The sequence below is a fragment of the Phaenicophaeus curvirostris genome, chromosome 10 (assembly GCF_032191515.1).
Source record: "Phaenicophaeus curvirostris isolate KB17595 chromosome 10, BPBGC_Pcur_1.0, whole genome shotgun sequence".
Lineage (NCBI taxonomy): Eukaryota > Metazoa > Chordata > Aves > Cuculiformes > Cuculidae > Phaenicophaeus > Phaenicophaeus curvirostris.
This window is the reverse complement of record NC_091401.1, coordinates 21,389,937-21,462,025: the sequence shown is the minus strand read 5'-3', so window position 1 is coordinate 21,462,025 and position 72,089 is coordinate 21,389,937. Positions and strand designations below refer to the sequence as shown.

Here is a 72,089-nt window from a genome sequence, read left to right as displayed (position 1 = left end):
TCTAGTTCAGGCTACTCCAATGTTAGCAACATTTGGACACAAACTGCCTACAGACCACACCTGCTACCATCTGCATTTAATGCAGTGTGTGCCATTCTCGTCTCAAAGATGACCTAATAAGACAGTATTGAAAATATGGGTAAGATCATTGTCCTGTGCTTGCAAGTGGAAAAACTCAGTCTCACAAAGGCAAAGACCAGGAACTAGTGCTTTTGAAATGCACCTCTCTATTAAAACTCATGTGGCTGTCAAAACCCTGTTGGGTACGATGGCTAACTTATTCGGTCTCTTCTCTCTCATATATTCAGCCTTTGATGGAATATTTTCAGACACTGTACTTCTAGGCTATTACATCCATTTTGTGGCAGAAGCTCAATAGAGAGCACTGCCAAACGTTAAGCCTTGATAGTATATGCCTTACTCACTTCTTCAGACTGATAGGCATCAATTATTTGGTCATTTTTATAGTCTCAGATCTGTATGACTTGAAGGAAACAAGGAGAAGGGAGGGAATGTTTCCACTTAAGCATCATCCTCCTTCTGCTGTATCATGTCCCTCCCTAGAGGCATGGGAAAATGTGACTAGGAACAAAGACACATCCAGTTTCTGTGTGTTGTATAGCTAATAAAGATCTAATATTTAGCCTTAAAGTGCCATGTCCTCCTGCTGTGCAAAAACCTGCAAGTAGCCAACAGACTAAGTAATTTGCAATTCATTGATTAGCAATACCAATTCTGAATAAAGAGAAGGGACAGGAAGACCTTCATACGAAGCACCAGAAGTCTAGCCCTCCCTGTGCTTCAAAACAAGTGTGATCAAATTAAAAATCAAAACTTAAAAAGCATCTAACTCCCTGTCCTTTAAGGCTTAATGTAGGAAACTCCTATGAGAAGCTGAATCCTAATCTGATACCATATTCTAAGACAGAAAGAGAGAATACATACATTTAGAAGAGTGGATGCTGCCATTCTGAAGGTTGTCAGTTCATAAATACGACAAAAGTAGGCTAAGATATACCCACATCTATTCTCACTCACACATTGCAAAGCAACAAAGACAGGATGATCACCTGGTCTGTGAGGAAACAGAACATCCAGGCAAGGATCAAAATCACTGTATGGGCACTTCCCAAACACTTTGTACGCACCCCAAATCAATTCATAGGCTTCAAAGGCCAGCGGATAGTTACAATCATCTAATTGACCACTTGAATTACACAGGGTGAACAATTTCACATGAGAATTTTTGCAGTCTCCTAACAGCCATTCAACCCAGAAGTCATATTTAAAAGTTGTCCAACCTGGATAAATCACAGCCAGCAATCACATGAGAAAGTTCTGAAAAAAGGCACAGAAAAGGCAAACATTTCCCTCTGCTTCTGTTAGCTATAATCGAGTGTTTTCTTAATGCTACATACAAACCTAGACATCTGTGCACCAATTTGAAACAAATGGCTTCAGGTCACTGTTGCACTGACAGAGCAGAGGAGGACACTGAGCTGCTTTGATTGCTGGATCTTCACAGTGAGGTTTGCTCAGAATCACCAGACGAGGCTGGGGATGGGAGGGGCATCAGACTGGATTAAAGCCTGCATCTAACTGAGGTAGGATTGCAGCAGCTGCAATTCCATATAAATTGCCACTTCCACTGTTGCCCCCCTAAATGACTGCTCTATTACACAGCTCTTAATAAACTCCTCTTACCCATACTCAGGAGAGATTGACTCTCAAACTGTTACATAGTTAAAATAAACAACCTGGGTTTGTTGGTTTTTTTGCAGCTGCATTAAGCAGGTTTTTGACCTGGACTCTATTAAAGAAATTTGATCTTTGTTAGTTTTTTCATTTGTGCTTTGCTTAAGACTAGCCATAAATCAATGTTTATTAATTGATAAGAAAAAGATCTTTTTTTATTTTGTCACTGCTATGTGGTTGTTGTGGTTGATTTCAGCCAATTCCTTTTTCGCATAGCTATCATGCATCAACTTTGTTGTTTTTTCTCAATTCTGTAACGGAAATATTTCATTCATCAGTGGCATCCTGCATTACTTGGACTGCAGCTTTCAGACAGTTATTACTGTACTGGAACCAGCGATCGCTAACACAAGACACAGTTCCTTCTGCTGTATCTTTAGAGAGTTAAATATCAGCAGTTACTTGCACTTTTTACCTGTAAACCTTAGTAATGCACTCATGCCACCTATTGGCAAATTACACGAGTCACAGCTGAGTTCAGATTTCTGAGGAGCTCAGATTAAATAGTTTAACTACTGAAGTTGTGTGTTCACAATGGATAGTAAATATGAACAAAAATCAGAAGAAAAGCTAATGGTCTGCTTTTATCTACAGCAGTTGATTTCCATAAGCAATGTGTCTAATCTTTGCCTAAATATATGATAGGCTATCAAAAAAGCTAGTGCAGAACTGAGTGTTTAGTGGTATTACAGAAAGCTCTAACATCTGCTTCAGTTACACTCATTACAATATTGTTAACCGACACTTTACATTTACATTTACTTTACTTTACATTTCTTTTCTTTTCTTATGGTAAGATATGAGACAGGCAGTGATAACTTATGTGGCTGTAAGTCTCACAGAAAAAGCCATACAATGGCTATTTTCACTTAATTTTTTTCCAAAATTAAGCAATACATCTTGGAATGACTTAGCTAACTTCAATTGCTCCAGTTCACCACAGTGTAAAAAAAAAAAAAAGGAAAAAAAGAAAACAGAAAAAAAGAAAAAAAAATCCCACACTCACAAATTCAGAGCTCCAGACGAGCCTGCAAAATTTCTCATTCTCTGCAAAAGCCTGGGAAGTCCACAGTGAGTCCTCCAGGATTTTGAAAACATTCTCCCAAGTCAAATTTCTCATTTTTTAAATTTCTGCTTAGCAAAAACTTAGGGGCATCATCTATGGGTAGAAGCATAGTTTAAATGACACTCAAGTTTGCTTATTTATTTCCAGATATTTATATTTTCAAAACAGTTTAAGAAAATGTGAATTCACAGACATACCACGATAAGTTTCTCAGTGTTCTCCAATCAATAGCGTAGCTCTCAAAACAGTTTTTTGTAAAACAAAATGCAGTGTCTGGTCAGCTTTGGGAGTACTGCCATTAGAATGGCAATAAAGAACACTACAGGAAATATTTACTGCTGTCAGCAAAGCAACAGATATGCTCTCATTACCCAATGTTAGAAACAGAAAACGTTTAGAGAAAGAACATTTTTCCAGTCCAAAACGTTGATACAAGAATGTAACACATTTATGAGTACATGTTTTGTGAAAATATTGTGTGCGGTATCTCAGAGACCAGGAATATCTAATATAGGCTGGTTTCGTTTTTTTTTTTTTTTCATTTCTTCTGAACACTGAGGTAACGCTGGCTTAAAACTTACTGCTGTGTGTGGCTGGATTCACTCTCAGTTCTTTTTATCTTTAATAGAAGCATTTCCTTCTGCATAGGATGGTCACCCATTTAATTGCATGGTAGAGAGAAAAAAGCAAAAGAAAACTCAGCTGTGGAGATAAATCTCAATAGAAATGTAATGAGCATTCCTGTCAAAAATCATTTACAAAACTTCCTATTCAATGCTAACCATCAGCAGTGGGAAATCCACAATCCAATCTGTGAATCTGGAGATAAGAAGCCGCTATTCAACACCCAAAGCAGTTTGCTACTGGCCAGTAGAAAATCTACTACTCCAAATTACCAGAACCATGATATATGATAGCATTTTGAACTGCAACAATTACAGTTCCCTAAGCTAGTGGAACTCACTGCCCTTGTGCCCTTAGATCTGCCCTCCTTCGTGAACAACATCATTCATTAGGTTTGGAGTGGAGAAAGGTAGAAATTGGGGCACCAACTCAGCCATGCTGATGCTATTATTCAAAAAACTCCAACAGCATCAGCCCGACAGAGTTATAAAAATACTCAGTGAGATGAGCATGGTGAAGCTTTTCTTCATAGCTGGGTTTTTTACATTTTTAACTGGTGAGCTAAATATCTTACAAATCAGATGGACAAAAAGAGGGAGAGAATTCAGATTAACAACCTAACATAAAACTTTTATAAGATGAGACCACAGAAAAGAATTCTAATTATGAACTTTAAGCAAAATTACAGAAGTGCTAGGCTTTTTAAATTTCTTTTCTCCCAGCTAATAAATGATTTTCTCTCTGTCTCCAACTACACTTTAGAATATAAGGTACTCTAGGTATTCTGTGGTCTTCCAAACTTCCCTTAGGGCTTGGAGGAAGAAGGAAAGGGAGAAGTCATGTTCTTTCCAGTTGAAGATATTTGGAGAAGACTCTCCAACATCTGCTAAAGCTGATGCCAGCTGTCTGGTGGGAGGATAAGTAGGTCTGAAACATCTCACTCTTAGCAAAACTTCAAGCCAAACAAAAAGCCACACTTGTGAATTCAACAGAGTCAGTACTGAGATAATGCTCATCCATGGATAATTCCCCTTCACCTTGTGTGGTAAAGCAAATCATTACTAATAATTATTCTTTATTCTATCATTATTATTAGAACATTCATACTTTCTTTTCCCTGTCCAGTCAAAAAAAAAAAAGTTAAAAAACTAAATTTATTAAGATTAAAGTAGAGTTGCTTAAGTCAACCCTTTCACTCAAGAAAAATGCTGGATCAATAAAGAAAACGTGCAAAGCCTAAAATTCTATGTTTATGTATAAGCTTTAATGTGAGAATCTGAGAGAGCTGCACATTCTTTCATTACAACAGAGACAAACATTTTTATAATGCTACAAATATTCAGGTCTCTCAAATTCAGCGTCAACTGCCCTGGATTTGGTACTATCTACCCATTCCAGCAGCAATTCCTGTAATTCCTCAAAGACAAGCTCCCAATGTTTTTCCCTAGTTTCTTCCTGCTCTCTTGTCTCCACAATCAGTCTCTGATGACTCTAACCTTCACTTTGCAGATGTATTTTGTATATCGGAACAGAACATTTGCCAAATCCAAGCTTTTGTTTTCTGCTGCTCTGAACTGACAGAGCCATATTTTACTCTCATCCAGCCAATGTCTTGATAACCAGGTAACTAGCAGTTGTAAGAAACACTCCGGTGTTTTCTGAACGTGCTTTCCTTCACTAGCCAAAGTTCTCAGCATTACTTAGATGGTGTACCTTGGAACAACACGGACTCAAGAGCAATGGTCCAAGACCATTCCACAAGAAGGCTGAAGACAGAGACAGGAACTGGCACTATGAAGAGCTGCAGAACTGTGCTTTCTCTTGCAACAGAGACACACACACCTACATAAAAATATAGATTAATAGGAGAAGGATTTGAGGAAGGAAAAGCTAGCATGAAACATGAGAATGGTATGGCTTAAGATCCATTTAACATGTTATCCTGTCTGCAGCCGGGGGCCAAGAGGAGATGATTAATATAAGCATACAGCAACATTTCTCCTCAAAATCTTTACCTTATATCAGTTATCTGCACATCGTTCTACACCAAACATAGCATTCTCATATTTAAACAACCCTTGTCAGTGGGACACAAAATTGACTCTCTCTGATTCTGCTCTGATGAGTTCTGTCAACTCCAGGCAGACATTTTTCTCTTCCATTCACTCAATGACTTTTCATCTGCTGCTATTTATACAATGAGAAAGCAAATGGAAGTGTAAACATTCAAATAATAAAAACACTCATCTGGTGTACACACAAAAATGAACAGCTTGAGAGAGATCGAGCCATTCCTCTCTTTTTGACCCTCAACACAAAAACACAGTAACAGCCTTCAAACTTCTGCCTGCTGCCGCATTTAAACTGTAGTTGAAGACAGGGAACAACCCCTAACACTTCTCAAGAAAACAGGTACTTCTATCAAGCTGAACGTTCAGTCTGTATTACGATCTGTTATATGCAACACCACTGAACATTGCAGACACTAAAGCTTGGTACAGTAATGTTCAGAATCGGCACACAAGCATCTCATTTCGCCACTCGCAGATCCCTCAAATGCTCTTCTGCTCTGTAATCTAGAATATATCTCAGTTCTGTCTCATCTCACGTTATCCCACATCTAAAATAAATCTTTCCAAAACCTAAGGAGAAATCAAGAGGGATCATATATCGCCCCCAAACGTGAAGGAAAGCTTCTGTGCTGAGTGATGTGATAGGCATCGGCTACATGAAAGCTGCAGAGAAAACGAGATTGCGCTGTCTGATAAACAGGACTGATGGTTACTCTGGCAAGATATTCTATAGAATTTATGATCATGTACTGCAGGGCCGAGCAACCACAAAAAGGCTTTCTCCCAGTACCAGGGTTTGTGTGCAACTTAATAAAAATAGCTCTCTAATGGCAAATAGATGCACCCTGGTGCATCAACCTTCCCAGCAACAGTGAATTTCACCTTTCACAGGTATGAGAGATGAGAATTATCATAAAACTAATCCAAGCAGGCTCTCAGGAGAACAAGTAGCATTCAAATGCAATCAAGGCAATTTGAAATTGACTCTGAAAACCATTGGCACATATTCATAATGTATTGCTCCAATATGATAACAGATACACTGATTTTTGTTTCTGAGGCAGGTTAAGATGGTTGGTCTAAAAATACAACAGTGCCTTCAGACTAAAATAACTAGTGCTTTGACATTAATTTCTCCAGTACTGTGTGAAAAAGTTGCATGTGAGAATGCAAAACTATTCAGATTGCCATCCTCCAGAGTGGCATTAGGAGGTAATATTGCTAAGCAAATATATGCCCACTCAAACACTGCCAGCCAGCATACTCCATAAATTAAAATTAATTAACCTGAAGCATCATCTTTGATAGGAACAGAATTTTCACCTGTAAATTTCATAACGAATAGCCATGTAAGATTTTTTCTGTAATACCTCTAGAATTCTATTAATCTTTAATTGACTTGTGACACCTTATTTTCACATTTCTCAGACTTTTGCAAGGGTAAAACTCAAAATGTAGGAAAAAAGTAATTTTAAAAGTAATAGCATTTGGAGTTGAATATTTTTTATGAGATGTAAATCAATACCATAGAGGTAACCAGTGGATTTCCTATCAGTTTTCTAGGAATTCAATATCTTTAAATTTAGACAAGTGAAAATAACACTAAATATCACCGATATTCAATAGCTCTGGTATTTCACTAGAAAATTCTACTGACTTCAAGGTACTTAATGGTAAAGTATAATGATAATACTGACTAGAAAATAAACAGCATCCTTCAAGCTAGATAATTTTATAGACAGATAAAATTTCACACCATTAAATGATCTGGAAAGTGTCAGGAAAAGTTAAAGGAAATAAAGCAATGATTTGTTTTCTTGCCAAGAGAAGTACTGCTTTCAAGAAAGCGAGGGAGGAAGGGAAAGCCTGAAGGAAAGCACTGGAAGGGTGAGTCTGTGGCTGGAAATTTAGCAGCAATACCACCTGCATCACCTGAAGAGGTTGGCACCCTCTGCACTTTCCAACTACTTCTCATCAGCCTGCGCTATGCAGGTGAAAGCATTTATGTAGCTGCATAGTCAGGTAGATCAGGGGCCTAATCAGCTGTAAAACAAATAGCAAAAGAGGATATTTTAGAAAGGATGGGAATAGATCATTTGGATAAAAGAGGAAAAAGGAGGAAAAGAAAGGTAAAATGACGAAAGGGGGAGGAAAGATTAAAGTCTTCTATTTATAACATTAGCATTAATACAGAATAGACTAAAATATAGAACTGCAAATAATTACAGACATTAAATACAGCTTTACATTAATTTATGTGGAATTCAACTGTTACTTCCATATTTACAAGGGTAAGAAAATCTGAGGATGAGTGAACCTCTGGTGCTGCGATTTCACCTGCATTCCAACACTTAAGATAACACAGAGAGATCAGACTACAGTGAGTTAACTTTTTACTGGCATTTCTTTAAATGGAGGCAGGTGCTTTTCTTCCCTTCTGCCTTTTACATGACTACTTTACTGCAATTAAAAGTTACATTTTTTTACCCTAGTGTAAACTAATTCCATCACATCCACTCCTCTTTAGTTTAAACATCATCTCCTTCACCTTATCAGAAAGAACAAATGGAGGACACCATTCCTTCCTAGTGGTGTGCACAGAACATCCTCGTACTGAACTGCTCTGCTAGCAGCAATTTTCTTGATGGTTGCTGCACGGAATCTACTCTGTTCATCATTTCTTTTCAAATGCCGCTTCTTGGCTCCAGCGCCGTTTTTAGTATTTCTTTTATGCTAAAAGCTTGGTATTTGTGAATAATCCCTCGAATAATGTCTCTGAGTAGCCAAAAGTTTTCCATTAATTATCTCAGTAAGAACTGAAGAAAGAAGAGCAAATACATTACCTGAACAGAACCTCGCTACCAACAAGGCCTCCTCAAAAAAGCAGTTTCAAGAAGGTTGTACAAAAAGCCTAAACAATATTAATTTTAGACCAAACTTATAAAAGAGATAGAATAGATGGAAAATTAAAGAATACGTTCTGTTACTTAGATATTCATATAAACCTATTTTCTTAAGTGTATTGAGACAGCTACTGCTTTTCAATTATTTTCATTATATTCCACTATTTAGAGTGTAAAATTTGGAATTAAAAATAGTCTTCTAAAGTTAATAAGCAATGGGAGTTTTCACAATATTGAATTACTATTATTTTAATAACTGGGTATATATATTACTTGAACTCTCCAGCACTTTTTAATCAAGTACTTTCTACCATCATTTCACATTCTTTTGAAAGGAGAAGAGAATGCATTTAGTCTGAGAGGATAACACCTGATACCATACAAAGATGATAATAATATTTCCTTTATCTTTCCAGCACTTCACAGTTTTTTCCACTAATGTGATATAAAAACATAACAGATCCAAAAGAAAAACAATACACATCTTAAAGATTACTTTGATAATGCTAATATGCCCTTTAAAACTGAGTCCAGCTGGGAAATTGAAAGGGTGACAAGTGGAACCAACTTGTATTAGGTTGGCATGAGACCAGTCACTGGCATGGCCTAAATGACAGTTACAGCATCTGGGAAGTAGTTGATAAGGAAATCCTGTTACAGTGCAGTGCTAGATTTTTTTCTTCTCCTTCTTAAAGTGCATCTTATATGATTTTACATTTGTCATTTCTTCATTTTCTGACAAAAAAATTAATTTAATTTAAACGCTGTTCTGATTAAACAAATGCCTAAATTATAGCTTCCAGTGCTATTTTTTTTTTCTGGTATAAAGATATTCTAATATAAACTACTCTGATCACTCAAAGATTTTCGCTGGGCATCCTTCCAGTCAGAAGTTTCAAATTTATGACAGTAGTTTACAAAGTACCTTCCAAATGAGGTAATGGGAGAGTATAAACCCTTTAGATGACCTTGATCTCTTCAGTGTTACTGGAGGTAATCCCAGGGGAAGGATTCTACTATAGCAACACTGTTTGCAGATATTTTAAACAGAAATCAAACAGTAGAGATCTCTTCTGTGCAGATATGCTCTAGAAGTACAAGATGGTGAAGGGATCAACCAAAGACTGCAAGGGTTAAGAAAAAGATAAGGGACTAAATTCAGAGTATCTCACCAAAGCATTAAATTCAGCTTATCCACACCTCTGATTTTCAGTTGAATTTGTCACTACTTTTTCTTCCTCTCAAATACAAATCTTCTTGGTCGTTAATTAAGCTGTCCTGCGAGTTTACAGGTTTCATGAGTCTGGCGTGGCTGTCACAACTTTGTCAAGAGAGGTGGAGTGTTTAAAATAGTCCCCCTGCTGCTGACATCTGTGTTTCTGATGAATAAACATGATCCCTGTCACCTATAACTTTCACAGGGTTTTTCTGATTCTGTATCATATTACGCTGCCAATAAAGTACTCAGGATAGATTACCTGAAAATTGATTCACAGAATTTATTATTTCTTACCATTCAACATGCTGGTTAATGGCAATATTAGAAATACAAGCCTTAAAGACAGCCAACAGAAAAGAAGTGGGTAAACCACAGCAACACATCTCAAAGAGCAAATATTGGGGTTTATTTTATCGTTAGGAGTGGATGAATTAACAAGAAGCAGCAAATATGCATAAAATAATCTGAGCTAATAATATGGCTGACTTTTCTCAGAAAAGGTCTGTGGGTTGCAAGCAAGCTCCTAAGGAATTTTTGGAGCTGTCAGCCAATTTCAGTCAGATCTGTCAGTTTAAATGTATAGGAACATAATTATCTTCTCATTAAAAAAACTTATTTAAAAGCATATAAGAACATTGCAGAATGTTAATGTAAAGACACTGTGTTTTGCATAAAAAGATGCAGAGTAAGATTGCTAAAGAGGCAGAAGCATCTCAGAGTCAGAACAATCTTCAGCCAAAGCTTTCACAGCTCCTCAGTATCCAGGCTTCAAAAAGTTACTCATCTGTCTAATGACATTTTCCTAACTCTGTTCTGGAAAAACAGTGTTCCTGCTCCCTAAAAGCCTCCTTCAAGCGTTCCTTGCAATAGTGAGGTATTAACAGATACTGCTGGACTTCTGAGGATCTTAAGCTGCTTCAAAAACACAAGGTAAAAGTCAAAGCAAAATTCTGAAGTGGCTCTAAAAAAAAAAAAACAAACCATAACTATTGAACTTCTGTTCTGCAAAAGGCCTCAGAGTTTCAATACTGCTAGGTATTTTAATCTCACTTTCTATTCTATTATTTTCTATATCATATTGAATTCATGCTTCAGGAAGCTGGTGTTAAAAATAGGGTTATGTTATTAGCCAGATGCCATTCATCACAGGACATTACTGCTTCTAAACAAGCAATCAGAAACCTGACAAAGTCAGTGAGTAGAATCTGAGGAATTTAAAACAGATTATATGGTTCAGTGTTTTGATTTGCTGGTATTTTCCTGAGCACCTGCTTCGATAAGATGCATCTTCCATTTAAACTGGGTGATATTTTACCCAACTTCCAATTCATTTGTGCCTATAACTCTTGCCAGGTGCAAATTAAGGTAAAAATATTACCCAGAGTCTAAAAGAGGCTTCATGGCTGGCTTTAATTTTCTAGTATGGTTTTATGCAAATGTGCATCCTAAAGCGTTGATTTAGCTAAACATTTGTACAGCCAACATTATTCCTGGCATCCCACAATCAATTTAATATTCATTTCATACTCCTGTGAAGTAGAGAAGTTATTTTACTTAACTACAGAAATTAAATGACTGACTTAAAGAAATTCAGTAATTTTGTGGAAATACCAAGAACAGAACCCAGGCCTCCTGACTAACTCCCCAAAACCATTCTTCCAGGCAGAGTGCACTGTATGTTTTAAACACAGGTGTTAATTACTGTCATTTTTCGCCAAATAAAGTCTATTTAATTTTTCTTCAGAATTAAAACTACTATTCTGTCCTAATACAAGATAACATCCTTATTGTTAAATTCAGTATTTAATTTCAAGTGGTTTGTTCTGGCTTTTTTTAATAGAATTCTTATTCAGAACACCATGATATACCATATATTGGTTGAATTTATGGCATATGCATGTTGATTATAATTAATAAAGTTAAGTATTACTAGCTGTAGGAGCTTCCCAGATATTTCTTATCCCTATTCTTACCATCACTTGCTGTCATGAAATGACCTGACTACAAGGGACTCTGATGTGTGCAGTTTGACCGTGATTTTAGACTCAGAAGTGTATTTAAGAACCCCAGGTAGAAAAGTCCTCAAATACCAAGTTATCCCTCTCAGCCTAAACCATGTGGAGTATGGGGCTGCAAAACTCAGGTGCTGTATGTTCAAGGAGACTGATGTTCAGAGGACTACACTGACCAGCACACAGCTGGATAAAATGTCAGCATTTTCTTGTAAATGAATTGAAAACAGTGTGGATCATAGATTTCTACTGCATCTTTTCCATTTCTGCTCATGCAACTCCTCAGATTTCATACATTTCCTACTAAAACAAACAAAAAAAAACCCCACCTAGTAAAATACAGAGCTATAAACAAAATTTAAATAATAACTAATGATTTTTGCCTTGTCCAAGAGAAATAATGTAATTATTCAGAAAGCTCTGAGTCATTATCTTGCACAAGTAAGGCCTTAAAACAAGGCATCTCATACCTGGACAACAATTAAAATTTCTTGGTACATGAAACGATTTGTTAGTTTTCAAACCTTAGCATAGTTTTTGCCTTTAATGTATTCTTTCAGCAGCTTAATATTTCAATAAATATGATGGTGGAATATAGGATAACCAGTTATCAGCCCAAGAATCAATGCTACTCTAAACTCATCCTGCAGCTTCAGGAATAATCTGAGAAATGTTTCTCTGCCTGGCAAATACCTTGAAAACATATTTTTTTCAGAAAATTGACAATTCCTAACTTCCTTACCTTCAGTAAGTAGGTTGGTAAATAAGCCATGCTTCATTTTGTCAAAAACCATGCAAAAGATTGAAGAAGGTAGAGAAAGAAAATTTCAGGCATCACAAATTAAAAAACAATACCAAAACCTGAGGGGGAAAATCATAGAATGGGTAGATAACAGAAGATGTAAACTCAACAGGTTGAAAATGTAAGGTGATCAGATCAGGGGGATATTACACAAAACAAGCCTTTATCATTTTGAAATCCTTGATACTCAAATTAGAAAAAAAGCAGTAACAACTGTTTCAGGAACAGGCATAGTCAGACAGACCGAATACTCAATTATATCTTTTTTTTTAATATTATACATATTTAAATCTCTTCAATGTATCCTTCTTGTATATGAACATTACATAGCTACAGAAGTCACATTTGCCTTAGTTTTCAAACTGAATGAAGACAAGCCAACTGATTGTGATCTTTTCCTCCCTGTTCATTTATCAAATCACTTTAAAAGAGAAAAAGCTAATATACAGAGCTGGTAATGACTATGAAGCTTTTCCCCCCCTAAGCCCGATAAAAGGGAGTTGTTCTGAAGTTAATGTCAATGGAAATATCATGGAAACATGACTGCTTGTGATATTTCCAATGGAAATACCAAAGAAAGAACAATCCAAATAGTACTTCTCTTGTAAATATCATAAGGATATTTGCTGCTCAGCTCAAAGGTAGGAGGATAAAATGGAAAAGAGGAAGAACAGAGCACAAAAAGGAAAGCAAAGTAGGAAAACCTGAGGAGCAGGCTGTGGCAGAGACCTCTTTGAGGATACAAATCTACAGAAGCAGAAAAAGTTCCCAGGAGCTCAAACTGAACTTTAAATGACGGATAAGGTTTAGAACTACACAGGAAATGAGTATAAAGGAGGCAAGTAGAAAAGACTGAACTGAACAATTACAGTAACGGCTCAAAAATCATGCTTCTCAAAGAGAAAATACATTGCTGGATCTGAGATGGAAAGAACAGAAGCAGTGGGTGAAAGTAAAAGATTAGAGTTTATAATCAATTTTGAAAACGTTAACTGTCACCTCTAAATTCATTCAGGTAAGAGGACTATTAAAACATATTTTCAATTAACAGACATATTTCTAACATGCACTAATGAGGATAAATGGTAATGTAAGAATGTTCTTTAAAACATTTCAACACTGTCTTCTACTGCTTAAAATAACAACTTCAAGAACATGGCTGTTTTCCTGCTTTTGATGAATAACTTCCTTCATCAGATGACTTGAGATGTAATCTTTACCTTACAGACCCTTAGCATAGCAATTTTAATCCAGCTTTAGTACCAGTCACAACTATCACTCATAAGTAGTGTCTACCTGAACCAGGTGAACAGTCAATTTCCACAAGGATAAGCAGCAAGGCCACTGAACACAGTAGTGAAATACTGTGGAAATTAGTTATCCAGCTTATTTCTGATGTATTTCACTCTCTCCTCCAAAGAGCAGGATGATTCTAACATAGCAGATGACAGCAAAACTGGGCAAACCAACTGCTTCAATACTTACTCCACTATCTAGTAGTGCATTTAAAATGTTTAGCTTTTAGTTTAATGCCCAGATTGTCTCTAAGAAAAATATTGAACAATCCTGAAGTGATTTGAATAATTCCATGTCTTTGCTATTATATTCATCTACCCAGAAAAAGCAGTAACAGTATAGAATTCTGATTTGAATACTGTGTTTATGGCTACCTCTAAAGAGTGGCTCTCATAATAGTTGAACTTTCAGAATGATATTACCTTTAATTTTAAATCTATTTTGGGAGCAATTTTCAAAATCTAATATTAATGGAGGATTAAGTTCCTACAGGCATTTATCATAAAACCTTAGCAAAAACATCCCATAGTCCTGCATCAGTTTCAAAGTAGCCAACACAACCAGAGGTAGGTATGCAAGCTTCTAAGAAACTGGACCTGCAGTCACATTGGATAACACTTTGTTTGACTCAAAATGAGGATTTCCAACTCCCCTTGGAAGAGCATATTTAGAAAACTTAAAAAAAAAACCCACAACACAATTCTCATAATTTTTTAACAATCATTTACTGAGAAAATATTTTACTGAGATATTAAAAGAATGCTATTTGTTGATTCCCTTCATGATCTGCACTTCTTTTCCTCTTTTCCTAAGCTTTAGAAGGTGAAGGACAAACATCTTAGATAATATCTGCTTCCCAAAAAATACTAGAAAATAAGAATAACAGCCAGACACACCACGTCTCTCTGCTTCCCATCCATGTGTTCTCCTATACATCTGTTCTCATGTGCTTCATAGATTTACTGGGAAATGGCAAATTATAGGAATTTAAATCTTTTAAAAATATCTTTTCTAACGAAAAAGAAGGGGATTTGTTGAGGTGAGGAATCATAATTTACATAGGCAAGATTTCAAAAGGGCCTTCTTTGCCCTTTAAGTGCATTCAGGTACATGGTATCTTCAAAAGGATTTGATTTATCATGCTAAGATGAAAACAGATTTACTTAAATGATAGTCTTTGGTATTGTTCCTGTTTACTTGTCTGCACCAACTTGAGAACATAAACCAGCTAGAAAACAGCTTAGAGAAACACAATCATCCTTAGGATTCATGCGGCATAAGCGTTTTATTGATCCTCATGTTATGAGGTACCATTTAAGACAGAAGTCATTCTATTTTCAAGTACGTACTTCACTAGTTCACTAATTGTTTCTATACTTTCATGATCAGATTGCATACATTAAAGCACTAGTTGTTTTACTGTATACCTTGGGGATTGAGATTCATAATCCATTGATTGAACTCCCCATTTCATTGATTCAGCCAAATTTTCCAATAAAAAACATGCCTATTGTCCTGATTGAACTGTTGAGTCTAATAATATAATTCACTTGGTTTGGCATATCTTATCAATGTGTCTCTATAGCTCAAACTATGATAATGCAGCACCCAATTAGCATTTTCTAGTGCGTGTTCAGCTGCTATTTTCTCAATAAGGAGAGGTTTAATGACATGGTCTAAGAGAACCCAGGTGAATACTGGACATTTTTCAGTTCAGCATAAGCAGCTTGGCACATAAATCCTTCCAAAGCGTGGCTCCAGCAGCCAGTTCAGAGTTTGCAACCAGCATAAGGCTTTTGTCTTCATTACTGCTTGTACGGCTCCCCAAAAACTGAATACCTTGTTCCAAATAAGCTCCTCTAAGATTTTTTTTTCACATTATACCCACAGCTGGGTACATCTGCTAGTACATCATGCAGTTCTCTTTGATCAAATAACTCACAGTCCTACCTTTATTTACTACCTATCCAAACAGACTATATATACACACGAACACACCAGCAATGCTCCAAGATCTCTAAATTCTTAAAGCTCAGCTGCATGATAGGATTTTCTTATTAAGGGGAGAAAAGCTATCCTGTAAGACTCAATTCACCTCTCCCTACTGTATAAATTGACCTGAACAGATGGAAGCACTTCCATTTTCCTACTTTCATCAAGACTGTCCAATAATTTAAGACATGACTAGTTAATAGAATTAGTAGTTGAGCTGACAGAATATCTAATAAATCAACCAGGTATTAGCTGTTTTGCAGAAATAAACAGCTTTACCAGAATAGCAACAAAGACAAACCTTGACAAATAGAAGTCTTAAAATGCACGACAAGAAAGATCTTAACATAGTTGTTGAACTCTGCAAAGCAAACAACAAAGTACCTCAGTTATGCATTTTGTAATTAATCATGACTTTAAATGAAAAACAGCTTCAAAATAAGCCTAATTATTTTATGCTGAGGCTTGCATGGTAAACAGGAATGGTTCGGTTGACAAGATCTATAAATAACTATGATTTCTATTAAGCATTGAAAATAACGATTTGGGCACAATGTTTCTAAGGAATAGAAACTTCTAACTGAAAATAACTCAGCTATAAAAATGAGAGGTACTTACACATACATCATGCAAAAATAACTACATGATGTGGTCACACAAACCATACTTTGAACCAAAACGTCCTTGCATTCATTTCTGATAAAGTGCAGAAACAAAGCAATTGTTATATACATTCAATAGAAGACACAGTTGATCACAATGGAGATACCGGTCCATAATAATAATAATAGAAGTCTAAATCTGAAGTTTTCTTTAAGCAGTTCCATTTTCTGGAGTGATGTTCAGTGAAAGGCAAGATGATTTTAAAATTGTCTTTAAGTCAGTCTCCAAGTACATAGAATTTAAGAGACCTGTAGTAAAAACTTACTCGTTTCCAGTAAGACCTTCAAAAGGCAGCAGAGCTACTTCTCAACGTTTTCTTGAAGTGCAAATGTGAAAATGAGTTTATGCCAGAACTTATTAATCAAGGTGAGAACAACAGTCCTTTAGAAATGGAAACACTAGAAATCCACGTGGTTCTTCATTAAGGTCAAAACAGAATTGTTTAGTTAAATTCATCCTCTAAGAAATCATATAAAAGGAGAAAAAGAAAAAAACCCTCAAATCTATAATTACCTTCTGAATCTATCATTCAATACCAGTGGTGTTTCTCAGCTGGTTATCCAGTGACATATCCAGACAGAGAGACATCACTCAAGTCTGGCAGAATCCAATTCTCCATCCAGCCTGACGTGACATTCTGAAAGGAAAGGCAATATTTCTAGTTCCTGCATTTCTGGAAACAAGTTTTTCTTTACTCCATGTCTGTCATGAACAAATAAAACCTTACCAAGCAGCACTATTGTCTAACTGAAATGTGAGAATACAATCCAAGACTAACTTTTGACTAGACTAATTGGTTTAGACTCAAGTCATAACCCCAAGGTGAAGAAGTAGCTCAAACCCCTAATACATTTGCCTGGCTTTAAACATTGTGTAAACAAAATCAGGAAAACCTTACAGCTTTGGGTCCGTGACCCCTTCAGTATTTCTAAAAGTTCACTCACTTCTGCTAGCTGTATTGCCTTTTTGGGGCAATTAGCCACAGATCTCCTAAGAGAATTAGATTGAATGAACAGAGATGGAAAACTGCAACATATTTCTACTCCATCCATGATGTTGCCTTATTAACATTAGAAATGCACAAAGACTTTTAGACAACACAGAAGAGTGAAATCAAAAATTCATAAAAAGTGATCTTGAGATGTTCTGGTCATTTAATCTTGCTGAAGGGTCATGCTCACTCCCACATTATTTTCACATTACTTTTACAGCAGTCCAGATGAAACGACAGGATAGGAGAAGAATCCCACATAAAAACAAACTAATTTTCCTCATATTTTTTTTTTAATCTATAGCTCTAAAAGGTCTAACAGATCTAAACAATCCTCACACAAGATGGGAAAAAGACAGTCAAAGTTAATGAGAAAATACAAAATACATATATATATACACATACAGAACACCATTAAGATTGTTGTAAAGTCAAGCAAGAGTAAGTTACAGATATACATGCTCTAGAATTAAATCAGCATTTAATCCTTCAGCAGCCAAATGGGGTGAGCACATACCATTGGTTTTAGAAAGAAATAGTTCTTTAAATTCAATGTCCCAAAACAAAATGAGGAAAAAATTCAGAACCAAGTCAAAACATTCAACTGGTGCCAAGACCACCCTGTTACTCATTGCTCTACCACACACCCAAAGATTTTGCTCAGGTCATACACTGCAAACCCTGAGAGGACCACAGGTTCCAGTTTCATGGCTTCCTCACAATGTTAGTTTCATGGCCTTCTGAGACAGGAAAGGTACTTTCTGTTTTTTCTAACACGTCGTAGAAAAATGCAATAAAGAAGTAGAAATAAACTGTTCTGGATAACCTGTCCAACTGTCTTCAGCAGGGATGAAAAGAAAAAAAAAGAACCCCCAAAACACAACCATTTTCTTTTCATTTTTTATCTTTTGGAGCAAGAACCACAGCCCTGGTTGCACTTTTTTGTGCCACTTACAGGATTACATCATATAAAGGGCAACAATCAGTCCACAGTTCTTGTAAATTTAGAGTTTCACTTTCCTCTCTCAGAAACAAATGAATATACACACAAAAACATCAAGAGCTACACTCAGATACAAGAGCATGGATTAGAGAGAAGAGAACCCATCTCACTTCACAGCATTCAGATACTTGAGTTTGCACTTCACATTTTTTTCTTCTTTTTACCATACAAATAGAAACAATGTTAAGCATCACTCACAGGTCACAATCAGATTGTAATAACAATACTGAATACAATATCTGCTTTTCTTCTTGTATGGCTAGTAATCATCGTATCACATTATATGCTTACATACAACCTACAGCAAATCAAGTGCACTATCTAATCAAGTGAAATGTAATTATCAAAAGCTCTTCTTATCAAGTATATATACATGATTTTATATTTTCTCTACCTTAAAACACATCCTGAGTAGCTTCTGCACAAGCTAGTGCTTTAGTTACAGAGAAGCTATTGTTTTAAGACAAGAACCACCTGTTAAGTAACCACTTACAGGTTTTCAGAATCAGTGCTGACAAGGAAGAGGACACCCAGAGATCATCTTTTCTGTCTAGCAGCTCAAAACACGTTGAAGGTGGCACAAAAATAATAAATAAAAACTCAAACGCTGCACACAACTGAATAGTAAAAGAGTTTAGCTCAATAAGGCCTCCTTAAAACAGGTTATTCTGTTTTAAGGACAGCTACCTTTCCCATCTTTGCTGTAATTTTGTAAGGGAAAGAAAGGAGTTAAATTGGGTGAGGACACTCCTGCTGGAGAGCACTGCCACAGTGCTCCCAAAGTAATACTTTACTGCTGAGCACTGTGTAGAGTTACATAAGCATCATATCAGCTCCTGGAACCTCAGCTATAGGTTGAAGACACTACCCTCTCCTCTACTACTCTTTCTTAGTCTTTACAGTAGTTTAACTAAAAAAGAATGCTTGGAATGTAAATTAGGTGTAAGAAAAATACAGGACCCAAAAAAAGTTTCTTTCATACATTCATTTCAAATAACAAAAGAAAATTTTAGTAAATAATTCAGTAAATATTACTGTACAGATGATTTTTTTCATTTGCTAAAGTAGCAATTTGGTAAAACAAATCACTAGTAGTATGGAAGAAGTTTAGTATTTGCCTGCTGATGAGAGCCGTGCCAAAGCACAGATGGTGTTATAAATTTTCCAGATATAGAGTGTAGGTTATTTTTACCATTTTGCACCTGCATATTTCCCTCCTAAAAATCCTGCAGAAAAGCAACAAAACAGCTCATTCCTCATGCAAAACCACTGCTCCTAGTATTACTCTCCCTCTTCATCCACTCACCCCATTATAACTGCAGAGAAAGATGAACTAAGCTATGAAAAGTCAAGCACACGAACTTTACTAGCTGAATCACATAAGAAAATTATGTTTTATTTCTGGCTCTAGGTCTCAGATGAAGGGCATAGGTAGGAGTCCAGCAGACACACTGCTACTCCTGCCTGGCAGACAGCTCAGGACAGGGTAGGCAGTACCAGGGAAAGTATAGAGGAAAATAGGCTAGCAGCCTATTGGACTAGTTTAATGAAACTGATTTTAAATTATATTTTAATTTAAAGAGGTACAGTAATGCATATAACCACGCCCTAAGTGATGCTTTGAATACAAAGAGAAAACGAATGAACACCAAAAGCTACAGACATTGCTAGATCATACATCTCAGCTTCTCAAAGCCCAGCTCTGAAGAGCTCAACATCAAATCCGACCCAGTAGTTAGTCAAGAAGAATAAATATAGCATAAGAAACAAAGTAATTAATCTTAATTTCTATGTGAATTGCCTTTAAATTATGCAAAATCAAAGACTCAGTATTTCTCCAAAACTCAATAAAAAAGGGGAATATGTGTACATGCGACTACATATATTTGTTCCAGTGTGATATGGGGGAAGTTGTCAAATTCATCAACGTGGGCTTGATTCTAAAGCTCAAGAAATTTAATCTGAGATACCAACAATTTTGTGCCAGAAAGTAATCAGAGTATAGAAGCAAAAAAGACTGGGGTCATATTTACTCTGTAGTTAAAGTTATGAAATTCTATCTGTTATTAACGGTTTGTTCTTTGGACAAAAAAAAAGGGGCATAACTCTAAAAGTAGGGTTGATAGTTACACATATAATGAAAACAAAATATTAACTACTTTGGCTTGGTTTCCTTAATTTATGCTGTGTTTCAAATGAGAATTTGGTCATTAGCCATTCTGGAATTTTTATGTCCCCCAAGATTTAGTTCATTACACTGAAATGGAGTGCAAATAAAATATAATAAGGAGAAAATGATGGTATAAAACATTGTGTTGTTCTAGGGAGACGTAAGACTAGCCTTATCTTTCTTCTGCAATGCATACTCCATTTTCTTCTTAGAATGGGTTCATATATAACTTTAAGAGTTTAAAAATAAAGCTTTTAACTATCTGTTTAATGACAGCTGCTCACTCTTTCATGGTAGGCAATGTGACAGTCTAATACTGCAAGAAAAGATATGCCTCCTACCTTCCTAATTTAGTCAAAGGTGGTGATCACAGACCTTAAGGCTGACCTCAAACTCCGAGAGCTCTTTCTTTATCCCCTTTGACTCTAAACAAATATAAATTTTTAAATAACAGTCAAAAAAAAAAGCCTTACTCTCCCTTTCCATGGAAATTTAGCAAATGCTCAGTTTTGTTCTCTCGTCTCCTCCCTGTTTGCGTAAAAGTGTGACATTTTCATCTTCCATAGCTAAGGGCAGGTCCTTTCAGAGTATGCGTAATAACCAAAACAAATGAAGACCTACTCTCAGATACAGTCCAAGGATAATTTTACTATATTCATGACTCCTGGGAAAACTGAAGTGTATTAAATCATAATTTTATTAAGTTAGTCAATTAATACATGTTAGATACAAGTCTTAGAGAACAACAAATATCACAGCGAACTAGTCATCCTCTTTCTTTACTGAGATCTCCCACTGCTCCACTGCTTTAATCCAGGTTTACAACTGTTTTGCATCACCGAAGCAGCACAAAGTACCCAGAATATATCAATGAATATGGCCTAATGCATTTAGCAGAATGTTCTTGGGGTTTCTTAACCTGTTTAGGTGCCTGAAGAAGGGACTGTGAAACTCAGCAGTGTATTCACCAAACACCACAATTTAGATTAAAACTAGGTAACACAGCAGGTAGAGCTTATTAACCCAAATTATTCAGCACTATCAACCCAACAGTTCAACCATTTTTTATCAGGTTTTCTTCTAATTCTTTAGTTCCTGCTTGGCACACAATTAAAAATAATCATTGCTGACTTCTAGCATCACAGGACACACTGAAATGCAGACCATCTGTACTCAATGTAATTTCCAACAACCTGTACCTCAGATATCAAAAAAAAGTAGGATTGTCTGTTCTCCAAAGCAAGGATGGCACTGAAGCTAAGAAAACCAACTGGCTCTCTTGCAATACAGTTCCCCAGCAGCTAGGTATAGGTTCTTCTACACATTCAGAAGCCAGACCTAGTGCCCACATAAACTCTGTCCCAGTTCAGATAGAAACGAGGCTCTGATTTTCTTGGAGAAGTCCCTGAGGAAGCAGAAAGGCCAAGTTCAGAGAACACTTAATGCACAGGTGAGTGTTTTGCCCCCAGTCACAGCCACATTGACCTCATATGACCAGCACTGAGACCCACACAGAGTAAAGCAGAAAGAGTCACTTACCTTTAAAAGAAAATGTAAGAAACGTAACTCCGAGTTGCTCAAAGCGTCCATTTCTCATACCGCTGTTTCATGATGGACCCTTAGAAGATCTAACCAGCAGTCCTGGTTTCAGCTGGGATGGCTGAATTTTATTCTGCATAGCTACAGTTATCAGTAGCTGCAGCACTTGGTTCAGTGTGAGAATAGTGTTGACAACACACACTGTTTTCAATTGTGGTTAGGCAACTTTTAGGACTGGCTGGAATAGAATTGATTTTCTTCTCAGCAGCTACTGTTTCTCTAGATTTTGGTATCAGGAGAATGCTGAAAATACTGATGTCTATAGTTCTTTCTGAGGAAACCAGGGTTTTTTCACAGTTTCTCACGTTTTTCAAGTAAGTAGGTGTATAGAGCTGGGAGGATCAGATCCAGGACAGCTGAACCAAACAGGCCAACAGAAGTATTCCATATCATGATTGTCACGCTCAGTACAAAGCAGGAGGTTTTCTGAGGTTGGGTCTGTTTTTTCCCTTCTCCCTGTAATCCACTGTCCCTCATGCCCAGAGCTCCTATTCCCTTTGTCCAGACTTCATGGGCTCCAAGCCTGGTTTCCATGTCAAGTGATCTCTCTGTGATCTGCTGTGGTCTTTGCATCCACTAGACTTGCTGTGCTCAAAGTGGTCCCCACCTTGCATTCACTGCCAAGTGTGTGAATTCAGCAGTCTGAATGGGCTGAGGACAGGTTTTTTATATTTTATTATTAGCGTCAGCAGTATGAATATTGGTATTAGCATTAAAATTCGTATTACTACTGTTTTTTTCTCTTCTTCTATTGTTTTATGAAAATTTCTTATTTCAACCCAAGAGTTTTCCTTTCTAGTGAGATAAAAGCACAAAATTTCACCCAGAAAATACTATCTGATAACAAGAGTGGTGGACAGAAACCTACCTTTCTGTTTGCAAACTGGGCACAGTTCTGCATTTACTGTCTTCCCATTTAAACCATTATTTGTTTCTGCTAAATTGTTAAGGCTAATGAAGTCCAGTCGGAGAGTATTTGTTTTGACTGTTCAGCTTCAGCTTTTTATGTTTTGTGGCTGCTCATTTGTTATTTCTGCCATTTCTGAGATGACAAATATTTTGAGGAGGAAAATAATTATGGCAGAAGGTAAATCATCTTCCTATAACGTCCTCTGAGTAAAACTTAAAACTCATTTCGGTTGAAAAGCTGGCATAGTGCAGTTTAATCTTGAAACAGATCCAGCACGGTAAAACAATGTCAGAAGTTCAAGGGCTTGAGCTGTAGCCAAGAAAAAGAAAAGTTAGCCAAGGTGCTATACAAGTACAAACACAGAGTGGGAATTAATGCAGTATCCACCTTTCATCTGAGGAGAGGCAAAGAGAAGCAGACAAAACAATCCCACTAGCTATGTGTCTTAGCCCAGGTATAACAGGACTTAAAACACTCTGTGGAAAAAAAAATGAATTTCAGTCTTTCTGAAGAGGTATGACTTGAAACATTTGAATATTTTACACACATACAACATTATCCAGTGCTAAAGACACCAAAACCATAAAAGAATCAAACTAGAAACTAGAACAGCTAAGTGGCAAACCCAACCACCAGCTTATAGAAACTGTTTACGTTGGAGAATCAGTGCAGCGCCCCACGGGAGGTCTGGGACATCTAGTTCAGAATCTTCCCATAACTCCAGTGTCTGTCAAGATGTATTTATATACAGTCTCAACAGGATGATTTATGCCACTTGTATCAGAATATTAGGAATTGCAGAAGCTGAGTCAGTTCAGAGTTGCAGACAGACAGAGGGCTTAACAACCTCTCTCGTGTTGCTATTGCTAGCAACAGAAGATGAAGGAAAGACATGTGAAACTGAACATGACAAATTGCATTCTAGAGCTGCAAAACCATATTAGTAATGAAGAGAAAGTTGCAAGTGGTATCACTTTGGAGCCAAAGCATCCTTTAAGTCATTGACTGTAGCAGTATGAGACCACACTACCAAATCATCCAAGCACATGGCCTCAGAAGATCCTTGGAAGGATGTGAATTACCACAATCGGTGTCTCTCTAACCTGGCTTCATTGTCATCTCTCAAAACCTCCAGAATTTTCAGTTCTGCACTACTTGCAGCCCAGGATTCTTTCTGTGTTCTCCAGCAGTGAAACATACTATAATTTCTTACAAGAAAGATGTGTGTTGTCCAAATTCAGATTTTCCAACTAGATTCCATTTTTTTCAAGAAAGATTTTTAGCATCATAGACCCCTAGGAACTCTGAATTTGATTTGAACAGTGCTGTCTCATGAACCTCTATATACTCAGTAACCGTGGTAGATACTTCCTTTGGTAGGAATCAAAAAGTAAAACAAGGCATAGAAAAACAACCAAAAAAAATCTGGCCGACTACTCTTATATAAAAGATCTATGAAAGTTTCAAAGAGCAGCACAGAAGACAAAGTTTCTAGGTCAAAAATGTGTGACCAATCTGACGTCTAGGGCCTTCCATTTATCACAGCAAGTTTGGAGTAAGCCTTAAAATACTTTGCAGACACATATTTTGGAAATAAATTCCTCACACAACCACAAGAGATTGCAGTGCATGGCATATCTAAAAATACAGCCCACTGTGTCTTCATTTGAAAAAATATCTCAGCTATTTGGTTGGATATAAGGCATTATCCAAAAGACTTTCAATGAGGAAAAGATTAACATCAGCAACGTTGTTAAAGATAAAAATAGACCATGTTAATGGCTAAACAAATAGAGTACCTTGGGGTTTTTTGTCTTTTCTTTGGTTTTAGCTTATTTGGAATAACTGTGGAGTTGGATTTAGGTTTCAATTAATTATCAGCTGCTCATAAAGAAGCTAAAGAAATCTTTGATCTTAAAGGAGTCTTTCTATTGCCAGTTAAAGACATGCATGATAAGAAAACAAAGAACATAAATTCATGTTGTATCTAGTTAGTAAGGCATGAAAGCTGTGAAATCAACAAGCCACGGTTCTGCTGTACACCACGTGACGGAGCCAAGATTAGACAGCTGGTTTGCCTAAGCAGGGAGCTAACATGAATCACGGTCACGATATTCACCAGAAACAGCCATGGTCCAGTTTTACGCACCCCATCTCATGCAAAGCTGAGCTGAGTGCCAGTCTCAGGGCGGGAACTTAGGGCTCTGGTAACATATTGTGCACTGTTACACTTCTGTTGCTATTTATTTTTTTTACTTTAGGAGGCACCATCTAAACAGCAACTGTTAACGCAAATTCCTTTATCTTTGAAAATGCTGGGATCAAACAGGCCATGAACAGCTAAGTGTGCAAAAACAGTTCCAGGACAATTGTGTATGATCTGCTCCACTCTTAAACAGGATTTTTCTATAATATAAATCAGCATAGTTGCATTTGTTCTTTTAATCATTAGTATTGAACTTTCTGGGCAAAATTTCACAAGGCAAAGACCTGTCTCCATTTCAGATTACCATCCCTTCCTTGTGTGCATTTTTCTCTAAATTGATAGAATAAATTACTCTGTAGGATAAGAGATTAGCTCTCTGAGCAGTTATACATCAGTGAAAAATACCCCACAAAGCAACAAAAATGTTATGTCAAACAACAAACTTAGTTAAGCCAATTAGGAACAAACCATTATATGGTTTAAAGTATTTTTTTCTGCTAAGTGACATTGTATAAATGAAACAGCTTCAGCTCTAGGACTGGTTGTTATATCGCCGATCTGAGATTTCCTAAGCACAAATATATGCAGAAGAGAGCACAACTGCTCCATACTGTTCAATAAATCCAGCACTTAGACATGCATTGGATTTGCTGTATATGCACAAATTAAGTCCAAGCTTCATGCTTTCTTGAACAGCCAGAACAGTCGTGACTCTGACAGACAGTCTGCATAAGCAGACACATCCAAGATTTCTACAGCCAAACAGGTCCCTTACAGCTGCTGCAGAGCAGCTGTGAAGGTTCAGATCACTCTATGACCAACACCCAGACTAAAACAGAGTATCCTCAGAGCATCCATCTGAACAGCAAGAATGATACCTCAGGGCATTTTTAAATGATATTCAGAAGAAGAGAAAGAAAAACATCCTTCTAAGGGCAAAGAAAAACCAAGCTCTGTAGTTACACAAATAATCCAGTTCAAGTGATGGACCAAAGCTGAGTGCAAACCTAAGTGACAATCATAGAATAACCAGGCTGGAAGAGACCCACCGGATCATCGAGTCCAACCATTCCTATCAAACACTAAACCATGCCCCTTAGCACCTCGTCCACCCATCCCTTAAACACCTCCAGGGAAGATGAATCAATCACCTCCCTGGGCAGCCTGTTCCGGTGCCCAATGACCCTTTCTGTGAAGAATTTTTTCCTAATGTCCAGCCTAAACCTCCCCAATGGTGAGGATGGATCAAATCAGAGCTGAAAGATTTCTTTCCAAAACAGGAAGGGTCTTCTTTTGGGTTTTATGCCCTTGCATTTTACTTGGATGGCAACACAGATAGCAAAAGTTGCCCACACTATTTTTAAAACTAGAAATAACTGTCAAAAAGGCCCAGAGGATTAATAGTTTGGAACTGCTGCAGGATGACAGCCCTAATTAATCTGTTTCACCACAATTTTCTATTCCAGGTGGAAAAAAAATGTGCTAGGGGGAAGTTAAAATCATCAGGTCATATAATTAAAAGAAGTATTCACAGAGTATTACAAGAATTTAAAAAAAAATTCTCACTCATCAAAAATCTGTGAGATGCAAAATTAAATACTGTTTTTAGGTGCCTTAATTGTGCTTCTTCAAGGACTTCAGGCATTGATCCTTTGTAGAATACATTATCTTGCTTTCTTTGCTTGCAAAACCTAAGAGAGTAGATCAGATGATGTGGTTATTACTGTTCCTCTTCACAACACTCCTTGTTCTTTTCCTACAACTTTCCATAATCTACACGCAGTAACTTCCATACAGACCATCCAGGAGTTCACTCAGCTAGCACTAGATGGTGGTGTGATGCACTGCATGTTCTGATTGCAGATTGAATCACTCTTTTGGGGAAAGGAAAGTCAAAATGAGTTTTCATTCCAATGGACTGCTGTTAAAGTAGTTCGGATATCTTATTTCAGAAAAAAACCAAACAGTTACAACTCTTCATTCCCCGATTTCTTTTTAATGCTATTTTGACTATTGTCATTCTGCCCTAAACAGGGGGTGGTGACCTTAGGTAATTGACTTAGAATTGCAAGATGGGAAATTACACACTGTTTTTCTGACATCTTCCCATCCTTTAAAAGATTTCTATACCAAATGAAATGCCACTGCCAATTTCTGATTTAAAAATTTGGTTTCAAGTTTTTATTTCTATGATGAAGACCTAAAACTTATTCAGAAAAAAAAAAAGAAACACTTCCTATAAATAAAGATCTTCTAAAATGGAGCAGTGTAGAGCAAAACCATGTTTCTTCCCCTACACTTCCTAGATCTATATTCAAATCTACTTGAAGGAGAAATAAAAAAAAATCTCGTTACTTTGTAATCACTCATTTATATGTTCACTGGAAACCAATGGAGTGGAGTCACTAAGTTTTATTTACTCGTAGTAATCTCTTCATGGAAATTTAAATATCATTGTAGAAAAACCTTAACTCTGAACTATCTTACTGTTTTTCTCTTTCTAAAGACTTAAGGAGGGGAAAAAAGTTTCATTTCATTAGTTTTTTAAAAGTTCATTTGCATACATTCTACTTTCTTCTTGGACAAGAAAAATCTTAAGTTTCCATGACTGTCAGGCCATTTTAATGAGTTGAAGAAAGTGTTTTCTTATAAATTATTCATTTCTTTCCTCTCCTATTTTTTAGTTTCTTCTCTTCTTACTATATTCTATTAATATTCTATATCCTATTAAAAAAATCCTTACTTCAAAATTCATTTGACTTTTCCACCAAAAGAGTTCAATAAATTAAGTGCTGTAAAGAATCCTGTCTGCAATTTCAATGCATCGTATACAATCTAATCCTTTTTCATCTGTCCTCCTTTTTAATTTTTTTTTTTTTTTTATGTGGCGAGAGGATAGAGTAAAAGGAATGAAAGAGGAACCTGAGATTGATGAAGTAGCCCTGGGTGCATGAAGGTTTAAGAAACACCTAGTAACTTTAACTTGTCTGCAGCACTGGCTGATATCGCATGCTTCAGTACAACATCTAATATTGTCAAGAAAACATAAAGGATCTGGCTAGTATAGGAAGAAAAATCATTGAGCCTATCTAATGATCTATTTATATCCTGGAGCACAAGAACTAATAGTCTTGTAATTTTATCCCAGCTAGTGAAACAGCAGACTCTATTCTTATATTCATGATAAATGAATTTACATTGCCAGTGATTTAGAGTCTTATTGGGACAAACAGAGATGAAGTAGTCTTAGCCAACAATAAATGACTCCATTGCTTTTGGCTAAGTAAAGTAGACTCTCAAAAACACGTTTCCTTCATATACTATTAAGACAATTGTAGATAGTGAAGGTTTAGCACAAAACAAGCAGCTGAACAATTTTGGTAAATATTAACGCTACTTATTAGTACTCCAAAAACATACACATCTATCAAATATATATTGTAAACGTTATACTTCACAGGAAAGCAACCACACAACTCACAGAAGGAGATGCTGAGCTGAATTACTCAGAAACCTATCGCAATTCCTTGAAATATCAGAAGGTGCCTAAAGCTAATAATTAGTACTTTGACTTCAACATCTTCTCTTCTCTCCCACTACGAAGATTATTGCATCCTGTTCCTTCTTGGAATTTATACTCATTTATGCTCTACAGCTCATCTTTTTAGAGAAATGACCCTAGCATGAAGAAACAATAAGCAGAGACTACACACTGAGAAGTCCTAGAATTTCACTAGTAAACTACATGGCAACTAAGATCCACAAATGCCAAAATGTCAGATAGAAGAAAAAAAAAAAAAACAAAAAAATCCAGGAAATAAATCTTGGACAGGTTCCAGAAGTGAGGAAAAGAGATAACGAATAGGAGTGCCAAATCTTGTAAATCCACAATAATGCTTGAGGCTCAAGGATGGGGCATGGGAAGGAAATCAGCAGCTGAAGCACCAAGGAAAATACACACTATACCTCAGACACATTCAGGGCAATGAAGTGGTAAAATTATACAAAGAGTAAAAAAAGACAAACAAAAATCTTACTAGAACATAAAGATAGCAAGCCACACATTAAATCAACATCCTCTGAGAAGCAGCTTCATTTAGTGCTAGGCTACCATAGACAGAGCATCCACAGAGTACCTGTATGTGGAGCAAGTCACCATTTAAGTGCCCTTAAAATAAAAAGTTCAGATTTATCACAGTATTGCAACCTGGAGTACCTTGAAGTAGTTAAAATGTACGTCATACTCTCAGTTTACCACTCAGGAACACATGAAACTGCAGAGAAGTTGCCCATAGTTTTACAAGCCTGCCTTTATCAGGGTATCTGTGCATCTCAGCCAAATAGCTACAGAAGTATTATTCTAATTTTAATTTCATTACCTTCAGTAACAGGAGATCATTAAAGCTATAAAAAGTCTAAGAGAGAGCTTCTCTGGAAGTAGAGAGACTTCTGTTCCCAAAAGTGACTATGTCACATAATCTTCTGAAAAAAATTCATTTCAAACTAATGTAAATCAGTAGACCCTACACCAACACATTTAGAAAACTCTGTCCTGTGCAAATAAAAGCTTCGCTTTTATACCCAAACCGAACTAGTAAGTCTATTTCAATTACACAGTTTAAATTTCTTCTGATTGTTCACTGAACTCTTTGGTTTTTACTCTCTCTGTTCACCGAACAGATTTTTTTTCCCTTCCCAGAAGCAGACAAAGATCTTTTCTTACACATTGCACAGCATATAGAATCCCTGGTTTTTAACGTGTAATTTCCCAGTTTGCTAAGAAGTGCCCAAAAGCCTACTTGAGATGGTTTCCTACAGTCAGACAATCAGAGCTGTTCTAGTTTCTTCTGAGCTTCACATAGCTTCTCTATTTAATTAACCTCAAGTGCTGTATTCTCCAAGGAAGAAGAGGGAGACTTTATTAGCGGGTGTGGTATAAATTACACAGTAATTTGAACAGAGTGGAAATCCAGGAGAGTTTGTGTGCAAGAAATCTTTCCTTAACATACCTACCGCTTGAGAGGCTAAAGGTCAGAACTAGGTTTCCAGCTCTCATTTAAGACCACATAGCACTATAATAACTCAGCATCTCTAGCAATTTGATCCATTAGCTATGCACATGAAGGCCAGCTCCCAAAGGTTTTGTACAGATTTTGAGAGCTTAAAGAAAAATTACCATCAAAAAAACCCATTCTTACTTGCTGCCTAGGCGAGAAACTCACGAAACGTCCCTTTTTCCCTGGAAACTTTTAAAGTTGCCTCTGAAGGATCCAGCCCTTAGGAGCCAGATACATAAACCCCAAGTCCCTAATTAAGCAGAGGGCCTCTTAACACCCTTGAGACCCCAATCTATTAAATGTGTCCCAGGCACAGCTGATAGACAAGAGCAACTGTATTGGCTTTAAATGATTGCCAGAGCATCACTTCTACATTATTAGATAATAGCTTAATAATTAGAACAGCTCTCCAGGGAAGTGAAAAACAGGTCAATAGAACCTTCTTCCAGAGAGGATTCAAGACCATGTTGTTTGCTGTAGATGACAATATCCAAGTAAGTATCCTGTAGAGCAGGCTATGTAGAAGAATGAAGAGGAAGGCAAATCATACTGCAAAATTATGCTAAATGAATAGGCCAAAAGAGAAATGTCTAAAATTAACAGATGTTGCAAGCCTTGTGATCATAATACCTTGGCAGAAGGTGCAATGGTGACTCTAGGTCTGCTGTTATTACCATTTCACGCTATTTATGCTGGACAAGCATTGGATTAAAGAAGAAATAACTCGCTCCTAGAATTATTTTTGAAAGCTAGGACTAAAAACCACTGCTTCCAACACTCTCCCCACAGCTGCACCTCTACCACTGACTACTAGCAATTTGTTCTTTTAGAGACATGAATTTATACTTAAATTGAAGTACATATTAATACTGGCTGCAAAAGGCAGGTTCAAGTCTTCAACACTACTTTAAAAAAGTAAGCCCTGTTCAACACTTAAGGAAATTATGTAATTTCATGCTTTAATCAGAGAGAGCAAATAATATACACAAAGAGGACCCAAGCAAAGTTTACATCTTGGATAGCTATGAAAAATACCACCATTAAATATATATATACTAATTATTAATGCTTATCTCAGCAATCAGTTAAGCAGAAATACAGCAAGTTTTGCAATATGAAATGGCTACATTTTGGTGCAAGTAGAAAATCTTCATTAATTCTACCAAGCTTCAACATCATTAACAAGATTCTTTTTAAGTGTCAGTATTAACACAATGAAAAAATGTAAATTATTTTGGAAGCCTTTCTTAATTGTCACAATTATGGGGGGGGACATAAGGGGAATCTCTTGCATCAGGTTCATTATTAAAAAGGATAAGTAAATAAATCTACAAAACAATTTATTCTTTTAGTTGCTGGGAAACCTCATTGTTGATATGACAACCATGGCACAGTAAACCAGATTACAGCTTGCTTCTGATCTGTGTGGATTCTACATTTTCATTAAGGGAAGTGTTTTCTATCTGCTATGCTATAGTGACACCTACAGAAAAAAGTATTAAACATGGGGCATCAGTGTTGCCTAACTACATGCATTTATCTATGCAATATGTACTGTTTAAGATCCAACGAGGAAGGTTTTGAACGCCCTATGCCAATCTCTCAGGACCCAATTTATAAATGTTTCCATGGCAGTCATGTCAGAAAATCATGTTAATAGCAAGTTTCCAAGCAAAGTTGGTTGTTATAATTGCTGAATATATTTTGCTAACACTTCTACAGAGGCAGTAATTTTTACAGTTTTCAAAGGATCAGCACTTTTTCCCTGTAGTGCTGCTGATTTACAAAAAGGAGCATCTTCAGAATCTCCTGTTGATTTTGAATTGTTGCACTGATGCTGTACAGTGTGTTTTCTCTTGAAAATGTACTTGGGACTTTACTTCTGCTTTTGCAGAAGGAAAAAATATTCCTTTTTTCTAGGCCTCCTTTCCTTTACTAACTCTAAATGAAATGCTCTCAGAAGTTATGTCACATCTTTTGAGGCTGACACTGTTTTCAACATCAGAAGCCATTTTCATTACTCTAATTGATTCAATATCATATTCCTCAACACTCAAAGCCTGACACTTAAAACACTACTTTCATTTTCAACAAGAATCCTGATATATTTAGAGAGTAGATTTTTTTTCTCCTCCAGGCTCTTTTAGGAACACTTCTAGGTATTACAGTTAATGAAGAGTTAAATAGCAGCATGACATCAAAGGCTTCTATGAAGAGGCCTCTTTCTTCAAAGGATTTGTTAGAAAATCTTGAATCAATTTTAAAAAGCCTTTATTACATTTCCCAATATAAAATTACAATTACTATACTTTAAAATCAGTATCTTTTTCATAGCGAGGAAATTCAGTAATGAGGGTAGTGCTAAGTTTTCTGTGATAAAAATGCAACATCCACAATATTCTTATTTTTTAAGAACTGCAACACATGCTTCCCCAAGTGAATGAGATTATAAGAGATACAATGTCTTAACCAACAATACTATTTTGGCATATCCATCAGAGAGAGATGCTACTAAGCAGAAATAGAAAAGATGTTAGTGATATCCAAGTTCAGCATGACAGAAATCTCACATGCACTCAGATTCTCTTCACAAGGGATGACAGTGAATGACCAAACTCTGGAGGTATGACAGATCAAGGAATCTACTGTTTCAGTGATTTTTCCAGCATCGTCAGTTATTAGACTGTAAGAAAGGTACTTGACTTCCTAACTGAGAACAGTTCCACAATCAGAGGGGAATGGCTGCCTAGGGTTCCTTCTCCTCCGTGTTCAACATCTGAATATAATCAGAAGTAAAGAGCTAAATAGCATAATTTGGTCCTAAATGTAACACAAAAACTAGTTCTTGCAGTTGCCTTTATTCATTCCTATCCATTTAATCTATTCCTATTGGATAATTTTTTTTCTTTAGTTTTCTCAATTAACTTGGCTTCAAGTTGGCACAGTCCTAGACATATGTATATGCTAAACTGCACAGATGACATTTATTTGCACAAAGCAGACACATTAATCTGAGCAGACCATAAGGGCTCTAAGCAGGGCTTGATACCACTCTTAGGACTATGATCATTCCAGGCTGGCAGCAGAAAGCCTCTCTAGAGTTCCCTGTGAGTCTCTGAATAATTATAAATAGTCACAAAGAAGCTACCATTCATAAAACTTCTTTTTTATTACTTCCTGCATAAATGTTTATTCAAACTCACAGATGATTCTTTCCCAGGCAAACAATAAATCAAAAGAAGCAGCAAGGTTGAAATGAAGTGGTTTTCCCTGTAAGAGATAGGGGTTACTCCTACCTCACACCCTACCCAAACCGAAATGGAAAAGTTGGAATGTTGAAATGGAAAAGTTGGAATGTTGCAGTAGGTTGCAAGAGACGTTACTGACAGACAGGCACCACCTGTGAAGGAGAGGCAAGAACTTTTTGCTGTGTACAGCAAGAGTTAAAACTAACTTCATTATCTCCTTCCTTAGAAAACTCCTCACATTCCACCTACCTTAAATTGCTCCCTGACTTAAGCAATCATCTCTTTCAAGCCCTTAAGCAATAATAACTGACTGGAGCTAGAGCAAGTGAAAACCAAATAACATTAGTATCAGTGGAGGAAGCACAGCAGAAGCAGAGGTATTTCTGGTATCAGCAAACGTATAAAACATTTGTAGTTTAGAAAGGAAGCCCTTTTACATCCTACAGACACACTGCAGCTAAAATATTAGAAACCTGAGTGTTGTCCTAGGCATCCCAAGGTTTGTTGTAGCATATAATTCATTTTAACAATTTTCTCAGACACAGAAAGCAAAAATAAAGTATCAAGTCCAATAAACTTGTGGGTTTGTGCAATCCAGACCCAAAGTTCACCCAAAGTGATAGTTCCCATCAAGAATCCTTGTTCTGATTACCTGCATTTCCCATGGCAGCAAAGGCAGCTTTCGGAGTCGGTGATGTGACGTGGCAGGCATTTGCCCTAGCAAAAGGATGGAAATGGGTCCATTGCTACTGCTGCCGAGTATTTCTCCCCTATTTGAAAGTGTTTGGTCGTCCATCTGGCTCTGTGTCTCAGTGCAGTTGTATCACAATATTCACTGTAGTTAATGCAGTTAAGAGTCTGACTGGACGCTTGTAAGAAGGCATGGGCATGCACACGTTCAAGATTTTAAAAGTACTAGGTGTTCATCACCTCTCAGACAGTATTGCCGCTGTCAGTGGATTTTCATTTACTTCAGTATCTGAAATGCTGCAACTGATTTTGGATCAAACAGCAGGGCTGCCTTGAGGCCCCTACTTTGACTACTTTGTGGCTCAACTCCCATAAAGGTATTGCTGCTTTAGCTTCCATTATCTTTTCTGACTGCTTAAATTTTGTTCCATGCATCTTATGCTGGTGAAGAGTCAGTTATTAGGTTTCCTCCTCTCCTAATCCTTCCCTGTAGCCAGCAGAAAGAGATTGTGTAGTATTTTAAAGCAGTGTCCTGCAGCAATGATAAAATAAAAAGGGGCGAGTCTGTTCCCAGATATCTCCTGTAGCTCTTCTGTAGCACCTTTTGAATTGATCACATCAGGGTCTATTCATGGCAATTTAGCACAGTATTCAAGAGGAAATGAGAACCTACACAGCATCATTCTCAGGACTCCGTCTTTGTTGTTAAATGAGCTTTATGCTTCTTTAAATTTGCCTCCTTTTGCTCTTCATTTTGGAGGCTTTGGACAGTGGATGCTTAGAGAGGGTTGATGACATTTGTGGCAACCAAAATACCAGCACCTCTGGACATCAGCAGCCTGTCATCTTCCTTCAAAGCAAATCACCTTATAGATTTGTTTGGTAACAGACCTTTCAGGTTTTGCTTTCTGACTGTGGTGAATTTTTGTTTCAGAGAAGCATTTCAGCCAGCTTCTGTTCTTCTTATAATTCAAGATAGGAATGGGCTTATTTAATTCAGCTCACATTCCCTCCTTTATTTCATTTTCTTCTCACAAATCAGAGTCTCAAGTCCCATCTCAATATTCTGAAAATCTCACTCTAAGTGCCCACTGCCCACCACTGCAGCAGGGAAGTTCAGTAGAGGTCTGAGTCCAATAAGGACCTGATAAAGCAAGGTATTCAAATGAATAATAAGTCACCCTACCAAGAAAAGACAGAAAATGTTTTGTAGTATCTAAGCTAACCTCCCTCTATCCACTGCCATTACACAGTTTCAGACAGTCAGCCTTAGCCAAGCACTGAGCAGGAGAAAGGAGTTGCAGAGTTTGAATGTGATGAAAAAGCAAGGCAGGGGAGTGCATTACAGGCATACTGATGGCATTATTACTCCAAGGACTTGGAGAGCCACTGAACAAAGAAAAAAAAAGAAGGTAAATATTTGAACTTCAGGTCAGGGGACCTGTACCACATTACAGAGAAAAGGGAAAAAAAAACCAAGACACTCCCCCATAAAACAACCAGTAAAAACATTTTGTCTGAATTATTAGATAAGGAAATAATATTAATATCATCATCAAAAGATAATGACTGCTTTATTTCAGTGTCTAGACTAGTCAGCCAGTTAGGCTACTTCACTTTTCATTTTGCATGTAACAGGCTATAACTTACCTTCACAGGCGATGACAGTAGCAAACACTACAGTGTGAAAGGCTGTTTCCCTTCTAAAAAAAATGCAGGAGTTTTTCTACAAGCCCACCAAAACCCCCACCAAAAATCAAGATTCAGTAACTCCGAATGTCTGAATTAAGCACTCAGCTGTTGTAGCAGCCCCAAGATCCCGAGCCAGCCCAAGGGAACCATCCTTCACGGACAAATGAGTGCTCTCTAAAATAGGAAAAAAAAAATAAAATAAATTGTTCACAGGTGGCCAGCAGTAAACTGGATATAAATCAGATTATAGAGCTGTCAAATGCAAGATTAACTGTTCTCTATTCAATAGGAGGGGTAAGGTTCTATGCATTGTTATGTTTGCTTAGGAAATTATAGAAATCACATCCCTGAAAAATACACAAATTCTTCAGCATTTATCGAACAGCCTTTGATATGTCTCCAAAAAGTAATGTAAGCTAAACCACTCCTTAAGCTTGGACACAGAGTGTTTCCTGTTACTGAACTGTGGGTAAGAGAAATTATTGATCCTTGCATAAATTTGAACACTGAAAATTGAAAGAATTATTTTGCTTCAAATAGTGACTCACAAACTTCTTTTTTTGTTCATTTTCTCTTATTTTTAGATAAATTTGAGCTTTAGTGCCTGTCTAAACTCCCATTATTTAAAATATCTTTCAATGTTATATGCAAGAATCAAGCTTTATTGGAAGAATAAGAAACTAAGAAACTATACAGCAAATTTCCCCCAAAATTTACCAACTTCTGTTGATGAGATCTTAATTCTTTCTCAGACTGCATCATTATATACTCTTATCACACTTTTGATGCTTTGCAGTATAGTTTTCCATTTGATCAAAAGTATCTGAATGTTTCCTTCTAGCTAGATTTTGCATCTATCCAACAAATAAAGAATTTTACGAGCATTAAATAGTCAGTCTTCATGGACTCTCAAAAATCATTTTGTGGATGGCTGCATTAAACCTCTTCTAACTCCTTTACTTACATTACTAAACAATGTATCTAGCATACCTTTTATACCAAAAGTAGGTGCATTCATAAAAATATGAATTAGTCATATGCTATTATGAGGACCAAGGGGGATCTCAGGAAAGAGTGTTGTCTTTGTTCAGTTTAGCAAAGTGCCATCTTTTGGGTTTTAATTGCTGCCTCTTGCTAGATACAATGGATTGAAAGACAAGCACTAATGGAAAGAGAAGATCTATCTAAACTAAAACTGCTATTTAAAAATAAATATATTTCTGATGGCCAAATAAATTAATAAATAAAATCAAAGTTAATTTGGGAGTAAGATGAAGGTTCCAACTTGACTCCTAGAGCACCGAGGTTCTTGAATCACCTCACAAACATGGTATCAAGAACAAAAACCATCCAACCAAAAGAAAAAAAATGTACACGCTGCCTCCAAAATAAAGATTAGACTTGCTGATACAAGACTGCTTCCTTCTAGGACCTAATTTTCTAACAGGACTTTTTTTTTTTCCTAGAACAAGCAGAGAATCTGAATCCTCCTACTATTACATCAACAGTGCCACTGTATACTGAACAATGTAGCATAATTAGCATCTCCACATAAAGAATTACATATGTGGCAGCTTGATTGCCATTCAGCTAACATTCTCAGGGAACTATAGACAATGATTATTTCCCAACTAGCTAATCTTAACTCATCCATGACTTTGACTAAGGTTCCTTCCCACCCACAGACAGTAATTTGCTTATCAATATTCAATTTCCTCTGTTATCCAATTATTTCTGTAAGCTTCCACAGTTAGTTTTAATTAGAATAATTTGTCATTTTGCATCAGCAGCAAATTGTCACATATTTACCTCCTTTTCCAGACCACTCTTGTTACATAGTTCAGGCCTTGTAATTGTTCTCCGCATGAAAACATACAATACTGTCCTTCAGTTCCTCTGCTTTTAAGAATAAGTTACAAATGCATAAAGGGCCTGCTCTTTAATCCAGTGCTTGTTCAATTTCCTAAAAGAGTTTTATAATTTTTAAGAGGCTTCTTGGAAAAATCTACACACAGTATGTCAATTATGTCACTCACCATCAACATACTTGTTAACTTCTCCAAGGAACTATCATCTTCCCAGTACTGTTTATCTTCCTAAAAATTGCAGTGATAGCTCTACAACATGTTTATCCTGTCCTCTGACTACCTTACCTTTTTTCTTATGTGGTACTAAGTCAGACTTACTTGTCTTTGAATTGAGCTATATGCTGAACCACTTAAAAGGCTGGCACAATAGTTACTCCCTGCTATTCTTTCTGCACTGAGGCAGATTTAAGTGGTATAACATAGCAGTAGTCTGGTAATTTCCCATTTTAATTCCCTTAGAAGTACTGGGTGAGGACCATCTGGTCTTTTTGAAGTATTACTGCTCAATTTATTGATTTGTTTCAAAACCTGAGGATTGCTAAAGAGAATAAAGCTGCTACAAAGGTCAATTCAGTTCAACAAACACTACATAAAATTCACATTTTGCAGTACTGTTTACCTAGAAAAACTCAACTACAGATGTGGCATCTGTTTTTCTAAAAGACGTAGCTTGTTTGCCATATTTCCAGCTGGGTTAAGTGAGGTCAATATCATAAAGGAATCTGACCAAAGTCGTAATACTAAAGCTGCTGTGTATATTCCACAATCTTGCTACAAATCATTTGCCTTTATTAAGCCATTTACATTGCTTTTATGCACACATACACTGAAAACATATGAATGTAAAGTTAAGCATCTATAAATACATTGCTGCTTTCACAATATGTAATATTTCTATTTTAAATCTAGTTCCTCTATGAAAAAAATACAAAGAAGTTCCTTTGTTTCAAAGTCATACACACATACTGTATGTATCCATACAATTAAGAGCTCCTCTGTCTTCACCTTATAAAAAAATAACCCTGGAACTCAAGCTCATTTTTATAGGACTTTATATACTGGATGCTGCATTTCTAATAACCCAAAATAAGTCAATCATTCTCATCTGATGGAAATGTACACATCTTCCCAAGTTAGAATTCGTACAGAAGAATTGTGTTGAGTGCATCCTGTGGTAGCTTTTAGTTCCTGGCTACATAAAAAAAAAAAAGAATAGCAATCGATAATTTTAGTTTCCTGACCTGAGATCTATACAAAGTGTTCAGAAGGTACAAGCAATATCCCTGCTGAGGGCTGCCTACAAATGAAAAACACTGATGAACAAAACAAAGGCTAGAGTCAGACGGCCTGCTGAGGAACAGAGGTCAGGCACTGCCTAACAGTAGGGAATCAAGGAAAAAATCAGCAAAACCTTCCCTTGACTACAGTGAGGGCTGGGGTGGAAGAGGTCTGGGTACATCAGTCTTGAAGACCAGAAATTTCTGTAGCAAGTGCCCAAAAGAGAAAATTCACCATTAAAGATCAACTCTGCTGTGCAATCAGACATGTCTTTTTCTTGCCTCTTCTTCTCTCCCCTCCATTTGTTCATTACCAGCTACAATGGAAAGGAAAAGAAAGAGATTAAGGACAAGAAGAAAAGTTTGAGAAGCAAGCCAGTGGATACCTCCTATAGCTGGAGATAAAGGAAAGGAGAAGGAATTGTGCATGTTTACACAAAAATGGTTTATTTGCTTTACCTTGCAATGTATTCCATCTTGATGAGCACCACCGGAAAGAATGAGGACAAGGGCAGATGGAGAACATATAGTGAGAGCACAGAAAAAAGTGGAAGGAAACTGGGCTAGACGTCTAACAGCGTTCAATACCCACAATACTTTGCATAGAAGCTTTTAGAAATAGGTAGGTTGTTCAGAAACCTAGATAAAAGTTTGGCTGTTTACTGCTACAGAGGATTGCCAAAAAAGCCAGTTTTAATAAAAAAACACTTTCACTAAACAAAACAAATAAAACCAGCTAACGTTCCTCAGATATCTTTTATGTAAGATAAACCTAAGAATGGAACAGCTGCCACATTTGGCTGACAATTTGGTTGACATTTTGACACATCATTCAAATTCAGAGCATTTTTCTTCTCTCTGAAGCAAACAGATTTTTCTTTAAATAGCTTATTTCATGCAGTGATACTTGCAGGCAAAAATCCTTGGTTGTCATTCAGGAAAAAAACCTTAACTGATTTGTAAATTATGAGTGACTTTGAAAAGCACAGAAAGATTTTCACATTATGAGACAACAGAATTTGAATCAAAATGAAGAGTCAAACATAGAGCACATATCACCAAAAGGAGGAGACATAATGCTCTTTGGAACTTTTTAATTAAGACAAAATGGCAGAAGCACACATCAGGATATTTAGCGCTTTTCAGGATGCTTTTCTTCAAGCGCCTATTAAACAGCTGGATTAAACACAACTCTCAGAGCTCTACGACATAAGCTACAATGCCATAGTGAGAGCCTGCAGAAAACCTGTAAACATGAAAGCTCTGTCAGTAGAGGATTCACTCGTGCAATTTAGCTCCACCATACACTACACAAATGATGTCAGTAACATTCATACTGCTCTGCTACGCTATTTCTTTCAGAAATTTTTCTAAAAGCAATTCAGTTCATTTCATTTGATTTCTTAAGTTTGTGCCTCTATTCATATCTAACTTTTCATTTTTACTCAAATTCTGTTGTTCTATAATGCGAAAATCTTAGTATGCTTCTCAAAGTCACTCAAAACGGGCAAATAAAACATCTTCACATGAAACAAAACTCATGCGTAGCCTCACAAGGCTTAGCTCCCTCCCTTTTCTTACTTAAAATTCATACAGACACTCTGTAAGATATTAAAAAACATTTTTTAAAAGCACTGCTAATTTAAGTAGAGTTAACCTTCAAGGAAACTGAGAGACCCTTAGGACACAGTCACACATCAAACTAGCATGATGGTGATACAGAACGGGGGGCTCCCAAGAGAAGAACAAATCTGATCTCCTCTTCTGCCTTTTCAAAGATGAGAGAGATGTATCTTTTGGAGAAAGAATGCGAAGAACTTGCCATTAAAGCTTCAGAGGACTTACTGTGGAGCTTTTCCTTTCCTAGTAGATTTTTCCTGGACAGGATATCTGGCCTTATTCATCTTCCTACCATAGATGAACCATTCCTAAACATTGCTGCACTTTTAGTTGTTTTCTTGCTTTCCAGAATGCACAGCAGAAAGCAGTAACAGAGTCTTAACACCAAGCAGGAAAAATACTGCATGAGTTTTGCAGTGATTTTTCTATGTCTTGGCAGAATACTTAACACTGTTAATACCTTAGAGCGGCCCATAACTTCTGTGATAAGTTTTAAATTGATTAGCTTCCTAGGCTGCTGTGGCTTCTGAGACAGGTTTTATTTCGACAACATGCTGAGAGTTCAGCTGCCTGGGCAAGTTATCTGCAACTAATAAAACTCTACAGTTATGTCTTTTTCTGATATTTGTCTAAATGAACAAAAGTTTTTGTTGAGCAGTAAGCATTCAAGAGTTTAAAAAAATTGTCAGGAAAGAAACCTCATGATTGCCCCACTGTCTTGTTAAATGTAGATACCATACAACGCAGTAATTATAAACACCCTGCAGACAGATCCAAGTCCTGTAAATGAAAAACAAACCTCATTTGTGAAATAGTTTATGTAGAGTGATTTTCTAAGCATGCATGATACTCTACATTCCGTGTTGTAAGCCATGGTCCTAGTACTGCTACACAGTTCTCATTTCTGCAGCTTGTAGGAACAATGGAAATACAAGAGGCATTAACGTAGAAGTTGAACAACCTAACTTTTAATCATAAATTGCTGCAGTGACGCGGAAGGAAAATGGTTTACTTTAAGATTATTGGTGTATTCGAGTGTTACACACAGGCTATATAAGCAAACTCATGAAGTTTCCCAAAATTACATTGCCAAATATATTCAGGTAGAAAAATTAAAATGCAAAATGTTCTCTAAAAAGCTATTTTGACTTTCAGAACAGTCATCTCATGCAGCATAAGAAATGTTACTTGGTGACAGTTATCTAAGACAGCTAAGAAAGTTTTAATTTGTTCTGTAGAACAGAATTGCATATAACTATAAAACACTGTCTTTTGAAGTCTTGTAAATTATAAATGTCTGTTAGATTATGAAAAGACACTTCATGTTCCTAGTGCAATATAGAAAAAGTAAAAGGTAATCATGATATTTCTGTATTGGTTTTCGATGAAATGAACAGCATTTTAAACTGTAAACTCCTCAGAACAACAATCTTTATATTCTTTCAAATGGTTTGTAAAACACCAGGATGATTTCCACTACCCCTTAAATACAGATTATATTGTTAAACACAAACATTTGCTGTGAAAATAAGTTCTTGCCAAAAAGGTCTAAAAAGTTCCTACTAAAATCAAACTTGACTCAGCAACGATAATATTAATAAGTATGAATGTTATTTACAATTATAGCTAGTTACTCTACCATTACTTCGGCCTGGCCAATAAAATCATGGGTGAAACTGTTCTTAACCCTCAGCCTATTTACAAATTTCACGATCTAAACAGTTCTTAAACAGACAGCAGAAAACACCTGTGGTTGCTTCGTTACCTCTGTTAAAAATTTAAACCAGCAAAAATATTCCACACAAAGCAGGTTAATCTCTAGCCATTCAGCATTTCTGACAAACAGAGCAAATTCTGATCTATTTAAATTAGCATTTCTTTCCATATTGCCAATGAATTTTCCAGCTTGAAAACAGAAACATCTAATTAGCTTGCATAATATCTACACTGAAATTGAAGTTTAGTGCTGTACTTCATCAAAATGAATATTATTCCCCATTCCCATCTCAAACCCATACACAACATTAAATTTCAAAGTGTTCAACAGCAAGTAGTTTGAAAAGATGAACAGAGCCACATGAGCACAATTTAGAATTGCTTGTGTCCAGTTCTAGTTTTCCCAGTCTTTCCTACATCACAAGGAGGAAAGACTCATTTATAAGCAAGCTGTTAGTAAATACTACAGCTTCCAGCATTGGAAACGTTAGTCTAGTTACACGAAAGCTTAAGGTTTTATTTCCTTCCACATAATCTTGCAATCGCCACAAATACACACAAGCAATTTACACAGCAGAACGTGAGAAGTTTTTGACTGTCACTCTTAGCATCTACTGTGATAAAACCTACCAGTGATGAATTTTCGTATGTCTGGGGAATTATTTTAGAAATCATATCATGGCTTTAAATAAAAACAATGGACATGGGTTTGTAAAAATGGGGTAATCTAAAAGGATTTTAATGGTTTACTTATAACAGAAGTCAGTCCAGTCAACAGATCACACTGGGCACAGAATACGTTCCCTGTACTAGAACAGTTTTGGGACATTATTTCCTTTATATTTCTTAGGCAGTTTAGCCTGAACCCTGTCTTCTAAACTTGAGAAAGTTCATAGCAGTTCAAAGACTGTAGAAATTATTTCCAGGAGCTCTTAACACACAGTACATGGGGGTACTGCTCTTGACTCCTCAGCCCCCTCTTTCCAAGTTGTGCTGTACATTAGGTTGACTAACCTGATGAAAGCAGATAAAGTCCAGCATGCAGTAGCTAAATGCAGACATTGGGGCCCATTACAGTGATGGAGAAAGATACTGCATCATGTAGTACATTTTATAAAATGGATTCCAAAGTCATTTAGCCAGTGAAAGCAAAAATGTGACTAAGAACATTATGTACTTTTCACTGGCAAGACTCCCACAGACTTTATTAAGAACAGATAGACTGTCCCTGGATGTTCTTAAGATTTCATCATTCATAATTAAGCCATTTGCATAATCTGTGCTGAAAGGGAGGACAGGATATTCTTTTCACCAGTGGTAGTAAAGAGTAATCAGAGTCCACATCTCTACTCTGTTTTGACCTTCTCTAAAAAAAAAAATACACAACAAAACTAATTTTTCATCTTTCAAAATGGTCACAAGCTTTCAAAGTCACCTTTAAAAACTCAAGAATTAGAAAGTAGGAAAAATTGGAGGGAGGGGTGGAGCAGGAGAGCAATGGTTGTATCTATAACTGTAGCACTTTCTATTCTGAAAACCTTTGCCATAGTTCTGTTTTCTCACTCTTGTCTGGCCTGTTTCCATGGTCCAAATTTTATGAAGCACAGGTCATCTCAGCTACCAAGAAGGTTGTGTAGCAGAAGGAGGTTTTAACCTCAATTAGCATGTTATAGTACTAGTTTTATCTCACAGATACACTAATAAATGGCAGGGGTTGTGGGGGCAGGAGGAGGAGATGGAGATGGGGACAGTGAACAACAGCATAAGAACGATTTAGCCAAGATGGAAATAGGAAATGGGAATTAAAGAGGCCCAATGATACGGTACCTCTTTGCCTCAAAAGTTTCCAGAATTTTTAAAAAAGCTCTTTACACTTTCTGTTAGGTACCTTGTGTTCCAATTGTGATTATAAAAGCTATTTTTATAGCACTTTAACAGCTAAATTCTAATGCCAAGAACAGTAGCTGTGTTTTAAGCAACACATGATGATTCTGGTAATTTCGTAGTAATTCTAATGTAATATAGTAAATAGGAAAATGAAATATAGTAGTAAAGTATACACGTATTCAGCAAGCTATGGTAGCCAGACAGAAACAATCCCACTGAGCATTACTTTTCCAGCACTATATATTCCTAGTACGTTAAGAAAAGTGTTCACATTTTTCACACAGAGCCACATTCATTTAACTTTTTTTCACGTTTCCCTGTAAAAAATATTCAAACTTGTAATAAAAAAATAAAATACTTTGTCAGGTCTCTGGTGCAAAGCAGCGTTGGCAGAAATAAGTTGTGTGCACAGAACAGAGGTTTACACTCAAAGAGCCATTCAAGGACTACGAACACCTATCCCCCAACAGAAAAGTGGACTGATTTTGTTCAAAATCTCTAGTAAAGGTTGTCCTATACTTTGTCCGGCTCCTACTTCTCATTCAAATGAGTTTCAAGACCAGACAAGCACCCTCCTTTAAAACAGAACCATTGTTAGACTTCCAGTCAGTTGAGAAACTGAAGCTGATCCAGCAACACAACTGGAGAAATGCTTTGCCCTCTTTCTTTCTCTTCTCAAAATGCTTTTTTAAGAAGAAAACCTGTGTAATGCAGGAAGCCATGCTGGCACACATCCCATGGTTCAGAAGAGGAGCACAAATAGGTTTTTCACTACTCTGTCTTAGTCATGTCTTTATCCTACAGAATTCATTTCCCAATTTGCAGCCATTTATGGCTATAAACAGCATCTAAGTAGATCCAAGTGCAATTCCCAGCTCACAAGGATCACCTCTACATCTTTATGCAACTGCTTATTTAAAATTTCTGCCTCCACTGCCATTGTTTAATGGTACAGAAAAACTTGCTATAGCAGAAAATCATGGAAGATCTGTCTCAAGGAAGTAAGGAGTTCCTGTAGCCAGTAGTTTTTAACCTTGTGTAGACAAATCTATGGTAAATGTAATATATGGAAGATTCACAGCAGACAATGGAAAATAAAAGAAATTTATGGAGTTTTACCATTTCTTCTTCCAAAATATTTTTTAAAAATTGTTAGATAGGCCATAACTGAAACAGTTTAAAAAAAAGAAGATTCATTTGTATTCTTCAATATATTAATACAAGATAATTTCTAGTATTAGGTTCAGAGAAATGTTTTAGGTACACATTGAATCAAATCCTGAAGTACTACTTAATGTGGATATTCATGAGGGATTTGCTGAGAGGTTTGGGTTTTTTTTGCAGAATGTTAAGTTAAACTAATATAAAGAAACAACTTCTAATCCACCAAGGTTTCACACTTGTCACCCTGCAACCTTTGCCTTCCTTATTAGCTACTACTTGGAACTGAACCTGGAATGACCTGTTGATACAGACTCCAAAACCTGACATCTGCTTCTCAAAAGCCCTTTGGTAAAACAAAACCACTGCAAAGACAGACATTCTGCTGCATATTTGTTCCTTAAAAATCTCTCTTCCAATGCCTTTGGAAATCAGCACTTAAAATCCCTTTTTTACTGAAATCAAAGTTTTTTCTTTTTGTGGGTTTTTACATCCCTCAGTATAGAGAAAATTAGTTTTGCTTTTCTGAGGCTTCCATTTCTTGTGTTTGTTAATTGATCTGTAATATTAATATAAAGTAGATTATCATGTTTCCCTCCCTTACAAAAAGCATAAGCATACTGAACAACCTAATTAATCCTAATTAAATAGAAAGTCACGGAACACTTCTCTCAACCAAAATAATTTAGAAATGCCCTTGTGTTGATGGCTTGCAATTTGCAGAATTGATTTTTCAAATGAAAAAGACAGATGTATTGTTCCCTGATCTAAAGTGTCTGGAAAAATTAAAACTAATTGGTTTCATGCTTTTCTGATAATTGAATGATATGCATGTAAGCCACATTATGATGGAGGAAAAAACAGCTCTTAATTTTTGTAACCAAGATGCAGCAAATGACAGCATCTTAAAGTCTATTAAACGTTAGAATAAAACAGTAAAACAGAGCCCTGCTCTGTTAGAGGAAGTGTCCTAGCGAATGGACCAAAGACCTTTTCAATACCAGCACAAGTAGAGACACAAACAGTGTTTTGAAAGTAATTCATTCATTGCCAGAACTGGTTGAAATGAAACATGAATGGGAAAAATCTCAGTTCTCACATTCCAATCTTAACACATTCTTGTACGCACAGCCAACTACATTAGCAGAAGCAGATAGCACTTCACGTGGCTTCTGTAACTTGACTACTTGGATGAGTGCCCCTTCTATATGAAAAAGATAAGAAAGTTAGGCATTATCAGCCAGCCAGCCAAATGGCATCCAATTAAAATATTTCAAGGACTCCCAGGTAAGTGCTTTAGAAATAAGCATTCAGATGAAGTTAATACCTATTAAGTTTGTCTGTATTTTGAGAATAAAATGTATTCATTTTATGCAGCAAATTCACTCATTAGTGATCATAAACCAGCTGTTTCATATTAAGCAACTACATAGACACACATCAGAATACGACATAACAGCACAGCACCCTGGATGGATGCTCCTATTCAGTGCTACTTTAGCAGTGATTCTGTGACCTCCCCTGAAATGCACTAAGATACCCAGAGGAAGACAAGGGGAACAGAAGTCTTGCAATTATAGCACTTGGGAATAACACAAATTTCCCATGATTCCTTTATCACGATGCTAGATATTTCTCTTCTGGTGAGCTGGAGGAAGAACTGATATCCAAATCATCAAGATAAGAAAAAGTGACTGAAAAATACCTGGCAACTTGTTACCAGCTAGATTGCCTGGCACCAGTAGATGACTTTTACAGGTAAATCTGGTAGGTACACAAGGAAAGGTAATTTCAAGAGAACAGTATGAACTCCACTCAATGCACCGTCAGTTTGGGGTACAAGAAAAAAGAAATACTGGCTCGTAGGAAAGAGTTCTGTAATGACCTGGGGCTAGGTAAGCTCAAAATCTTAATATGTGGCCAGAGTTTTTGCAGCAGAGATGGGCAGATCATCTCTGTGGAGCACAAGCATTTCTCTAAGCACCTAGAAGCATCTGATTATTACCATATGCTAACTCGCCTTGCTTACATCTGCCACACTGACATGCAAACTGCACAAGCACATTGCTCTTGGCACAGGTCATAAAGCTTGACAATTAATAGAAGACACTTCCTAGGTTTTCATTCTTCCAAAATTATTCCATTCTCTGGTACTAAATACATTTGCAACAAATTTCTAAGCAGAACAGTGGTAGAATCAGATATTTTCTGGGTCTCACACCAAGCTCTTAAGAAAAAAAATCATGGTCAGAAAAGCTAATCGTGTTGAAATACTAGTATTTAAATATCACAGACAAAAACCATGCCTCCTTTATTTTCTTTCATCGAAAGGACAGAAAGAAAATACTTGCTGCCAAGGTAACAAAGAAGCCTTCAAAATCTTTCCGGTAACGCAGTCCTTGCCAAGCTCCCCAGTTCTTGTACTGTATAACCATCAACAACAGTAAGTCCACCTGCCCACCAAGCAGTCTTCTACATCAATGTATCTTAAACTGAGAGTTGCTGAAGAGCAGAAAATGGCCACGTTCAAACAGGCAAAAAAAGAGAGGCAGACCTGGAGAGTCTTAACAGATTTCTGAAAACTAGGCGTGTCCACATGAATCCTAGACTACTTTAACATAAAGTGAATGTGACATCCTCTTTTAAAATCCAAATGGATGGCCAAGTTAATTCATAGAATTCGTGTTTCACACAGCAGAAATGCAAGGAAGTACATTAAAACACACCCATATTCATTAGCCGTAAGCTTTCAACACTGGATTCATTCTATATGCAAGAGAAAAACAAGCAATAAATGTCACAGAACCACATCACTTCAGATGTTCTTTTTGATCTTCTAGTTAAGACATTGGTTCCACCACTATGTCTTGAAGAGAAGAAGAAAAATATTCCATACCAGAAAGACATCCTCAAGTGTGTTAAACCTTGGAATACAAAACTGAGATGCATTTAAATCATCACTGATTACCCAGAGAGATTACTAATACATTTAAGTAAGCTTATTTTTAGTCCAAAGTTTGTTAAAGGAAACATCAAAATAATTTTTTCTTTTAAGAAAAAGGGATGGGAAGGGAAAATTGTTAAAATAAGATGCTGAAAACAGTCAGTGACTTTCCAATTACCTCCAACAAGCACTAACACAAAGGATTAACCTGGCTGTGGAGAGCTCTAGGCACACACTACAGCAGTTCCTGTTTCATTTGTTTTCTAGTTAAAAAGGGCTATGAAATGAAAAGCGTAGAAGCAAGCCTATCTGTCCAAGGGAAGTCATTGTAATAGGAATATTTGGAAAAGTAACTCAAAAAGAAAGAAAAGCTTATATTCATGACAGAAAAGCACTAGCCTTAATCTACAAAGTAGAACACCTGCTTTCTGGTTTTATTCTTAGAATTTCTGGCAAAGAACTACTGTAATAAAACATCAGTATGGTAAACTCTATAAAGAAAACTGAAGTGGAAAATATGCCCTCACCTTACAGACAAGAAATGAGGCAGGAAATCAAATCAATGGTCTGTTCAGCCCGATGGCTCTAGTTGTTATGAATTAAGGTTACTGAAGTACTTTTTCCTGTAAAAGAAACTGTAGAAAAGATTACTATCTATCTATGTTTTCTAATATTGGTGCATAACTGCGGGGAGAGGGAAGAGGGGCGGACAACAAATGCATTCTCCATTAGAGTCCTGTGGAGTGGGGAGAATACAAACAAGTGTGTGTTTAATTGTCAGAACTTAAACAACACATTGGAATGTTTCCACTGATAAATTAGTGAAGGTCATTTGCCACCTCTGAACACAGAATCACAAGGTTTTCAAGATGAGCCCTCAAAAATGTCTTCAAACATTTGAAGACATAAATAAAATCAGGTTTTTAACATTTTAATTAACCAATTTAGTGATGAAAATCATGACCCATAATAAAAGGCATGTGGCATGAAGTTTAACTTACTGATCACTTGCTGTGGTGAAAAAATGACTGAAGTAGACACATAATCCTTTCATTAAATATAAAACAGATAACAACATGGTCAAAAGTACATACAGTGCTGCTCTCTGTATATCAGTTTCCATAAACTCCTCATCCAAAGCAGTTATGAGAACACTGTGGAACATAAGTGGAAGACAAAGCTGCTCTTCCTATTGGAAAATTTCTGCCAACAATTACCATCAATCTTAGAGTCCTGTCCAGTGATTTAGACTAAATGGGTTTTGATAATAGTCAATGCTTTTAATTAATCCCACTTTCAAAGTTTCCCAACACAATGAGACAGAAAATTCTGACTGCAGTATGGTACACCTGTTACTTCATACTAATAAAAAAGACAAAATCAAGGGATTTTTAAGAATTTATTGACAGTTTTACAAAATAATCATTAATAAATAATATCTTCAGCAGCACACAAGATACTTTTCTGCCTGCTTCTTGGTTCTGTATGCTATGCAAAGATAGAAATTGCATTAATGAAATTGCACATTCATTGTAATGCAAGAACCTGTTGCTTTTCCTCCAGAATTTCTTCCTCATCATCCATCTGGCATTCATCCCAGCCCCTTAATGAAACATCACAGAGATTTTCAGCAGCTCTAATTCCTCAGGCTACTATGCTTTAAGACTTAGTGACATATGTTCACATATGCAGAACTAAAAGGCATGAAAACAGCTTTTGCTGTATATTGCAACCATACATACATTACAAGTGAATACATTCATTTTTACCCTCAGTTTTTGTCACATGCATCTTCACCTCTTAAACAAGTAGGAAGTAAATAACACTGCACATATCACACAGATGTGTGATATAGAGATATCACACATCCCAGAACAGGTAAGTCAGGAAACTGAGTCCCATTTATACCACATGCTATTTGCAAATAGTGTTTAGCGCAACAATGAGCTGTAATTATTATGAACATTTAAAAAAAAAAACCCACAAAAAAAACCCCAACCAACCGTAAATCTCTGAATCCATCAGTTAACCTCACAGTGTCTCACTGACCTTTACTAGTTATGAGATCACAGTAAGAAACCAACGACAGACAGAAGTTTGGGTACTCCTGTTTCCAGTCATCTCCTTGGTGTCCAAGGCAATACAACAGAGATATCATAGACTATGATGAGCTAAATGTTATTGGCTCACCTGCTCACAACCGCTCTTCTTAGAGGTACCTTACAACCAAAAAACTTGGATGATTTGTAGTAGATGCACTTCATAAATATTAGTAGTTTCTTAACAAAAGCTAATTAATTAAAAAAAAAATTACACACATCCAAAATTTATACTTTGGGGTCTGAACAAAATGCATCACTTAATTCTGGCTTAGAACACCAACGTACAAAATAGGAGATGCTAACATTTGCAATCAGGATGTAAAGTACAATCAGAAAGTCTAAACTGGTTTTATTTCAGGTCTGGCAAGGTGTTTGGTATATTGAGCATTTCACACCACCATGAAAACATACTCAGCAAGTTTAACGCACTTGAGAGAATCAGCTCTGCTGTGTCTCTTAGCTCCAGTTTTTTACTTGTATAATTACTACATATTTTCTCTGAGTGTCTGCTGGACTGGATTACATCTTCAGAAGTTAAGCTGTGACATTTTTCAGGACCCATTTTTCAGGTCATTTCAGAAATAAATATAAGTGAAAAAAATGAAAAAATATTTACACTATCAGTTTTAATGAATTTCACAGTATCAACAAAAACTCGCCAGTAAAAGTCTCAAAACAAGTTTAGTTGATGAAAGATGTCCCTACAAGCACTCAGATAAATTACGACTTTTCTTTAAATGGTCCACGTATCATTAGAAGTAATGGAAATGGTATGCTTCAAAGATTTTTAAGCCAGTACAATATGAAACCCATATATAGAGCCCACTAAGAACTATGCAACTTCAAAATGCAGTAGCAAATGTAGAACTCTGGTAGCTGACTAATGGCGATACATATATAAAATGGAGGAACAGAATACAACCCCCATCCATTAATACAAAAGGATGATCAAATGAGGTCACAGTCCATTCTTTTTATACAACACACATGCAAATATGCTACTATTTTCACAGCAGGCCATAAGTCTCCTATGAACTTAGAAGTGAAAAGTATTCCAAGAAAGTGGTACAAAAAAAGACAGAACGAGTAGGACAGTTCTACAATAACTTCCCTTTGTATTCTTCTCTGAGCACATTCAGCACAGATGTTCACTCTTCAAGCATTAGCAAGAGAAAACCTTCCAAAAACACACAGATTCTGATGAGAATGTACCAAGAAAGGAAGGACAGCTGTCCTGCAATGAGGAAACTTCTAAAAGTAAGCTAGATCCAAGTTACATGAAGAGGACATCTTACAGCAACAGTGATAAGTATGTGCCTTGTTTGAAGATTTTATTCATATGCCAATTACCTGGAAACAGGACACTACTGTCCATAGGAGTAGAAGCAGCACATGGTGAAAAATGTGCTTCAAACATCACTTGTTTAGGGTTTGCACCTACAGCAAAGAAACCTTCAACTCCTCAATGCTGTGCAGAAATAGATTTCTGTCTTTTGGCTACATCCTGTGACTTGAATAAAACACGAAGAATTTGGAAACAGCAAAAAAACCAGGACACTTCCCAAGTCATCCTTGCAAGTTTTTATTAATAAAATAATCATTTCATAAAACGTAGAATGATTAGAACAGTCTGGTGTAATTCATAAGGCTATTCATAAGGATAATGGTTTTGCATTATACATGCTTTAAATTCCTATAAAACTTCCATTGTTAATGTTGTGAGAGTTTGAGCCTATTCTTCCACTGACTGAATGCAGATACGAGAAACAGTTTTTCTTTGTTCTCACTTATCTTTGTGTATATCAACTAAAGTTACACTGTTTAACAATGGCTCCAAAGCTAATCTGCCAACCCCCTCCATGATTTTGCTTTCAATTTGATATTCAGCAAAAGAACATTTGAATAACTGAGATTAGTTAAGATTATCTACATTTTTTGGCATTCAACCAAGAGGTGAAGTGACCTTGACACCAACACAGGAAGAGCTGCCTTCTCCCCTGATGCACATTTTTCTCACCTGAGACTAGTCTATTCTCTCTTTTGCTTCTTTTAGAATATCAAGAGAAGATTGCCTACAAATTGGAAAGTACAGAAGCCTTCATCTCCTACAGATGAAATATAGTAGGCAGTGACAATCCTTTGATTAAAATTGTATTCTTGATTGCTTTGTGGTGAGGAGAGGAGCTGGAGGAGAATGGGGAAAAGCAGTAGAATATTTCATGGTAACCGTACACGATCACTACCTCTCAACTGATTCAGCAACATAGTATGTTGCCTTATGCTAAACTAGGAGAGTAGACTAGGCAATATAGTTTATTTATTGAACAATCAAAGATAAATATTTTACCTCTGAAGACTTTGTAATTACAGGCAAAAACAGACTCTGGCTATTGCAGACACTGTCCAGTACTTGGGAATCTTTACTGGGTTTCTGCCGTTGTGTCTCAGGGAGATGTTTATTGCTCATTAGTTCGGTAGGGCTAGAAATCTTCTCAAGCAGTTCACAGGAGTTAAGTGATCTTCTCATAGTCTTTTGTTTAATACTCTCCTTCTGCATTCTATTTCTATTTCAGGACTGTAGACAACTGTTTTTTCCACAAGAGTATTAAAAAAAAAATCATTACAATAATTTTTTTTAATGGAAATCAGTATGAATTATAACCTGAAAATTTACTATACTTCCTTAATAAACTTAAACTTGAATCAGCTTCCTGCCTGCTATCCAGACACACCAACAGAGAAAGACTAGATTTACCAGGTAGTATTACCAGTTCTGTATCTAATGCATATGTTCCTGTACTTCATTGTCTATGAAAACATTAGATCTTGATAATAATCTTAACATATTTCCAACTACTTCTTCATGCTAATGTAATTTTTACATTTAGAACACCACAGTCTAACCAGTGCCAGAGTAAGAACTGCAATAGTAGCAATTTAATATAATTTCCTTAACAGTTGTACAACGGTTTGAAATACATACTCTCAGGCTGTGAATGATTTTGCAAGCTGTTTTTCTTTGTTTACACAAGACATAGCCATTTTAATTTTTATCCTGTGCCCAAAGAAGCACATAAATCACATCTCATTAGTCAGCTCTCGATTGTTTTTTTCAGATCTGAAGACTTAAATAAGCAACTTCTTGAACTCAGCCCAAAGGGAACAAGTGCTGGAGCAATTTTTTGGTACTTGCAAGAATAAGAAATTACATCCCAAATTATTTCTTAATATTCAAAAAGCAACAATATATTTTGCATAGTTTTAGGACACAGTAGATCTTCGGGACCTCTTAGGAGTGCCACAAAATAAAGCTGCGAAACTTTCATGGTGGTTTCACCAACATGCAGCAGGCACTGGAATACAAATTATGCTCTTTCACACAGAACAGGTAATCATTTATACAATTTCCCAATCTACCTCTGTGAAATCATTTTCTATATAAAAAGGACACGTACCATACATTGAATCTAATACAGTATAGATAAACTAAGAGATCTGCAAGATCACTTCATCTGCTCTATAATGGATTTGTTTTCATAATGCAACTCATATTGGGGCAGTCTTTCCCTCAAATATGAGCTCACAGCTGTGAGATTACTGTCACAGCAGCTGCCTATCATTTCAAAAACAGCTTGCACAGCCAATCAAATTCTGATTAAGGGACCTGCACAGCTCAGGGAATAGGACATAATTTAATGATCTGCAGTTATTTGCAGGGGGGCAACCATTGTAGTTGAGTACCACATCCTATATGAGACTGATAAAACCGTATACGCTTATGTATATTGTACAGGTAACTTTCCAAATTTACCTTGAGATACTTCTTTAGATGAAATAGGACTTCTGTCAAGTGGAAGAAGTAAAAAATAATGAGTGTCAGCTGTGGTTATTAAATGACAAAATGACATTCTCATTATATCATCGGATTCTCTTTGCAAAGAAGTCTTGTACCGTGTCATTGTGGTCTGCAACTGCCGAACCACTTTGAAACAGAGGAAGGAGGAAAGACCAAAACAGAAGAACAAATACAACATAACAGACAAAATCATGATCATAAGTAAATTTGGGGAGATCAGAAGAATTGCACATGTATCATTAATTCTTAGGACTCCTAGGTTTGCCAGGAATTACAAGATTAGTCAAGTGCAAGCATCTTAAAAATACACAGCACTGACCAATTACAGACTCGTCTGTATGCTAGTCCCTGCTTCTACTGAGACAAGATTATGCAAAAGAAATTCTACCTATAATTCAGGACATACACATATGAAGAAATGTATCCCACATGGTTTAACACTGGAATGATCAAGCAAACAAAATGAAGAAATTTCAAAGTGATGCAACTCTAGTTACTGGCAATTAACATACCTTTGTAACTCACTGACACAGCAGAAGACAAATTTACTATTCACTAATTTCAATGGTAACGTGTCGTATACCTGTAAATGGCCAAACTGTTCTTAGAATGTCTTACAAACTACTCGTCAAATCATTAAGTCATTCAAACAAGAGCTTTCAAGGACAGAAACAGCAATCATAGGAAGAAATTTCTTGGAAGAAATACAAAGGCGGGGAAAGCCATTACAAGTGTGATGACAATGGCACGGTGTGCATCTTGCACTAAGGGTAAGAAGTCTTATATCTTAATCATGCCTTAAAATAATTTACAGTTTACAATCAAAGGCTCTACCCTTTCATTTGAGACTGTCTGCAAATAAAAGTGCCTATTCCTTAGGAAAGTAACTAAATCAGATGATAGGAATGTTCTCTTTTCTCTCTAAAATTTTGGATACCTTCCACACTGCTTGAATGGTTCTGTTTTGCTTTGCTTATTCATTCTCATAACTGCAGTTTCCATCACTGAAGAGTCAGATGATTGTTCCAAGTCCTTGCCATAAGGCTAATTAAAAAACAAAACCAAACAAACCCATATTCAACAACAGAATAAAATACTCAAGAACATTAACTCAAGAGGTTAAAAGCCTGCAGATTTTATTTTTATATAATTTCAATATAGTGAGAATCCCTGAACAAAACAGGAAAACATTACAGGAAACCTTTGGAAAGATGAGGTTTCCACATTTGTATGGAAAAGATAACGCACCAATATTTTTGTTTAGTAGAAATTATTTAATTGTTGCTACTTTAAATACTTGACAGATCAACATTTAAACAAATCACTTCAGATCCTTGTGAAGATTTGTGAAGTTCTTTATTACATACTTACATCATCGAGAAATTCAATTTTCAAAGAGGACTCTGCACTTTCAGAAACAGCATTTGGTTCTTCCTCTATAAAAACAGATGCCCAATATCTCTTCACCTCTTCAGCTACAAAATATAATTAACGTGATGCATTTTATTCTTTCCTGTTCCAGATACACTTATAAGCATGCAAACTTTTATTTATTGTGAAGTATCATAAATTCCTTTCGTTATTGTTACTTTCTTTAATCAGAAACTGCTTATGTGTACAACAGTTCAGCAATCACAGCAAAAAAAAAAAAAAAAAACCCAAAACCAAAATGAAGAAATAATAGATTCAATAAATGGAAATCTATTACACCTGTTAAGTCATCGACTTCATCACCATCATCTCCTCCTCCATCTCCTCCAATCCCAGCCTGATGTACATTCAGTGTTTGCACAGGCCTTAAATCGTTATCGTAGCTACCAAAAATTTGATCAACAGGAGTTCTAAAAAAGGAAAAGAAATCAATCACAGCCATTAAAAACAAAAAAATAAACAAAACAACACAGTGCTTCCTGCAGCAGTATGAACTACTGCTGAAAAGCAGCAACTCTTCCTAATTTTACTGAGATTACTTCCCACCTCAGGAACTAACAAAACAACTCTGTAATTTTTATGAAAGTGCCCTGAAAATCGTATTTTCTTTTCTCCATAAATCTCTTGCAGCCAATGCCCCCAAATCATTACCAGTCTTCAAATTCTACAATAAATAACCCCTCCAAATATTACCTCTGCAATAATACTGAAGTATTAAGTTATCAAGCCTGATTATAACAGTTATTTTATTAAAATAAAGCACCCTGCATGCAGTCACCTTAACTCTTGATAGTATGCCTAATATTTTAAAAGTTTCAACTGAATTTTTGTTAATGCTACTATTTGTGACTCCTTTCATCAGTACCAGCAACTTCAACATTACCTTCTGTATTTCTTAAGCAAGAGTTTCTCCATGTAGTTCAGGCCATGCTTCTTGAATTCAATTTGGATAGGTTCCTTCGGAACACTAAGATTGGTCTGTACCTCACAAATTCCCACAGATTCTATTAGAATGATTTTAAAAAAAAGTTATACAGCTATTCAGATTTATAAACTTGATATTTAACTACATTATTTTTGAATGAAAGTCACATTAGTAATCTATGCCTTGCCATATCTCTGCATAGTTCCAGAATCTAAATGCCCAGCAGTATTATATTTACACAACACAGTCAGTAGTGGGGGTAACCAGTAAGAATTTGTTTATTACAGCTTCTGACGTAAAGAAAGATTCACACCGGGGGCAAAGGGGAGGGATTTGAAACTATGACTCCAAAGAAAAAAATCCCACCCTATCACAGGAAAGAAATCAGTATAATATTTTGTTGCACAGAAATACACAAAGTAAAAACACCATCCATGGACAAGAGGAAAGAGTCAGCTTGCACAAATCCAGTCAGATATCCTTCCATGCATATTTCATTTGTTTGCATCTTTTCACTGGAACAAAGAAATACTAAGAGCTTCTGGAAGGTAAGAAGAAAATGTACTTTGGTACACCACACAAAATCCCAAGACATGCACATTCTTTGTCTCAATCAAAAGTTGTGACTTTATGCTTGAGCATATTGAGGTCTCACATGAGAAACAATGCTGTACAAAAGCACAGGGATCCAAGCTAAACAATCTCACCAATGCCACAGTTCACTTCAAGAACTAATATAAGCACTAATCTGCACATTATTGAAAAAAAAACTTTAGGGTTTATTGTTAATTTATAAAGGAACACAGACAGAAAACTTAAGAAGAAATATTTACTATTCTAACAAAACACATACCTTCACTAATCAAAAATCTGCTAAATCATCAAAATGGCTCCTAATCTTTTTAAAACACAATTAGAATAGAAAAAAAAACATACCTCTTGGTAGGACCTCTTTAGCATGTGGTTGTTCTCCATGATCATGATTACCTTTCCTCCACTGAAGCAAAACTTCCTGAAAAGACTTTGCAGATGCTTCCTCATTAAATGTACCATTTAGTAATAATCCTTTCTCCTGATTTTCAGGGCCTGTACCAGCTGATTTCAAGGGCACTTCCTGAATCAGTTCCACAACATCGTTAATACAGCGCTTCTGATAGTGATCCTCTCCCCAGTTACATACAACAGCAATAACATTTTTTGTATCAGCAACAGAAATAGGCTTAGTCTAGCTACCCTGATAATCAAGATCACTCAGCTTTTATGTGGTCTTGCTCACAACCAAATTGTAATGTTCTGTCAAGAGCAAAATAAGAAAACAAAAAAAGTTTGTATAAGCACACAAACCAAACATTTAACTTAAATCCTGCAGAAAGCAGGAGCCATGGATAGCCCACCTGACGTGCAGAATGGATGTTATGCCGACAGACACGAACAGGGGTCAATGGGCTGTGCAAGTCCAACAGCTTGATCCCTCACTTAGCACAGAGCAGAAAAACCTAATGCCACTCCACCTAAGATGTCCTAAACAAAAAGAATTATTTGTCTCCCCAAACTGCACACTACCTCAGCAACACCCGCTGGCGCTAGGAGAGCTGAAAACTTGTTTGAGGTGATCTGATGCTTGCTATTCACTTTCTTCTGCTTGTAATTGATTTTTGATTCATTCAGATTTATTTCCTTGAAGTGATCAACAACTTGCAATTTTCCAGCATGTATATTGGCTTGTGTCTGTTAATGAAATATTATGAAATCATTAATTTATTCTAAACTTTCTCAAACGTTCCACCAAACACCATACTAAAAGCAGGTAGGTAACCACACATTGAAGAGTGATGGTGACAGCAGCACATAATAATTTCAATAATCACTAGCGTGCAAATGTGTGAGCAAAAATTCGATAATCTGCATATTCCATTAGGTACTACACAGGACAGACTAAGTGAGGCATTTTATGCAGCACATAACATTTAAATAAATTCATGAGTTATGTACTTTACTAATGAAGTTCTGCTTAATGAAACTTTCCAGTAGACAGAAGCACATCTGTAAAGGTCAACAAGAGGAAAATGTACATTGAAGGAACTAACTGGAATACCTGTTCACACACAAAAAAAAAAGAAAAAGTCCAAAGAAGTCCAAACTATTAAGAATTAGATGAGCTTGACTGAAAACAGCTACAGAAGCAAAATATCAGTTTTACTCACAGCAGGACTTTACTGATTTACAACCTTCATTAGAACAAAAGAAAATTATTGCAGAAATGTAATATAAAGGTCTTGATTGTCAACCCTTGAATGATTCTCAAACAAAAATGTTCGTGTTCATCTTTTCCTTACACCCTCTTCCTGTGCACAAAGATCAGAAGGAAACCTATAAAATCCTCAATTAAGGCACATATTCTCACCACAAAAGCACAAGAGCAGTAGAGGCACAGGCAGAAAATGTAATCAGAAAGTGTTTAAAAAGTCAAGCAAAAATGTCCTCAATCCCAGTAGTCCATAATAATTCATAACTGAACAATTTCCCCTCCAACCCCCATCACCACCAACAAGTTGCTAACACTCATGGAGATCACAGAAACATACACTTAGAGAAAGATGGGCATTTCTCTCTGTACTTGCCCTTCTCCTTGCCCCATTTTGTTTCCTGCAGCAAACGCATTCCAAAGTACATAGCTAAACATGGTGATGATTTCTTTTGCACCACACAAAGAAAGTCTTAACATTAAAGTCGAAGCCACATTCTTTTGAAAGAGATAATTTTATTGATGGAGCTTGACACATCTGCTCTCTTTGAGCAGGCATAACTGCATTATATGAGGTTCTTTTTGGTACTCCGGCACATGGCATATAACAGCGGATCAATTTTTGAAAGATTCACCCTGCTGTGTTATTTGTGTAAACAACACTAGCAGCTTCATTTGTATTTTGCTCAATTGCTTCAAAATATTTAAGAAAGAGTTACAAAACTTATTTCAGAGAATACTTGCAAAACTTATTTGTTCTGCCTTCATGTTAAACTTCCCAGTAGTTGAACATAGACGCTAATTTTCTTCTACTCTGTTGTCTAATCATCCTACAGCTCCTTCCAAAGCAGCAGTCAGGATGAGGGTAGGAAAGTGGCAGAAGCAACATGACCCATCAAGAAAGCTGGAAAGCGCTTCTCTGGATTCTCACATCTAGAGTGACTGCCTTGAAATTTTCTGTTGCATAATTTCCCTAAAAACAGCCTTTCCTCCTCACTCAAACAGCCAAGGTTCTAGATCTAGAATCACACAACCTCACTTGGACTACAATATCCTTTCCCCCTTTGAAGATATGGAACTACAGCTACTGTTCTCTATTCCAAATGTAAAAAACACCTTCTACATCACTCTACTTCCTATACTCTTTTGTTAGCTCCCTTTATTAATAAAGGCAGTTTCTGATTAGTTTCAGAGTAGGTTTGAAGAAAAGAAGGAAGACAAGGAGGGGAAAGGGAGGGAAGAGAAGGTGGAGAGGATCACCACAGCTAAGCTGCAATACTCCTGGCAGATGGAGTGATCACAGCATTCCATGGCCCTCCATTTAAATCCTTGTATTCTTCCACTGAACCGCTGTATGACCTTTAATCCCCACAAATAAACCTCCGGCATCTCAATCCAGTTTGTTACCACCAAAAATGAGATAAGTGGCTTACCCCTTTAAAAGAAAGAGGCCTGAAAGAGAATGCATTATAAATGTCAAGATTTATCACTGTTATCTCACTAGTGCTACCACCCAGATTTCAATTCTAGGTTTGAAAGAACTGCTACAGTCTATTAAAAAAAGGAACACTAAGCAGTCTGCATTTAGATGTGTGCGGTGAATTATTTTTATATCCATGCAAAACAGCTCACAGAAAAACTTTCATATCTACTGCCTAACTCAGGATAACACATCATCCCGATAAGATTATTTATTGCTGGCTTCCCGTGACTCACAGGATGGTGCATCCTTCAGTAACTGCCTTAAATTCTCTTTTGAAGTTTTTCCATCAAATGATGTAATCTTTCTACTAACAGGCTATAAGTAAGGATTATTTTGACAAGGGTGCATTTATGAGACGAAGAGCTTTGACAATTTACCACTGTTCTAGAGGACTATACTTCTGGGAAGAAAGAATGAGATAATCAAATAAATTTTAGTGGGATAACAGAATGACATATCCAGTGACATCATGAGAAAGCAAAATTTGCCTTCAGGAATATGTCATATGGTAGAACAGATATAGTTAAATCAACTTTCACTTAATTAAGATTCTATTTTCATTTTCTGTATTTATATAAGCTTCCAGTTTCATGTTAAAGTAACTATGGCTCTTTGTTATCATAAAAAGGACATATGAATCCAAACATTTGTTCTATAAAATGTTCCTGATGGCTTTTCTTTGATTCACTAAGTCAAACTATAAAGTAGTTATCATCAACATAAGAATGAAGGAAAAAAAGCATAATAATATACAGCTGAAAAGGCACTTTAAACTGTCAAATCATGGCATTTTTCTAAATAAAAATTGGAATAACATTGGAGAACAAAAAGAGGTGTTTTGTCTGAAAGATAAAATCTAAAATGCAGTTACAATCTGTTAAAAAAAAAAAAGTTGTTACAACCCATTTACAAAATACAAAACATAAGAAATTTCAGTATCTTATAATTAAGAGTCACACAATAATTTCAATAATTTGAGGATGAATTTTTACTACCCTAATTATAAACTTATAAATTTTTTATTGTTTCACAATAGATATGCAACATCAAGTCGTATGTTAGAAACTGAATGGTACTCTGCTGAATAATAACATCAGATACAACGCAAGCCTCCACTGTTCTGTACAACTTTTTACTTCCATTGCATTTTAATCTTTTGTGAGTAGAATCCAAGTATTAAAGAATCAAGAATGCTGAAAGTGGCATCTGATAATTATAAGTAGGAATTAATATTTTCAAGCTTACTTACAACTATATTTAAATTACAAGTAACATAGACTGTTAAATGTACTCGCAAGGATATATATAGTGGTCTGATAAATAAACAAACACCTTTGGCCATTTTTAGAGCTTATTTTTTTTCTAAATCGCTTGACATCCAACAGTTTGGAAGTCTGAAACATTATACCAACAGCAGTATTTCAAAGAGCCTGTGTAAAAATCTCCTGACCCAGCAATTTGTTACACGTCTCCAATCACATAACTCTACCACTGGGCCAATTTCACTTCATTTTCCATGACGCATGCACAACTAGAGAACCCATCAAGGCACAAGAAAAGACAGCAGGGTGTTTTTTTCAGTAAGCATTGCAATGAAATAGTTTTGCTATTTGTTTCTATGAAAACTCTTTTTAACCAACAACTTTCTACTGAATAAGAAGTATAGCAGCCGCATCAAAAGAAGTGTGGCCAGCAGGTCAAGAGAGGTGATTCTGCCTGTCACTTTCTTAGAATAGTTTGGGTTCCTGTGATTCTGGGGTCTGTCCATCTCTTGTGATACCTCATCTGGAGTATTGTGTCCAGTTCTGGAATCTTCAACATAACTATATGGAGCTGTTGGAATGGGTCTAGAGGAGGCCTACAAAGATGACCAGAGAGCTGGAGCACCTTCCATACAAGGACAGGCTGAGAGAGTTGGGATTGTTCAGCCTGGAGAAGAGAAGGCTGCAAGGAGATCTTATAGTGACCTTCCAGCACCTGAAAGAGGCTACAAGAAAGATGGGGAGGGACTGTTTACAAAGGCTTGTAGTGACAGGATGAGGGGGAATGAGGATAAACTGGAGAAGGGCAGATTTAGGCTTGATATAAGGAAGAATTTCTTCACGATGAGAGTGGTGAGGCCCTGACACGGGTTGCCCAGGGAAGCTGTGGTTGCCTGATCCCTGGAGGTGTTCAAGTCTTATGAGGAGCGGATGAGAGAACTGGGGTTGTTTAGCCTGGAGAAGAAAAGGCTGAGGGGAGACCTTATTGCTCTCCACAACTACCTGAAAGGAGGTTGTGGAGAGCAGGGAGCTGGTCTCTTCTCCCAAGTGAAAGGGAACAGGACAAGAGAGAATGGCCTCAAGCTCCACCAGGGGAGGTTCAGGCTGGACATCAGGAAAAAATATTTCACGGAAAAGGTAATTGGGCACTGGAACAGGCTGCCCAGGGAGGGGGTTGATTCACCTTCCCTGGAGGTGTTTAAGGCACGGGTGGACGAGGCGCTGAGGGGCATGGTTTAGTGTTTGTTAGGAATGGTTGGACTCGATGATCCTGTGGGTCTTTTCCAACCTGGTGATTCTATGATTCTAGTGTCTGCATCAAACGAAGTGTGGCCAGGAGGTGGCCAGCTGTTGGAATGGGTCTAGAGGGCTACAAAGACGACCAGGAGGCTGGAGGCACCTCCCATATGAGGACACGCTGAGAGAGTTGGGGTTGTTCAACCTGGAGAAAAGAAGCCTCCGAGGAGATCTTATAGCAACCTTCCAGTACCTGAAGGGGCAACAAGAAAGCTGAGGAGGGACTGGTTACAAAGGCACGCAGCAAGCCTTCGTGCGGCCGGGAAGGAGCGCCGGGAAGCCCCTCTTGCCCCAGTTCGCACCGGGAGCTGCGAGCGAGCAGCAGCGGCTCCCGGGGCCGGGGGGCTGCGCGGGGGCGCGGCGCCGCCTGGCGGCTCGCGGCGGAACTGCAGCGGCGCCGCCGCTCCCGGGACGCGCTGCTGGGAGGGAGGCAGCGTGGGAGCCGCTTCGGGAGCGCCAGGGACCGGCTGCTGGAAAAACAGAGATTTACGGGACCAACTCGCAGGGAAAAAAAAAAACAAACACGCCCTTTTCCCAGCTGGGAACGTTGGTCCTGACCGCCCAGCCAGGAGCGCGGTACTGCGGTGAGCGCTAAGGAAAAGGGGGGATGAAAAATAACAGAGTCAAAGGATGCAAAATCCCGGGTGCTTGGACGCCAGGGAACCGTAAGAGAAATCTAAGAATCCAAAAATCAAAAACCCGCAACAGAAATTTAAATTCCAAAAAATCACCTAAGGAGAACCATTAAAAAGACCCACACAAATAAAAAGAATCTGCGCCTTTTGTTTGGAGTATTAGCAGCTCCATCTGGTTTAATTTGCCATAAAAGCAGTAAAAATACCTCAGGATATTCACTAGAGGGGAAATCTTTCCAAGAGAGGTGCTACGTCTTTAGAATAAACTTTTTTATTATTATTATTCTATAATGGAACTACTGTATTTGCACAAGTTACCTCAAAAATCTCATAGGATGAGGCTACATCCTGTTCAGGAGGGTAGGTTTCCTATTTATACTTGCTAAAAAGCAAAATATAAATAAATATAAAATCTGCTAAATATAAATCCCCACATACCTGATAATCCTGATTTCCAGTCTAACACAGCCAGCAAGCACTAGCTCAGAAGGCAGTCAGAATCAAGAACGTGCCCTGGTGCTTATCAAAGTATTTAGAGTTACAAAATATGCATGGACTACCTAATTTTGCAGTACTTGCCTCCAGCCATACATCTTATTTTAATCGTATAGTAGGGTACTTTAGTTGAGAGTCTTCTCAGTCACATTCACACACCAGAAAAATTAATAAAGTACAGTTTAAAGACACTCCCTGTTAAAGAACTGGTAACGATCGTGCTAACAATCATTTAAACTTTCCTTGCCGTTCAAGGCAATGAGTGTATAAAACTTCTTTTATCTCACGCACACTAAGTAGTTACCACAGTGAGAAATCCTAGAATTAAAGAGATGCCACCAATATATTTTGGGAAGCACATTTGCAAAACTATTACAGTCATTTCAATTCCAGAAAGAAACTTAAATAAAGTAGACCCAAATTAATCCAAATATTTAACATTTTGCTGCTTTTCAGTTGCTGCACATCTCATAATTGATACGGCACCTCTTAGAGAAGTTATTTTTCCTAGAAGAACAAAACTGCAGAAATAAGGTATAAATCACTATTCAACTCACCAGAAACTCTAAGGCTAAAAGTTCAAATGAGCTCCTTGACCTTGTCATTTCAGAAGCAGCAATACTGCCATCAAAAAGCTTCCTTTGTGTGGAAACAGCTAGTACAATGACTTCCACAGACTGCCATGATACAACTGCGTTGCACAGACAAGCTAACACACAGAAAGCTAAGGTAATATTTAGGTCTGCACCTGTGGTTTAGGTATGCACATATGTATTTCCATGTATTTTTTTTCCCATATATCTTTTCTTCTCATAAAGGAGCCTGGAAGTGAACTGCAGGTCTGAGAGCTTGTCCGTGCAGACCACACACAGCTCACTGCCTGGACAAACCCAAGGTAATTCATTTTGCAGTATATTACACTATATAATACACATACGTATATATACTGCCACACAGCTACTGTATGTACACATTACATCCTTTTGCTATAATGTAATTTTTAAACTATCTACTCACCAGTAGCGCACTCTTAGTTTCAAATAATCCACGTGTTATCCCTTTCACTTCAGATTTTCCACGAGCTACAGCATTCACCTTTTCATGCTCAAATGGCTCTTTCACTGGCCCTGAAAAATAAAAACAAACCAACAACAATGCCAGTACTTCAGTCTCTGATTTCTTTATGGCTTAACTGCAGCAGCCTCCAGGAACCAGGTACTCTGCCAGAAGTTTGTGAGTTTTTATTTAGTTAACAAAGATGCCTTTACCTTGAATCTCTTCTTTGAGTCTTTGCAACTTCACTTTTCCTGAAGAAACCTATATGGAAGAATATGTATTTATATATATATTTATATATATAAGGTGCTAATAAAAATTAACAGAAGCGTAATGTTTATGGAATTAAAATGTTACTCTTTCTAGGAAAATAGCTAAGCATGTATTTAAAGAGCAAATTCTATGTATTGCTCACGGCAGCCATTAAGTCTGTGACCAGATTCCCTCGCCATTCATGAAATGACATTGTCTTTGTTTTCCCAGCCAGACATGTAGTGTCTTCCGCAACCACAGACATGCAGAACTTTCATAACCAAGTGACTTAAGCCTAAATGTCAACCAGTGTCTACTGCACATATAATCTGCACATACCTATAGTTTGTTGAGGAGGAGAGGAGGGTCTAGCACCACAGCAACTAATAATTTTCAACACTTTTGCCCCGCAAACAGTCCACATTGCACCCTCATTCCCCCCACACACACACATTCTTATGCATCTGCAGGCATTTTAATTTTGGCCTTTTGAAAATTCTGCCCTGTGCTGCTTCTCCTTAGCCATCAGCACTGAAATCTGAAGTCTTTGAAGTAGTAACAGCTATGAGTTACTTGTCTCAGAGAAGAGGAAAGAGAAAGAGGTGATTTAAAGAAAATCTTTTTATTCTGATCCTCTCTTCTACTCACATGCATGCAACTAGGCAATTTTATTGAAATTGAGTATATTGGCTGAGAAGACCTTTGCACCAAGCTGCTGCTGCTTCAAAAGACTTCAAATAGCAAGTGCGACAGCTTAGTCTGAAGTTGTCATTGTCTGCTTTTCTCTTCAGAGTTATAGAAGCTTTATTTCAGTCAGTTTCAAATAGTCTCTCTTAATTAACAGCTTTCATTTCAACATAGCATACTTTGTACGGCTTCCAGAAAAAAAAAAATGGTAAGAAAAGTCTCTCTTTTTATGTCCCACTCAGTCCAATTTGCATGGCTCTCCAGACACACCAATGTCTGCTCAATGAAAGAGGAAGTCTCTCTAACTTGAATTAGTTTGGATTCGGGGATCCCCTACAGATTTTTCATACTAATTCATGGTATAAGTAAAGAACATGAGCTCTGCTATCACAATTGGTATTATAGCAATGCTTGTGAACATTATTTGATGATGGATACACCAAATGCTCATTTCCATGATGTATAAAGCCTAAAGGACAAGAGACTAAACTATTAAAACGATGAATTTCTTTCACCAGAGAAAGAAATATTGAGACCAGGTTATTACAGTTGGAAGTGATAACACTCCCTACAAGGTCCAGTCTTCAGCTACATACAAATTTGACCAACTTTTATCATTCACATACATCTGCCTTTTAAGGGTTTGAGAAAAATCACCCTAGTTATTCCCAAAATGAAATAAGGCAAAAATACCCCACTGCATACATATTAAAAAGAAAACAAATTCTTCGGTGACCTGTCAGGAGTTTTATATCCCTCTTTCTAGGTCCAAGCAAGGATGTCATAGAACAAGGGTCAATTGATAAACCTTATCCACATTTTAATACACGCAAAAGCATCCAGTCTCAGTCCAAGAGAATGGACTGAGCCCAGTCCTTGTCCAAGGAAATGCCTCAAAGATCTAGTTAGACCCACACTTGACCAACTACCATCATCCTAGTGGGATGAATGTAGGACTTCTCTAGCTACTGTAGACCAAGTGGCAAGTTGGGTTCTCATTGTCCTTCTCTACTTACTGAGAGGAAAGAAATCCAGAAGCATCATAAAAAGTATTACAGGAAATACAGAAGAGGAAAAAAAAAGAGAGAATGAACCACAGAGTAATGCACAAGTTCTGTTGTGAATGATAATGCCATTATGCGGTGACCGACTAATTGAAAAAACTTTACCTCTAGTATTTTTTTAACACGGTGTGCCTTTTTCATAGATTTACCCTATTAGTATAGGGAACTTGTATTCAAAACTACACATGAAGCCTTGTATTTGAGATTCATAGTGAACATCAGACATTTGAAAGGCAGGCTCCCAATGACTTCCTTCACTACCAAATTAAACTCTTAATATTAAATCTGTAGAAGCAGTGACAGTTTGCTATCTTCTGCAATTAAAAAAAATAACAGATCATCAAACAGAACTTGATGTTCCTCCAGCTCAAAGTGAAAAATATGCTTGGCATAGAAAAATAAACAATCAGAAATTTTACTCAGAAGGTGGTTAACCTTTTGTTTTCACAATATTTGAAATTCCTATGAACCATTGCATAAATGTTCTAAATCTTGTTTTGTTTTAAGTAGCTTTACCTGCAAGCATGCTACCTTACTATTGTTTCCTTTGCTTTGTGATAAAGCTTGGGCTTGGATGGTCATTGGTCCTGCCTGTCCAGATTTCCAATGATAAGCACATAATTTCCTATGAACCAAGAGCAAGAAAAAAAAAAATTATGTATTCTGTAAGCAAGAGAAAAATAAAGGTTTTCCTTCAAGATTTTAAATAAGAACAGAGCATCACAAAAATGGAATACTTGTTAACAGGATTATCAATTCCCCAAAACACAAACACCTCCCTGCCATTGATACCTGCTTCACTTCTACTTAATAGTAGTAAAAACATCAGATGTATAAGAAAGTACTTATTTTTTACCATCAATTTGGTCTGAGTTTTTAAACATGAGAAAATCCCATCAATCCTCTAAGGTTGGTTTTGGAACAAGAAAAATGTAACAGAGTACAGTTTGGATAATTCTTCGTTGCCACAATTCACTACAGTACATTCATCCAGCTCAGCTAAAAAGTAGCACCTTTTAATAACACATACCTACAATTAAGAATTCCATATATATCAGTTTAGATAATGACTACTATGACAAACATGGAAGATAGTGGGTAAGAACTGAAGACAAAGGGAGATTAGCCTATTGCACAATGTGTAGCAAGTATTCAAATAACTGATCTACTGTGTTTTACAGGAAACCAAGCATACTGCAAAAGGAAGTACAGCATACAGAATAAGGAGTGAGGAAAACATGTAGGAGGGAAGGGGGATGATTTGCCCACCAGTGGTGCAAATGCCAATGATTCCTGTCATTTGAACTCACCATAACAACACTGTCAGGGTTTGCTGGTACAAGGCCATGAGAACGATATAAGAACAACTGCATGAGAACGATAATGGGGGAAAAAATGCCATACACTATCTGGAAAACACTGCCTCAACAGCTCAAGAAACTGTTTGCTGAGCTACAAACAGCAGACCCTTAGCATTATCAAGACTAAGGCACAAGGTATCCAAGGCACTTTCACCTCCAATGGTAAGACAATGCAGAGCATAAATGCAGAGAAATAGAAGCAGATGTTGCATGCATTAGTTAACATGTAGAGTGAGGCAGTAACAAAGCTGAGATTTAACCTTCCACCTTAACACTTGCTTCATTTCATCACGCTTACTTTCCAAACCACGTTTTCCACCATAACAGAAGTGTCTTTCTGAGAAACTATATAGATGCATGCAAAGAGGATCGAAGCAACAGCATCCCTTTTAGAAGCATCTTTTGTAAGACTAAAATAGTGCAAGAGAAATCACTTTCAGTTTCCTGCTTTAAAACTAAAGCAACAAGTCCAATCAGACAGGGGAAAAAGGGGGAAGAGGGAATAAATGAGGAAAAGGGATCTTTGCCACTGAAGGAATACCCCATTTCAGATGGGATCTTAAAAATGAGAAATCAATAGTGTAGCAAGTTCATCATTGGGAAGAAAGATCGGAGAGAGAAGATTGAACACTATTGTGAATTCCAAACTCAGCAAGAGATCCTATCTGGGACAGGAAGAGGTGTGGAGGGAGCATCTCATTGGAATCCTTTTTTTGAAACAGAAACTTAACCTACTTTCTCTCTTCTTTTTCTCTGCTCATTTTTGACTGTAGTTGTCGTAATTTCTTCTCCATGTCTCTGTTTTCTGCTTCTAACCGCACTTTCTCCAACTGCAATTCTCTGACAGTTCTGGAGAAGTAGTAAAATATTAATCAGAAATTACATGAAAGACAGTAAGGTAGCTGAAGAAGTTTAAAGATGAGAGAAAAGAAAAAAAAAACAAAGTTGAAAAATTTGTCACTCTTCTGTCTCCCAGCAGGACTGAGAAAAGTTCCAGAAAATTTAGGGCAGGGTGGGTGCAAACTCCCTGTACCCAAGAATATCTCATTACAGAGGGGTATGCCAACAGTGATGTGGGTACTCCAATATCAGCTGTAGAGCGGCCAACATAAAATTGATACAGTTGCATTGGTATTCAGAAAAAAATAGTTGCTTAATTATATTAAAATAAATTATCCCAGTGAATCCTTTAATATCATTTGTCTACAGTGTATATATGGTATATATATAGTATTATGAGACCTATAACTTACTCAGAAAATAGATGAAATCTCAAGAAAAGAAAGGCTTAAAAATGAAAGTACAGGGAAAATTATAGGAAATAAACACATCATGATTTTTCTTACACAAATAAGCTCTTCTACTTACTTTTGCATTAAAACTTGTTAAAAATGATAAAATCATCTTTATCACAATCAGATAAAATGCACTTACTTTGCTTTGAATCTCATGGAGTTTCCAGGTTTTGATCCTGGAAGTATTACGAAGTCTTTAATATTCATGATACCCAGTATAATTTTTTCTACAAAAAAGAATTTCAATGATCTACAGTTAGCAACCTGTTGAAATAGGATCTCAATTGAAATTAAAGGAGTAGAAACTTGTAGCAGGTACAAAAATATTAGTGTATAGAAGGGAAGAAGTGGAATGCAAAACTTCTTTATATGAAGTGCCAATAAAATCCTGGAGCAAATCTAATTTACATATAACTGAAATTATATTTATGATACCAGGGAAAGGTTTACTTGTCTGTTTCATTCAGGCAATTCCCTAAAGTTCAATTAAAGTAGTTTAATATGAAATAAAACACAGCTTTGTTAAACCAGATACATGGAAAGCACAGAGAAGACTGCATCAGTGGCTGTGGAGTCAAACCATCTCCACTGTCTTTGAAAGAAAGGTAACTGTTTTCTGTCTTTCACAAAATGATACAAAAGAATATGATAACTCACAGAGCACAGTCATTGCTACTCTCAGACCTTCATGACAGTGGCATTTTAAAGACAATTCTTTTCCCTGGGTTGTAAAATACTCTTCTAATAAGCAAGTTCATACAGTACACAATCCAAACTGAAGCTTAACATTCGTATCCTCCCTGTGCTAGAATGTTTGCTGTAGAACTAGCACAGACTAAGGAGGCTGCTGGAAGAAACAAGCCAACACTTGCTTTCAAGCACAGTGCCAAAGGTGAACATTTATTTGTGCTGCTGGGATGCATATAGCAAAGACAAAAATACTTTATAGTCCAGAAACTTACAGCTGACAGGACGTTTGGAAACTGTTCTTCAACTGTGGGCTAATAGATTCCAGCTGAAAGCAGGACCTAACTGAAATGATATGGAGAAACTTAGTATTTCAAATACATTAAACTATAACAGCTTAGGTGCAAAAGCCTGTTAACACATAAACCCCAAAATTATCAGTAATACCATTAAAATGTGTCCAAACAATACCAATAATACCTCCATCCATGAGGACACGTATGTCAATGCCACATTACAAACAGGTAAAACATCTGGTGATGTTTTACAGAACCTAAAAGCAGTGACACTGCAGTGCTGACAGAAATGGCAGATGTGCCCACAAAACATGTTTCTTACTGTGCCAGAACACCCAAGCACTCACTTATTTTTTTGTCACATTCCAAGATAAAACAAGATTCTATTAACTTAGAATAGAAGAAGGTTCTTCTGTTGGTGAATGTGCACTAGCAGGACTAGTGCATCTAGAGAGGCAGGGATAACACTCCAGTTTTGATGTATCCCAAAGACTACTTAATAGTAAAAACAGAGGTAAATGACTGAAGGCAGATTGTCAAGCTCAAGGAGGGAGAGTAGTTAACTCATATCAATGATATCTTTTATAAACTTTAACATATTCCACTGGAAGCAAATATTTAAAGAAGTAACTTCAACTTTGTGATAATACTACAGATAAAACAATCTACAGACTTTCAGTAATACTAGGTGGGGGAAAACAAGGATCAAGTTTTAGCTGTAAAACTATATAGGGGTATAGATAGATAAAGGTGATCAAAAACCTGAATAGTTTGGAGAAAATACATGAATTCAGCTAATAGCTGTTAAAGCACAATTCTGTTTTTTAAGAATGGTAACATTCAAAGTTAAACATACACGATTTGGGGAAATATGCACCCATAGCTTGTAGGACATCCTCAAGTATCCATGAGGTGGATCGTCAGGACTGCCAGGAAAGTCCACCAAAGGCAAGTACTCACATGGGAAACCCAAACCCCTCAGAAACAAACTCTGTACCTGAAAACCAAGTTGTAATTTAAATACAGACTAGACTTCCCTTTCTCTGTGTGTATTTTGTTTACCTATGAATCCTTTTCTCTTTCTAATATGCAAGACAATTTTGCAGTGAGGCAAAGAGGAAAGCAACTCATCAGCATAAATAAATCAAGCATTAATTAGCCATATCCTTTCTGCCTGCTCTTCCACATGCATTAGCACTCAAATTTCATCATTCTAGC

General features: G+C 36.8%; 1 protein-coding gene across 1 annotated transcript; it reads right to left on the bottom strand.

Annotated features, from left to right (window-relative positions):
- Positions 1-49,970: 49,970 nt before the first annotated feature.
- ZBBX (zinc finger B-box domain containing) lies at positions 49,971-70,940 on the bottom strand. Its single transcript, XM_069864962.1, is given in 17 exon segments — positions 49,971-50,046; positions 50,971-51,109; positions 51,896-52,055; positions 52,893-53,130; positions 54,344-54,388; positions 55,339-55,445; positions 55,773-55,876; positions 56,112-56,242; positions 56,716-56,836; positions 57,694-57,871; positions 58,321-58,485; positions 65,191-65,300; positions 65,442-65,490; positions 67,764-67,857; positions 69,329-69,442; positions 70,028-70,115; positions 70,851-70,940. Coding segments are annotated over 16 exon segments (1,899 nt in total). The 5' UTR covers positions 70,096-70,115; positions 70,851-70,940.
- Between the last annotated feature and the right edge of the window lie 1,149 nt (positions 70,941-72,089).